The sequence below is a fragment of the Mus musculus genome, chromosome 7 (assembly GCF_000001635.26).
Source record: "Mus musculus strain C57BL/6J chromosome 7, GRCm38.p6 C57BL/6J".
NCBI lineage: Eukaryota > Metazoa > Chordata > Mammalia > Rodentia > Muridae > Mus > Mus musculus.
Window position 1 is genome coordinate 103517334 of NC_000073.6, and position 63898 is coordinate 103581231.

At 36.8% G+C, this 63898-nt stretch overlaps 5 protein-coding genes across 5 annotated transcripts; 2 read left to right on the forward strand and 3 right to left on the reverse strand.

Annotated features, from left to right (window-relative positions):
* Nucleotides 1-77: 77 nt before the first annotated feature.
* Olfr611 (olfactory receptor 611) lies at nucleotides 78-1049 on the reverse strand. Its single transcript, NM_146727.2, has one exon. The coding sequence runs from the start codon at nucleotides 1047-1049 to the stop codon at nucleotides 78-80; it is 972 nt and encodes a 323-aa protein (NP_666938.2).
* Nucleotides 1050-20927: 19878 nt separating this feature from the next.
* On the reverse strand, nucleotides 20928-21899 carry Olfr612 (olfactory receptor 612). The gene has a single exon (NM_001200027.1). The coding sequence runs from the start codon at nucleotides 21897-21899 to the stop codon at nucleotides 20928-20930; it is 972 nt and encodes a 323-aa protein (NP_001186956.1).
* Nucleotides 21900-33034: 11135 nt separating this feature from the next.
* On the forward strand, nucleotides 33035-38171 carry Olfr613 (olfactory receptor 613). The gene has a single exon (NM_147100.3). It carries the CDS (start codon nucleotides 34454-34456, stop codon nucleotides 35405-35407), a length of 954 nt encoding a protein of 317 aa, NP_667311.3. The 5' UTR covers nucleotides 33035-34453; the 3' UTR covers nucleotides 35408-38171.
* Nucleotides 38172-43145: 4974 nt separating this feature from the next.
* On the forward strand, nucleotides 43146-44087 carry Olfr615 (olfactory receptor 615). Its single transcript, NM_147080.2, has one exon. It carries the CDS (start codon nucleotides 43146-43148, stop codon nucleotides 44085-44087), a length of 942 nt encoding a protein of 313 aa, NP_667291.1.
* A 2903-nt stretch (nucleotides 44088-46990) lies between these two features.
* Nucleotides 46991-47944, reverse strand: Olfr616 (olfactory receptor 616). Its single transcript, NM_147099.2, has one exon. It carries the CDS (start codon nucleotides 47942-47944, stop codon nucleotides 46991-46993), a length of 954 nt encoding a protein of 317 aa, NP_667310.2.
* Nucleotides 47945-63898: the final 15954 nt, after the last annotated feature.

Sequence of the window (63898 nt, forward strand, 5' to 3'; positions counted from 1 at the left end):
AGCTCAATAAAAACTCTTAACATTTTAAAGGAGAGGTTGCTTTTGATCATGTTTAATGTTATATATATTTTCATAATTTATGTTATAGATGCAGCCTGAGCTTTCTTTGTTGCTTTTCTAATGAAGAGTTTCTGAATTTTGTCACGGATCTGCTTGGTTTTCACCACATAGACGATGGGGTTCATCACTGGAGGAATTAGAAAGTGCATGTTGGCCAGGGTCACATAGACATGTGAGGGAAGCCTTGGACCAAAACGATGCAGCATGGATAGGCAGATCATGGGTGTGAAGAAGAGGACCACAGCACACAGATGAGAGATGCAGGTGTTGAGAGCCTTGAGGCGGCCACTGTGGGAAGCCATACTCAGTACTGTTTTCAGAATCAATGCATATGAGAGTAGGATGAGGAGGAAGTCAAGTCCCAAGGTAGAGAGCACCACAAAGAGTCCAAAGATACTGTTGACAGTAGTACTGGAGCAGGAGAGTTTTATGATGTCAGGATGCAAACAGTAGGAATGAGATAGTACATTGGAACGACAAAAGTAGAGCCTCCTCAAGAGGATAGGGGCAGGCACCTGCAGAGTTAAGGTTCGTACAACAATAGCTAACCCTATCTTGGCAATCACAGTGTCTGTGAGAATGGAGTGATAGTGAAGTGGGTGAGAAATGGCCACATACCGATCGAAGGCCATTGCCAGAATAATAGCTGATTCAAGGTCTTGGAAAGTGTGAATGAAGAACATCTGTGTGAAACATGCAGTGGTGGTCAACTCTCTATCATTCAGCAGGAAGATTCTCAACAGAGTGGGGAAGGTAAACAGAGAGAGACCCAGATCAGAGGAGGCTAACATGGCCAGGAATAGATACATAGGAACATGAAGAGTCTGCTCATGCCAGATAACAATTATAATGGTCATGTTACCCACCATAGTGATGAGAAACATGGCACAGAATGGTATGGCTATCCAGATGTACACTGCCTCCAGACCTGGAATGCCTGTAACTAGGAAGGTGGAGAAGATGGAGTTGGTGATGTTGACATGAAGCATGTTGTCAGGGCTGTGTACCTCTCCTATAAAATGTGTTGTCCTAGAAATAGATGCAGAGCACTGTCTCTATAATCTTTGTACCTTGAATGTACATTCCTTTGCTCTCATCCTTACAGTCATGAATTTTCTGTTGTTTTGTGTTATAAAAGTCTTTATGACTTTTCCTATTGTATAAGTTAGACCCAATAAAGAGTGATTTCTCTATTGAACAACTTCTTCATGTGTGATGTATTACTGAAGGAAAAAAAATAAAAATATGTTTTTAGTCAATTTAAGTCATAGCATTGATATAACGACATATTAAAATGGAAACCTCGGAAATTATCATTAACTAAATTCCCAATTGCTAATCAAAATTTGAAATCTAATAACAGCAGCACACTCTTTTTTGGAATTCTTCAGTCTTACATTTATTGAGTAAATGTTATACCAGTGATTGCTTGTTCATAGTGTTATAGCATTTTGTGGTATTGGGATTGAAATAAGTATTTTCCATATAATAGACAAAATTTTACCTAGTAAGGTGTGGACATAGCCCTCATGGCAAGCTGGGAGTAGCTAATACTGTTTTTTTTCCCTTCTTCTTCTTAAACATTTATGTGGAAATGAGTATGAAAACTAAAAGGACCTAGATGAATTTACATTTTTTACTCATGTTTAATATAGTAATCCTACTTTGTTATCATGAGCCTGGGTCCTTTTTAGTATATACTCTTACTTTCAGATGCATTCATTTAACTTGTATTTTACGATGAATTTACAAAATATTTTGTGTTGGATTTGGATTATTATTGGCACTTCAATAATTTTAAGAAGTACTGTGAGAAGTGACTTATCATTCCTTAATATAAACATGGTTTCTAAAAGCATGTACCATAGAAAATAAGAGAAACATATTTCTATATAATTGAAAATGTATCTATAATTGAAAGTTTTAAATACTAATTCACATATCATATGGACTAATTTCAAAGTGTAAAATATTAATTGTGTAACTATTAACACACATAGATTTTTTCACAAGGATTATTAAAGTGATTGGATGCATTTTTAGTCAGTAAGTCTAAACACATTATACTATGCCTACTTTACATATGTGGTTAGGTGTTGATCATTTGTTCTTTATTCAGGCTAATATTTCATAGATGTTCTGGTAATGTGATTAATTCTGAAATATATTTTGCATTAAATAGCACAAAATAATCTGCCACAATTTGCTAGTTTTACTAAAAATATTAGGCAAATATCAATACAAAATAAATCAGACAATGTCTGTGAGATGATTTCATTTTCGTTCTATACATTAACATGCACATTTATTTTTAGAAAAAATTTCTATGAACATATTTAAATTCTTTGAAGTTATCTATTTCTATTTTATCTCACCTTCCATGTTTCTAAACTTAAAGATTAAGCATACATCTTAGTCTTCACATCATCAGAAATGACACCATGAACAATAGGCCCTAGACATCTGGTTCTTCACCTGTCTGCTTGCCATCATTGCCCCTGCTGTTAGTTTTAGTTGAGATTACACTGGGAAGTCTTCTTTCCTGCACGAAAGTATACATTTTCATTGAATCTCATTATTTTTCTGATGTCTCATTTAAAATTTCTTTTGAGTCCATATTCTGATGGAGACAAACATGAAGGAAAACCACAGTACCAACAGTAATCAGTCTCGATTCTGACTTACCTTTTTTCTGTTACTAGTTACAGGGTGCTTCAGGATCCTGCTGACTGATTTCTTCCTTCAGTCACACATTCCACAGCTCAAAAAATTTCCACCTACATCATTTTGGTGAGACTTAGAAGTTATTGCAGTGATTAATTTATATTTTATATGTTATCTGAAAAGTAAAACCTCAGAGATGAAATCAAATATTAGCCTCAGAGGACTGGTAGGCACTGCTCCTTTAATGGACAGCTGCCTTATCAGGGAATTCTGGCTAGAAAACTTAGCCTCAATTTGATAAGAATACACCTTGCCAAGTCTCCTTACTTACAAAGTATTGTTTGTTCAGTCCTATGGGTCACCTTTTTCTTAATGCTTCACTTTCTAATTGATGTTTCATTTTGCTTAGACTCCCCCCCCCCCAGAGGACTTTCTGAATGTATACTTGGGAATGTTAAAGCATGCTTACATGTATGATGAAGCAGAAGTCCCTGGTCAGCATCAGCATGCATGTGGACAGTCCTCCTTCTCTAGTTCATTTTTAACTGTTTTACTACCATTTTCCATAATCTCAGACATCTGATACAATTAACTTAGGATGGTTTCCCTACAAGACCCCTTCTTCCAGCCCTTATTCCTCCTACTTAATTAGATATTCCTGTATTCACTAATTTAGCCATCATTTCTTTGATCTAAATTTCATTTTCAAATTATACATGGTTTTTCTCTCACATGGCATCTTAAGACAGCATCCTCTCCAGAATTCTGTAATCACAGTTTCCCCTTTCTGTTAAAGACCATGAGTAGTCATGACCTACATTCAGCTACGTTGTTATATGTGAAGCTCTCCCCTGAGAATTAAAATCTCCCTAAACACTCTTTTTCTTAATGTGAGGATCAACACTGGCCTTCCCTAGATGCAATGCAAGAATGCCCAGGTTCTGAATATGTGATTGCATCAGAAGAAGTGTTAGTAGACATCAAGTTTGTATTAATTCAAGTCTGTTAGATGTCAGTTTACCAATGAATGACATAGTTTAGCACCATGAAAATTCTACATATATGTAAACTATAAATAAGAAAGCTAGCAAGTTCATATAATTGGAGGTTTTCCATTCAAGTCTTTATTGCTCTTTAATTAATTTGATCCATTCCAAACAAAACACTATTTGGCATTTCTAGAAATTTTAGCAGTGTTCAGAAGCAAATGACTCCTTTTGCACTGTCATCATCCTTCTTTAGTCCGTATACTCCATACAAACATCAATGAATAATATTTTAAGCACCACTAAGGATATTTTGTGTTATTTCTTACAACTGCATGTGAACCTAGACCTCTACCAATATAAGCTTTTAAACAACTTTTAACATTTTAAACATGTATTGGAAGGAAGAAAGGGAAATGGAAAAGCATGAAATTATATTGTAATTTTTTAAAATAAAAGCATTATAAAATATAATATCATTGTAGTTAGCCTATTATGCAACAGCACATTTGAACTTCTATCTAAACATAGTAGGTCTCCTTCTATCACATGTTATGGTAAAAAGGATTCCTGAAAGGTGAATAGACTCTCAGACTGTAAGACCTCCAAAGCTGGGCCTCTGCTCAAGTCCCAGGATGAGTTGGCCAGCACTCCAATGACTCGAGAGGAAACCATACCTGATGCAAACTGCAAGAGGTTTTATTATCAGCTAGCTGAGGACGATGTCCCTCTGCCATGCAGGACAGGGGATTTTGATCCTGAGTGGTGACAGTAGGGGGCTTTTAACAGCTAACTGAGGAATTGGGAGGAGTTGGGAGGAGTTCTTCTCTGCTGGGTGTCCTTGGTGAAATTTACAAGGCATAAGGAGTGGAGAATGAGTTCTTTCTGTATTTTTTTCTCTGTGACCTCGGCACAGGAAGCCAGGCAAGTCTTTTACAATTATCGAATCTCTGGTTGTAAAGTATAGAAACAGAAAGGCTTTTTACTGGCTAAAGAGAACAAAGAGCTTCTTTCTTTCTGGATGTATTTTTAGAGAACAGGGAAAACAAGATTGGGAAACATCCAGGGGCTTTACCTTCTAGGGAGAAACGCTCTAAATCGGGGCCTCATATTCCCCACTACTTCTAGTACATAGTTCTAATCTTAGAACTAGAAAAATTAAACCTCAGGCCCACAAGAGGTTTTAGAAGAACAAAGACCAAAGTGTGGACACTTTGCCACTTCTTAGAATTGGTCTTCCTTTTTCTTGTGTTTCATGTGTTTTAAAAATTATATCTTGGGTAGTCTAAGTTTCTGGGCTAATATCCACTTATCAGTGAGTGCATATCATTTGGGTTCTTTGGTGTTGAGTTACCTAACTCAGGATAATATCCTCCAGATACATCCATTTGCCTAAGAATTTCATAAATTCATTGTTTTTAATAGCTGAGTAGTACTCCATTGTGCAAATGTACATCATTTTCTGTATCCATTCCTCTGTTGAGGGACATCTGGGTTCTTTCCAGCTTCTGGCTATTATTTAAAAAAAAAAGGCAGCTATTTAAATAGTAGAGCATGTGTCCCTATTTCAAGTTGGAACATCTGGGTATATGCCCAGGACAGGTATTGCGAGATCTTCCTGTAATACTATGTTCAATTTTCTGAGGAACCACCAGACTGATTTACAGAGTGGTTGTACCAGCTTGCAATCCCTCCAGCAATGGAGGAGTGTTCCTCTTTCACCATATCCTTGCCAGCATCTGCTGTCACCTGAATTTTTGATCCTAGACATTCTGACTGGTGTGAGGTGAAATCTCAAGGATGTTACAATTTGCATTCCCCTGATGATTAAGGATGTTGAACATTTTTTCAGGTGCTTCTCAACCATTCGGTATTCGTCAGTTGAGAATTCTTTGTTTAGCTCTGTAACCCATTTTTAATGGGGTTATTTGAATTTCTGGAGTCCAGCTTCTTGAGCTCTATGTATATTTTGGCTATTAGTCCTCTATCAGATTTTGGATTGGTAAAAATCCTTTCCCAATCTGTTGGTGGCCTTTTTTCTTAGTGACAGTGTCTTTGGCCTTACAGAAGCTTTGCAATTCTATGAGGTCCCATTTGTTAATCATTGATCTTACAGCACAAGACATTGCTGTTCTGTTTAGGAATTTTCCCACTGTGCCCATGTCTTCTCGGCTTTTCCTCCCTATCTCCTCTATTACTCTCAGAGTCTCTAGTTTCATGTGGAGGTCTTTGATCCACTTAGACTTGAGATTTGTACAAGGAGATAAGAATGGATCAATTCATACCTGGGGATCCATCCCATAATCAGCCTCCAAACACTGACACCATTGCACACACAAGCAAGATTTTGCTGAAAGGACCCAGATATAGCTGTCTCTTGTGAGGCTATGCCAGGGCCTGGCAAACACAGAAGTGGATGCTCACAGTCAGATATTGGATAGAACACAGGGCCCCCAATGGAGGAGCTAGAGAAAGTACCCAAGGAACTAAAGGGGTCTGCAACCCTATAGGTGGAAAAACAATATGAACTAACCAGTACCCCAAGAGCTCGTGTCTCTAGCTGCATATATAGCAGAAGATGGCCTAGTCAGCCATCATTGGGAAGAGAGGCCCCTTGGTCTTGCAAACTTTATATGCCTCAGTACAAAGAAACACCAGGGCCAAGAAGTGGGAGTGGGAGGGAGGGGAGTGGGGGTGAGGGTCTGGCCGACTTTTGGGATAGTATTTGAAATGTAAATGAAGAAAATACCTAATTAAAACATAAATTAAAAAAAAACATATCAAAGCAGAAAAAAAAAGAATGGATCAATTTGCATGCTTCTACATGATAACTGCCAGTTGAGCCTGCACAATTTGTTGAAAATGCTGATGTCTCTCAACAGAGGAATGGATACGGAAAATGTGGTACATTTACACAATGGAGTAATACTCAGCTATTACGAACAGTGAATTTGCCCTTTAGGTCCACGCCAGCAAAGGGGCACATTGGATGCAGAGTCTGCTGACACCCCAAAGGTCCCCACAGGACCATACGCGGGATCTTAAGAACTTTGGTGAGTGGAACACTACTTCTGCTCCAATCAAATCATGCTGGACCTGAGACTGCATTAATTAGGGAAACAGAAAACCTGGCCTGACCAGGGTCACAAGTCCCTTCCGGTCCGAGCCAGCACCGGGGCACCTTGGGCACAGAGTCTGCGGACACCCCCAAGGTCCTCACAGGACTCTCCACAGGATCTTATGACCACTGGTGAGTGGATCACAACTTCTGCCAGGAGGCAGGTTCAAACAGCACATATCTGGGCACCTTCCATGCAAGAGGAGAGCTTGCCTAAAGAGAGTACTCTGAACACTGAAACTCAGGAGAGAACTAGTCTCCAAGGTCTGCTGATAGAGGCTAACATAATCACCTGAGGAACAAGCTCTAACCAGAGAAAACTATAACAACTAACTCCAGAGATTACCAGATGGCAAAAGGCAAAGGTAAGTATCTTACTAACAGAAACTAAGACCACTCACCATCATCAAAATGCAGCACTCCCACCCGACCCAGTCCTGGCCACCACAACACACCCGAAAAGATAGTCCCAGATGTGACAGCATATCTCATGATGATGGTAGAGGACATCAAGAAGGACTTTAATAACTCACTTAAAGAAATACAGGAGAACACTGCTAAACAGGTAGAAGACCTTAAAGAGGAAGCACAAAAATCCCTTAAAGTATTGCAAAAAAACACAACCAAACAGGCGATGGAATTGAATAAAACCATCCAAGACCTAAACAGGGAAGTAGACACAATTAAAAAAGCCAAAGTGAGGCAATGCTGGAGATAGAAACCCTAGGAAAGAAATCTGGAACCATAGATGCGAGCATCAGCAACAAAATAAAAGAGATGGAAGAGATAATCTCAGGTGCAGAAGATTCCATAGAGAATATCAGCACAATATCAAAGAAAATACAAAATGCAAAAAGATCCTAACTCAAAACATCCAGGAAAATCCAGGACACAATGAGAAGACCAAACCTATGGATAATAGGAGTAGATGAGAATGAAGATTTTCAACTAAAAGGGCCAGCAAATATTTTCAACAAAATTATAGAAGAAAACTTCCCAAACTTAAAGAATGACATGCCCATGAACATACAAGAAGCCTACAGAACTCCAAATAGCCTGGACCAGAAAAGAAATTCCTCCCAACACATAATAATCAGAACAACAAATTCACTAAATAAAGAGAGACTATTAAAAGCAGTAAGGGAGAAAGGTCAAGTAACATATAAAGGTAGGCCTATCAGAATTACATCAGACTTTTCACCAGAGATTATGAAAGCCAGAAGATCCTGGACAGATGTTATACAGACACCAAGAGAACACAAATGCCAGCCCAGGCTAATATACCCAGCCAAACTCTCAATTACCATAGATGGAGAAACCAAAGTATTCCACAACAAAACCAAATTCATACATTATATTTCCACAAGGGCAGCCACATTCATTAAAGAAACTTTAGTAAAACTCAAAGCACACATTGCACCTCACACAATAATAGTGGGAGACTTCAACACATTACTTTCAACAACAGACAGATCATGGAAACAGAAACTAAACAGGGACACAGTGAAACTAACAGAAGTTATGAAACAAATGGACTTAACAGATATCTACCGAACATTTTATCCTAAAACAAAAGGATATACCTTCTTCTCAGCACCCCATGGGACCTTCTCCAAAATTGACCATATAATTGGTCACAAAACAGACCTCAACAGATACAAAAACATTGAAATTGTCACATGCATTCCATCAGATCCCCCATGGACTAAGGCTGATCTTCAATAACAGCATAAATAATGGAAAGCCAACATTCACGTGGAAAATGAACAACACTCTTCTCAATGATACCTTGGTCAAGGAAGGAATAAAGAAAGAAATTAAAGACTTTTAGAGTTTAATGAAAATTAAGCTACAACATACCCAAACTTATGGGACACAATGAAAGCATTTCTAAGAGGGAAACTCATAGCTCTGAGTGCCTTCAAAAAGAAACTAGAGAGAGTACACACTAGCAGCTTGACAAAACATCTAAAAGCTCTAGAAAAAAAAAAGGAAGCAAATTCACCCAAGAGGAATAGACAGCAGGAAATAATCAAACTCAGTGGCAAAATCAACCAAGTGGAAACAAGAAGAACTATTCAAAGAATCAACCAAACAAGGAGCTGGTTCGTTGAGAAAATCAACAAGATAGAGAAACCCTTAGCCAGACTCACTAGAGGGCACAGGGACAAAATCCTAATTAACAATATCAGAAATGAAAAGGGATCCTGAAGAAATCTAAAACACCATCAGATCCTTCTACAAAAGGCTGTACTCAAGAAAACTGGAAAACCTGGATGAAATTGACAAATTTCTAGACAGATACCAGGTACCAAATTTAAATCAGGATCAAGTTAATGATCTAAACAGTCCCATATCCCCTAAAGAAATAGAAGCAGTCATTAATAGTCTCCCAACCAAAAATGCCCAGGACCAGCGAATTAGTGCAGAGTTCTATGAGACCTTCAAAGAAGATCTAATTCCAGTTCTGCACAAACAATTCCACAAAATAGAAGTAGAAGGTACTCTACCCAACTCATTCTATGAAGCCACAATTACTCTGATACCTAAACCACAGAAAGATCCAACAAAGATAGAGAACTTCAGACCAATTTCCCTTATGAATATAGATGCAAAAATACTCAATAAAATTCTAGCTAACCGAACCCAAGAACACATTAAAACAATCATCCATGCTGACCAAGTAGGTTTTATTCAAGGGTTGCAGGGATGGTTTAATATATGGAAATCCATCAACGTAATCCATTATATAAAACAACTCAAAGACAAAAACCACATTATCATCTCCTTAGATGCAGAGAGATAATTTAACAAAATCCAACACCCATTCATGATAAAAGTCTTGGAAAGATCAGGAATTCAAGGCCCATACTTAAATATAATAAACGCAATCTACAGCAAACCAGTAGCCAACATCAAAGTAAATGGTGAGAAGCTGGAAGCAATCCCACTAAAATCAGGGACTAGACAAGGCTGCTCACTTTCTCCCTACCTATTCAACATAGTACTTGAAGTATTAGCCAGAGCAATTCGACAACAAAAGGAGATCAAGGGGATACAAATTGGAAAAGAAGAAGTCAAAATATCACTTTTTGCAGATGATGTGATAGTATATATAATTGACCCTAAAAATTCCACCAGAGAACTCCTAAACCTGATAAACAGCTTCGGAGAAGTAGCTGGATATAAAATTAACTCGAACAAGTCAATGGCCTTTCACTACACAAAGAATAAACAGGCTGAGAAAGAAATTAGGGAAACAACACTCTTCTCAATAGTCACAAATATTATATAATACCTTGGCATGACTCTAACTAAGGAAGTGAAAGATCTGTATGATAAGAACTTCAAGTCTCTGAAGAAAGAAATTAAAGAAGGTCTCAGAAGATGGAAAGATCTCCCATGCTCATGGATTGGCAGGATCAACATTGTAAAAATGGCTATCTTGCCAATAACAATCTACAGATTCAATGCAATCCCCATCAAAATTCCAACTCAATTCTTCAAGGAATTAGAAAGTACAATCTGCAAATTCATCTGGAGTAAAAAAAAAAATAGGATAGCAAAAACTCTTCTCAAGGATTAAAGAAACTCTGGTGGAATAACCATGCCTGACCTAAAGTTGTACTACAGAGCATTTGTGATAAAAAAAAACAACAACTTCATGTTACTGGTATAGCAACACAGAAGTAGACCAATGGATTAGAATTGAAGACCCAGAAATGAATCCACACACCTATGGTCAACTGATCTTTGACAAGGGACCTAAAACCATCCATTGGAAAAAAGACAGCATTTTCAACAAATGGTGCTGGCACAACTGGTGGTTATCATGTAGAAGAATGAGAATTGATCCATTCCTATCTCCTTGTACTGAGGTCAAATCTAAGTGGAACAAGGAACTCCACATAAAACCAGAGACACTGAAACTTATAGAGGAGAAAGTGGGGAAAATCCTCGAAGATATGGGCACAGGGGAAAAATTCCTGAATAGAACAGCAATGGCTTGTGCTGTAAGATCAAGGTTTGACAAATGGGACCTCAGAAAACTGCAAAGATTCTGTAAGGCAAAAGACACTGTCAATAAGACAAAAAGGCCTCCAACAGATTAGGAAAGGATCTTTACCTATCCTAAATCAGATAGGGAACTAATATCCAATATATATAAAGAACTCAAGAAGGTGGACTCCAGAAAATCAAATAACCCCATTAAAAAATGGGGCTCAGAGCTAAGCAAAGAATTCTCACCAGAGGAATACTTAATGGCTGAGAAGCACCTGAAAAAATGTTCAGCATCCTTAATCATCAGGGAAATGCAAATCAAAACAACCCTGAGATTCCATCTCACACCAGTCAGAATGGCTAAGATCAAAAATTCATTTGACAGACAGCCGGCCACCTTCCTGGTGAGAGCACAGGAGTCTGCCCGGCCTGAGAGGTTTGTGCCTCAGGACCCGGCGGGAGCCTCCTTGGCTCCGGGACTCCTTGGAGGGCAGGCTGCACGGGTGAGGGTGTGGAATACAGAGGCCAGCCGTTTCTGTGACAGGCAAGAGCCACAGAGCTTCTGAGGCTCCAGATAACCAGCCACCTTCCTGGCCAAAGCAACACAGCTTCTGGGAGAGATCCTGTTTTGGGCCTTCATCTTCAGCCAGGAGGAGGTCCAAACACCAGATAACTGTACACCTTCCCTGAAAGGGGAGAGCTTGCCTGCAGAGACTGCTCTGACCACTGAAACTCAGAGGAGAGAACTAGTCTCCCACGCCTGCTGATAGAGGGTAACAAAATCAATAGAGGACAATCTCTTAACAAAGACAACTATAACAACTAACTCCAGAGATTGCCAGATGGCGAAAGGTAAACGTAAGAATCCTACTAACAGAAACCAGGACCACTCACCATCATCAGAACCCAGAACGCCCACTTCGCCCAGTCCAGAGCACCCTAACACACCTGAAAAGGTAGACCTGGATTTAAAAGCATATCTCATGATGATGGTAGAGGACATAAAGAAGGAATTCAATAACTCACTTAAAGAAATACAGGAGAACACTGCTAAAGAGTTACAAGTCCTTAAAGAAAAACAGGAAAACACAACCAAACAGGTAGAAGTCCTTATAGAAAAACAGGAAAACACATCCAAACAGGTGATGGAAATGAACAAAACCATACTAGACCTAAAAAGGGAAGTAGACACAATAAAGAAAACCCAAAGTGAGGCAACGCTGGAGATAGAAACCCTAGGAAAGAAATCTGGAACCATAGATGCCAGCATCAGCAACAGAATACAAGAGATGGAAGAGAGAATCTCAGGTGCAGAAGACTCCATAGAGAACATTGGCACAACAATCAAAGAAAATTGAAAATGCAAAAAGATCCTAACTCAAAACATCCAGGAAATCCAGGACACAATGAGAAGATCAAACCTACGGATAATAGGAGTGGATGAGAATGAAGATTTTCAACTCAAAGGACCAGCAAACATCTTCAACAAAATTATTGAAGAAAACTTCCCAAATCTAAAGAAAGAGATGCCCATGAATATACAAGAAGCCTACAGAACTCCAAATAGACTGGACCAGAAAAGAAATTCCTACCGACACATAATAATCAGAACATCAAATGCACTAAATAAAGATAGAATACTAAAAGCAGTAAGGGAAAAAGATCAAGTAACATATAAAGGCAAGCCTATCAGAATTACACCAGATTTTTCACCAGAGACGATGAAAGCCAGAAGAGCCTGGACAGATGTTATACAGACACTAAGAGAACACAAATGCCAGCCCAGGCTACTATATCCAGCCAAACTCTCAATTATCATAGATGGAGAAACCAAAGTATTCCACGACAAAACTAAATTCACCCATTATCTCTCCACGAATCCAGCCCTTCAAAGGATAATAACAGAAAAAAACCAATACAAGGACAGGAACCACGCCCTAGAAAAAAACAAGAAGATAATCCCTCAAAAAAACTAAAAGAAGACAGCCACAAGAACAGAATGCCAACTTTAACAACAAAAATAACAGGAAGCAACAATTACTTTTCCTTAATATCTCTTAATTTCAATGGACTCAATTCCCCAATAAAAAGACATAGACTAACAGACTGGCTACGCAAACAGGACCCAACATTCTGCTACTTACAGGAAACCCATCTCAGAGAAAAAGACAGACACTACCTCAGAGTGAAAGGCTGGAAAACAATTTTCCAAGCAAATGGTCTGAAGAAACAGGCTGGAGTAGCCATTCTAATATCGGATAAAATCGACTTCCAACCCAAAGTTATCAAAAAAGACAAGGAGGGACACTTCATACTCATCAAAGGTAAAATCCTACAAGAGGAACTCTCAATTCTGAATATCTACGCTCCAAATGCAAGGGCAGCCACATTCATTAAAGACATTTTAGTAAAGCTCAAAGCACATATTGCACCTCACACAATAATAGTGGGAGATTTCAACACACCACTTTCATCAATGGACAGATCGTGGAAACAGAAACTAAACAGGGACACAGTTAAACTAACAGAAGTTATGAAACAAATGGACCTGACAGATATCTACAGAACATTTTATCCTAAAAACAAAAGGATATACCTTCTTCTCAGCACCTCACGGGACCTTCTCCAAAATTGACCATATAATTGGTCACAAAACAGGCCTCAACAGATACAAAAATATTGAAATTGTCCCATGTATCCTATCAGACCACCATGGCCTAAGACTGATCTTCAATAACAACATAAATAATGGAAAGCAAACATTCACGTGGAAACTGAACAACACTCTTCTCAATGATACCTTGGTCAAGGAAGGAATAAAGAAAGAAATTAAAGACTTTTTAGAGTTTAATGACAATGAAGCCACAACGTACCCAAACCTTTGGGACACAATGAAAGCATTTCTAAGAGGGAAACTCATAGCTCTGAGTGTCTCCAAGAAGAAACGGGAGAGAGCACATACTAGCAGCCTGACAACACATCTAAAAGCTCTAGAAAAAAAGGAAGCAAATTCACCCAAGAGGAGTAGATGGCAGGAAATAATCAAACTCAGGAGTGAATTCAACCAAGTGGAAACAAGAAGAACTATTCAAAGAATTAACCAAACGAGGAGTTGGTTCTTTGAGAAAATCAACAAGATAGATAAACCCTTAGCTAGACTCACTAGAGGGCACAGGGACAAAATCCTAATTAACAAAATCAGAAATGAAAAGGGAGACATAACAACAGATCCTGTAGAAATCCAAAACACCATCAGATCCTTCTACAAAAGGCTATACTCAACAAAACTGAAAAACCTGGACAAAATGGACAAATTTCTGGACAGATACCAGGTACCAAAGTTGAATCAAGATCAGGTTGACCTTCTAAACAGTCCCATATCCCCTAAAGAAATAGAAGCAGTTATTAATAGTCTCCCAGCCAAAAAAAGCCCAGGACCAGACGGGTTTAGTGCAGAGTTCTATCAGACCTTCAAAGAAGATCTAATTCCAGTTCTGCACAAACTATTTCACAAGATAGAAGTAGAAGGTACTCTACCCAACTCATTTTATGAAGCCACTATTACTCTGATACCTAAACCACAGAAAGATCCAACAAAGATAGAGAACTTCAGACCAATTTCTCTTATGAATATCGATGCAAAAATCCTTAATAAAATTCTCGCTAACCGAATCCAAGAACACATTAAAGCAATCATCCATCCCGACCAAGTAGGATTTATTCCAGGGATGCAGGGATGGTTTAATATACGAAAATTCATAAATGTAATCCATTATATAAACAAACTCAAAGACAAAAACCACATGATCATCTCGTTAAATGCAGAAAAAGCATTTGACAAGATCCAACACCCATTCATGATAAAAGTTTTGGAAAGATCAGGAATTCAAGGCCCATACCTAAACATGATAAAAGCAATCTACAGCAAACCAGTAGCCAACATCAAAGTAAATGGAGAGAAGCTGGAAGCAATCCCACTAAAATCAGGGACTAGACAATGCTGCCCACTTTCTCCCTACCTTTTCAACATAGTACTTGAAATATTAGCCAGAGCAATTCGACAGCAAAAGGAGATTAAGGGGATACAAATTGCAAAAGAGGAAGACAAAATATCACTTTTTGCAGATGATATGATAGTATATATAAGTGACCCTAAAAATTCCACCAGAGAACTCCTAAACCTGATAAACAGCTTCGGTGAAGTAGCTGGATATAAAAATAACTCAAACAAGTCAAAGGCCTTTCTCTACACAAAGAATAAACAGGCTGAGAAATAAATTAGGGAAACAACACCCTTCTCAATAGTCACAAATAATATAAAATATCTCGGCGTGACTCTAACTAAGAAAGTGAAAGATCTGTATGATAAAAACTTAAAGTCTATGAAGAAAGAAATTAAAGAAGATCTCAGAAGATGGAAAGATCTCCCACGCTCATGGATTGGCAGGATCAACATTGTAAAAATGGCTATCTTGCCAAAAGCAATCTACAGATTCAATGCAATCCCCATCAAAATTCCAACTCATTTCTTCAATGAATTAGAAGGAGCAATTTGCAAATTCATCTGGAATAACAAAAAACCTAGGATAGCAAAAACTCTTCTCAAGGATAAAAGAATCTCTGGTGGAATCACCATGCCTGACCTAAAGCTTTACTACAGAGCAATTGTGATAAAAATTGCATGGTACTGGTATAGAGACAGACAAGTAGACCAATGGAATAGAATTGAAGACCCAGAAATGAACCCACACACCTATGGTCACTTGATCTTCGACAAAGGAGCTAAAACCATCCAGTTGAAGAAAGACAGCATTTTCAACAATTGGTGCTGGCACAACTGGTTGTTATCATGTAGAAGAATGCGAATCGATCCATACTTATCTCCTTGTACTAAGGTCAAATCTAAGTGGATCAAGGAACTTCACATAAAACCAGAGACACTGAAACTTATAGAGAAGAAAGTGGGGAAAAGCCTGGAAGATATGGGCACAGGGGAAAAATTCCTGAACAGAACAGCAATGGCTTGTGCTGTAAGATCTAGAATTGACAAATGGGACCTAATGAAACTCCAAAGTTTCTGCAAGGCAAAAGACACCGTCAATAAGACAAAAAGACCACCAACAGATTGGGAAAGGATCTTTACCTATCCTAAATCAGATAGGGGACTAATATCTAACATATATAAAGAACTCAAGAAGGTGGACTTCAGAAAATCAAATAACCCCATTGAAAAATGGGGCTCAGAACTGAACAAAGAATTCTCACCTGAGGAATACCGAATGGCAGAGAAGCACCTGAAAAAATGTTCAACATCCTTAATCATCAGGGAAATGCAAATCAAAACAATCCTGAGATTCCACCTCACACCAGTCAGAATGGCTAAGATCAAAAATTCAGGTGACAGCAGATGCTGGCGTGGATGTGGAGAAAGAAGAACACTCCTCCATTATTGGTGGGATTGCAGGCTTGTACAACCACTCTGGAAATCAGTCTGGCGGTTCCTCAGAAAATTGGACATAGTACTACTGGAGGATCCAGCAATACCTCTCCTGGGCATATATCCAGAAGATGCCCCAACTGGTAAGAAGGACACATGCTCCACTTTGTTCATAGCAGCCTTATTTATAATAGCCAGAAGCTGGAAAGAACCCAGATGCCCCTCAACATCATGAGGAATGGATACAGAAAATGTGGTACATCTACACAATGGAGTACTACTCAGCTATTAAAAAGAATGAATTTATGAAATTCCTAGCCAAATGGATGGACCTGGAGGGCATCATCCTGAGTGAGGTAACACGTTCACAAAGGAACTCACACAATATGCACTCACTGATAATTGGATATTAGCCCAAAACCTAGGATACCCAAGATATAAGATACAATTTCCTAAACACATGAAACTCAAGAAAAATGAAGACTGAAGTGTGGATACTATGCCCCTCCTTAGAAGTGGGAATAAAACACCCTTGGAAGGAGTTACAGAGACAAAGTTTGGAGCTGAGATAAAAGGATGGACCATGTAGAGACTGCCATATCCAGGGATCCACCCCATAATCAGCATCCAAAAGCTGACACCATTGCATACACTAGCAAGATTGTATCGAAAGGACCCAGATGTAGCTGTCTCTTGTGAGACTATGCTGGGGCCTAGCAAACACAGAAGTGGATGCTCACAGTCAGCTAATGGATGGATCACAGGGCTCCCAATGGAGGAGCTAGAGAATGTACCCAAGGAGTTAAAGGGATATGCAACCCTATAGGTGGAAAAACATTATGAACTAACCAGTACCCCAGAGCTCTTGACTCTAGCTGCATATGTATCAAAAGATGGCCTAGTCGGCTATCACTGGAAAGAGAGGCCCATTGGTCGTGCAAACTTTATATGCCCCAGTACAGGGGAATGCCAGGGCCAAAAAAGGGGAGTGGGTGGGTAGGGGAGTGGGGGTGGGTGGCTATGGGGGACTTTTGGTAAAGCATTGGAAATGTAAATGAGCTAAATACCTAATAAAAAATGGAAAAAAAATTCATTTGACAGCAGATGCTGGCGAGGATGTGGAGAAAGAGGAACACTCCTCCATTATTGGTGGGATTGCAACCACTCTGTAAATCAGTCTGGCGGTTCCTCAGAAAATTGGACATAGTACTATTGGAGGATCCTGCAATACCTCTCCTGGGCATATATCCAGAAGATGTTCCAACTGGTAAGAAAGAGACATGCTCCACTATGTTCATAGCAGCCTTATTTATAACAGCCAGAAGCTGGAAATAACCCAGATGCCCCTCAACAAAGGAATGGATACAAAAAATGTGGTACATTTACACAATGGAGTACTACACAGGTATTAAAAAGAATGAATTTATGAAATTCCTAGGCAAATGGTTGGACCTGGAGGGCATCATCCTGAGTGAGTTAACCCAATCACAAAAGAACTCAAATGCTATGTACTCAGTAGATATTAGCTCAGAAACTTAGAATACCCAAGATATAAGATACAATTTGCAAAACACATGAAACTCAACAAGAATGAAGACCAAAGTGTGGACACTTTGCCCCTTCATAGAATTGGGAACAGAACACCCTTGGAAGGAGTTACAGAGACAGAGTTTGGAGCTGAGACAAAAGGATGGACCATCTAGAGACTGCCATAGCCAGGGATCCATCCCATAATCAGCCTCCAAACGATGACACCATTGCATACACTAGCAAGATTATGCTGAAAGGACCCTGATATAGCTGTCTCTTGTGAGACTCTGCCGGGGCCTAAAAAACACATAAGTGGATGCTCACAGTCAGCTATTGGATGGATCACAGGGCCCCCACTGGAGGAGCTAGAGGAAGTATCCAAGGAGCTAAAGAGATCTGCAACCCTGTAGGTGCAACAACATTCTGAACTAACCAGTACCCTGGAGCTCTTGACTCTAGCTGCATATGTATCTTTCCGAGTCGGCCATCACTGGAAAGAGAGGCCCATTGGATATGCAAACTTTATATGCCCCAGTACAGGGGAACGCCAGGGCCAAAAAGTGGGAGTGGGTGGGTAGGGGAGTGGGGGGGAGTGTATAGGGGACTTTTGGGATAGCATTGGAAATGTAAATGAGGAAAATACCTAATAAAAATATTTTTACAAAAAGAACAGTGAATTTATGAAATTCTTGGGCAAATGGATATATATGGAGGATTTCAACCTTAGTGAGTTAACCCAATCACAAAAGAAGTCATTAGATATTCACTCACTGATAAATGGATATTATCCCACAAACTTAGAATACCCAAGTTACAATTTGTATAACTCAAGAAAATCAAGAAGAGGGAAGACCAACTTGTGGATACTACATTCCTCCTTAGAATAGGAAATAAAATACGCATGAAAATAGTTACAAAGCTTGAAGCTAAGATGAAAGGATGGACTATCCAGTGACTACCCTACCTGGGGATCCATCCCATTAACAGCCACCAAACCCAGACCCTATTGCATATGCCAGTGCTTGGAAAATATACCCTCCCACCTGCCTGGCTCCCCTACCCACCCACTCTTGCTTTTTGGTCCAGGCATTCCCCTGTACTGGGGCATATAAAGTTTGCAGGACCAAGGGGCCTCTCTTCCCAATGATGGCCGACTAGGACATCTTCTGCTACATATGAATGCTAGAGACATGAGCTCTTGGGGTACTGGTTAGTTCATATTGTTGTTCCTCCTATAGAGTTGCAGACCCCTTCAGATTCTTGGGTACTTTCTCTAGCTCCTCCATTGGGGGCCCTGTGTTCTATCCTATAGACGACTGTGAGCATCCATTTCTGTATTTGCCAGGCAGTGGCAAAGCCTCACACGAGACAGCTACATCAGGGTCCTTTCAGCAAAATCTTGCTGTCGTATGCAATAGTGTCTGGGTTTGGTGGCTGATTATGGGATGGATCCCTGTGTGTGGTAGTCTCTGGATGGATGGACCCAATCTTGTATAGTACATGTGCATCATAGCTTCTGCTGAGTTATGGAGTGACAGACATGCCATTTCAAGAAAACAGCTTTTAACAACATCCCTTCCTTTCTTCTGGCTTTTATATTCTTTGTAAGAGGGTGTTAGAAACATCTCATTTACAGTACTGTAGTCAATAGTCACATACTTTTAGCAGTTTTTGGCAATGTATATAATTGGTGTTATAATTGTATTCAGTGTCAGTTTATAGGTATCTGTTTAATTAATATTTTTTGTTGTTATCTCTACTTGAAAACAGAAAGAAAACCAAATTTAAATCCAACATGATGATATGTGCTTTATAACATCAGCACTAAGAAGTGAAAGGGTGAAGATGTAGAATGTAATTTTGAAATCAGTACAAGGTAAATAGTGAGACTTTGTCTCAACAACAACAACAAAACCAAAAAAGAGAAAGGAAGGAAAACTGAATAGAAAATAGCAACAATGGAAAGAAGGCAGGTGGAAGGGAAAAAGATGCTACTATGAAGTAAATAAGCTTGTTGAATTAGTAGTATATCCCTAATTATTAAAAATGTTAAGGATAAAATAGATAACAACAATCACCACTCTATTGAAGCACAGTTTTAAAATTTTATTTAAAATAGATTCAAGGACTTTATTGTTTTACACACACACAGACACACACATACACAGACACACACACACACAAAAACACCTATGAGTATATTCTTGGATTCCTTGGATAAGACATAGTCAAATATTTGACTTTATTAACATTTTAGCACATATTTTTCTGTCTTCTGTATCTACCACAGTATCACTCAGATTCTATACCATTTTCTGGAATGTGTTGGATATCAATGGAGCTACAGGAATTCCTTATTTGAACTTCATTTCATTTGATTCAATTGGGAAGATCCTTACCTCCTTCTTACATTACTACTTCAATCAAAGTTGCATGAGATTGTACAACTTACTTGGTTTAAAGAACAAAGACAACACAATGAAGACAAGGCTATTGTTATATTTAAATATTCTAAATATCTATTAGATAAATAGGTAGCTGTATTTAAATAATGAGAAACTGATATGAGAATTGATGAAGGATTTATTCTCTAGAAAACAAAAGAGAAATTGAATATCCTGTTCATGACACAAACTTACAAGAGTGCCTGTTGTAAAGATGGTTCAGCAGTTAAGATTATGTATTGCTTTTGTAGAAGACCCAAGTTCTGTTCCAGGTACCTACATGGCTTGGCTGACAACCATCCCTAATTCCAAATCCAAGGAATCCAGAATCTGGCAACACTTGTGGCCTTCATGAGCAGCAACACACTGTATGTACATACACACACATACACAGCATTTAATACAAGTTGAAAACTCTTTTAAAAGTTATACACATAATAATGCACATTATTTCTGCCTTTAAAGAACACCTGAACGTCAATATTTAAACAAGAGGATGAAAAATAGGGCATGGAAAGAAAATAATAAAATTTTATGGAATTTGAGACAAGTTTGTGATCTTGAAGAACTAATATGACTTTATAGTTCTTGGTTTTCATATCTGTATAAAGCTCAATAAAAACTCTTAACATTTTAAAGGAGAGGTTGCTTTTGATCATGTTTAATGTTATATATATTTTCATAATTTATGTTATAGATGCAGCCTGAGCTTTCTTTGTTGCTTTTCTAATGAAGAGTTTCTGAATTTTGTCACGGATCTGCTTGGTTTTCACCACATAGACGATGGGGTTCATCACTGGAGGAATTAGAAAGTGCATGTTGGCCAGGGTCACATAGACATGTGAGGGAAGCCTTGGACCAAAACGATGCAGCATGGATAGGCAGATCATGGGTGTGAAGAAGAGGACCACAGCACACAGATGAGAGATGCAGGTGTTGAGAGCCTTGAGGCGGCCACTGTGGGAAGCCATACTCAGTACTGTTTTCAGAATCAATGCATATGAGAGTAGGATGAGGAGGAAGTCAAGCCCCATGGTGGAGAGCACTACAAAAAGTCCAAAGATACTGTTGACAGTAGTACTGGAGCAGGATAGCTTTATGATGTCAGGATGCAAACAGTAGGAATGAGATAGTACATTGGAATGACAAAAGTACAATCTCTTCAAGAGGATAGGGAGAGGCACCTGCACAGTTAAGGTTCGTACAACAATAGCCAAGCCTATCTTGGCAATCACAGTGTCTGTGAGAATGGAGTGATAGTGAAGTGGGTGAGAAATGGCCACATACCGATCGAAGGCCATTGCCAGAATAATAGCTGATTCAAGGTCTTGGAAAGTGTGAATGAAGAACATCTGTGTGAAACAAGCAGTGGTGGTCAACTCTCTATCATTCAGCAGGAAGATTCTCAACAGAGTGGGGAAGGTAAACAGAGAGAGACCCAGATCAGAGGAAGCTAACATGGCCAGGAATAGATACATAGGAACATGAAGAGTCTGCTCACGCCAGATAACAATTATGATGGTCATGTTGCCCACCATAGTGATGAGAAACATGGCACAGAATGGTATGGCTATCCAGATGTACACTGCCTCCAGCCCTGGAATGCCTGTAACCAGGAAGGTGGAGAAGATGGAGTTGGTGATGTTGACATGAAGCATGTTGTCAGGGCTGTGTACCTCTCCTATAAAATGTGTTGTCCCAGAAATAGATGCAGAGCACTGTCTCTATAATCTTTGTACCTTGAATGCACATTCCTTTGCTCTCATCCTTACAGTCATGAATTTTCTGTTGTTTTGTGTTATAAAAGCCTTTATGACTTTTCCTTTTGTATAAGTTGGACCCAATAAAGAGTGATTCCTCTATTGAACAACTTCTACATGTGTGATGTATTACTGAAGACAAAAAATAAAAATGTGTTTTTAGTCAATTTAGCAGTGATCTGATGACATTTTAAAATGGAAACTTCAGAAATTATCATTAACTAAATTCCCACTCAGTAATCAAAATTTGAAATCTACAGCAGCACACTTTTTTGAAATTCTTCAGTCTTACATATATTGAATAAATGTTTTATCAGTTGATTGCTTGTTCATAGCATTATAGCATTTTGTTGTATTGGGATTGAAATCAGTACTTTGTGTATAACAGACACAACTTTATCTAGTAGGGTGTGGACCTAGCCCTCATAGCAAGCTGGGAGTTGCTAATACTGTTTTTTTTTTCTTCTTAAAAATTTCTGTGGATATGAGTGCAAAAACTAAAAAGACCTAGATGACTTTACATTTTTATTCATTTTTATTATAGTAATCCTATCTCATTTTTTAACAGTTTTTTAAATCTTTTTTTATTAGATATTTTCTTTTTTTACATTTCAAATGCTATCCCAAAAGTTCCCTATACCCTCCCCCTGCCCTGCTCTCCTACCCATCCACTCCTACTTATTGGCCTTGGCATTTCCCTGTACTGTGGCATATAAAGTTTGCATAAAATTGCAATGCTGTAAGGCAAAAGACACTGTCAATAATACAAAAAGGCCACCAACCGGTTGGGAAAAGATTTTTACCAATCCCAAATCTGATAAGGGACTAATATCCAATATATATAAAGAATTCAAGAAGTTGGACTCCAGAAATTCAAATAACCCCATTAAAAATGGGGTACAGAGCTAAACAAAGAATTCTCTAATGAGGAATAGTAATCCTATCTTATTATCATGAAATTGGTTCTTTTTTAGGACATACTCTTACTTTGGGATGCATTCATTTTACTTGTATTTTACAATGCATTTACAAAATACTTTGTGATAGATTTGGATTACTTTATTGTCACTTCTTCATCAATAATTTTAAGAAATACTGTGACAAGTTACATTAGCCCAGAAACCTAGAATACCCAATATACAACTTCCAAAACACAAGAAAATCAAGAAGGAAGACTGATGCATGGATACTTCATTCCTCCCTAGAATAGGGAATAAAATAATCCATGGAAGGAGTTGCAGAGACAAAGTTTGGAGCTAAGACAAAAGGATGGACCATCCAGAGACTGCTCAACCCAGGGGTCCATCCCATAATCAGCCATCAAACGCAGACACTATTGCATACGCCAGTAAGATTTTGCTGAAAGGACCATGATATAGCTGTCTTGTGTGAGACTTTGCCAGTGCCTGGCAAATACAGAAATGGATGCTCACAGTCATCTACAGGATGGAACACAGGGCACCCAATGGAGGAGCTAGAGAAAGTACCCAAGGAGCTAAAGGGGTCTGCAACCCTATAGGTGGAACAACAACATGAACTAGCCCGTATCCCCAGAGCTCGTGTCTCTAGCTGCACATGTAGCAGAAGATGTCCTAGTCGGCCATCATTAGGAAGAGAGGCCCCTTGGTCCTGCAAACTTTATATGCCCCAGTACAGGGGAACGCCATGGCCAAGAAGTGGGAGTGAGTGGGTTGGGGAGCAGGGCAGGGGGAGGGTAGAGGACACTTTTGGGATAGCATTTGAAATGTAAGTGAAGAAAATATCTAATAAAATATTTTTAAAAATCATGTACCATTGAAAATAAGAGAAAAATATTTCTATATAATTGAAAATGGATCTATAATTGAAAGTTTTACATACTAGCTTACATGTCATATGGGCTAATTTCAAAGTGTAAACTGTTAATTTTTTTAACTTTTAACACATAGATTTTTTCACAAGAATTATTGAAGTGATTGAGTGCATTTTTAGTCAGTAAGTCTAAACACATTATACTATGCCTACTTTACAGATGTGGTTAGGTGTTAATCATTTGTTCTTCATTCAGGCTAATACTTCATAGGTGTTTTGGCTATGTGATTAATACTGAAATATATCTTGCAGTAATAGCACAACTTTAATATGGCACAATTTACTAATTTCACTAAAATATTAGGCAATTATCAATACAAAATAAATCAATGTCTATGAGATGATTTCATTTTTATTCACTACATTAACATACACATTTATTTTTAGAAAAAATTCTATGAACTTATTTAAATTCTTTGAAGTTATCTATTTCTATTTTATCTCACCTTCCATGTTTCTAAACTTAAAGATTAAGCATACGTCTTAGTCTTCACATCATAAGAAATGACACCATGAACAATAGGCCCTAGACATCTGGTTCTTCACCTGTCTGCTTGCCATCATTGCCCCTGCTATTAGTTTTAGTTGAGATTACACTGGGAAGTATTCATTTCCTTCATGAAAGTATACATTTTCATTGAATCTCATTATTTTTCTGATGTCTCATTTAAAATTTCTTTTGAGTCCATATTCTGATGGAGACAAACATGAAGGAAAACCACAGTACCAACAGTAATCAGTCTCGATTCTGACTTACCTTTTTTCTGTTACTAGTTACAGGGTGCTTCAGGATCCTGCTGACTGATTTCTTCCTTCAGTCACACATTCCACAGCTCAAAAAATTTCCACCTACATCATTTTGGTGAGACTTAGAAGTTATTGCAGTGATTAATTTATATTTTATATGTTATCTGAAAAGTAAAACCTCAGAGATGAAATCAAATATTAGCCTCAGAGGACTGGTAGGCACTGCTCCTTTAATGGACAGCTGCCGTATCAGGGAATTCTGGCTAGAAAACTTAGCCTCAATTTGATAAGAATACATCTTGCCAAGTCTCCTTACTTACAAAGTATTGTTTGTTCAGTCCTATGGGTCACCTTTTTCTTAATGCTTCACTTTCTAATTGATGTTTCATTTTGCTTAGACTCCCCCCCCCCAGAGGACTTTCTGAATGTATACTTGGGAATGTTAAAGTATGCTTACATTTATGATGAAGCAGAAGTCCCTGGTCAGCATCAGCATGCATGTGGACAGTCCTGTTTCTCTAGTTCATTTTTAACTGTTTTACTACCATTTTCCATAATCGCAGACATCTGATACAATCAACTTAGGGATGGTTTCCCTACAAAACTCCTTCTTCCACCCCTTATTCCTCCTACTTAATTAGATATTCCTGTATTCACTAATTTAGCCATCATTTCTTTGATCTAAATTTCATTTTCAAATTATACATGGTTTTTCTCTCACATGGCATCTTAAGACAGCATCCTCTCCAGAATTCTGTAATCACAGTTTCCCCTTTCTGTTAAAGACCATGAGTAGTCATGACCTACATTCAGCTACGTTGTTATATGTGAAGCTCTCCCGTGAGAATTAAAATCTCTCTACACACTCTTTTTCTTAATGTGAGGATCAACACTGGCCTTCCCTAGAGGCAATGCAAGAATGCCCAGGTTCTGAGTATGTGATTGCATCAGAAGAAGTGTTAGCAGACATCAAGTTTGTATTAATTCAACTCTGTTAGAAGTCAGTTTACCAATGAATGACATAGTTTAGCACCATGAAAATTCTACATATATTTAAACTATGAATAAGAAAGCTAGCAAGTTTATATAATTGGAGGTTTTCCATTCAAGTTTTTATTGCTCTTTAATTAATTTGATCCATTCCAAACAAAACACTATTTGGCATTTCTAGAAATTTTAGCAGTGTTCAGAAGCAAATGACTCCTTTTGTGTTGTCATCCTTTTTTAGCCCATACACTCCATGCAAACATCAATGCATAATATTTTAAGCACCACTAAGGGTATTTTGTGTTATTTCTTACAACTGCATGTGAACATAAACCTCTAGCAATATAAGCTTTTAAACAACTTTTAACATTTTAAACATGTATTGGAGGGGAGAAAGGAAATGGAAAAGCATGAAATTATATTGTAAATTTTTAAAATAAAAGCATTATAAGAAAGTAAAGTATAATATCATTGTAATGAGCCTGTTATACCACAACACATTTGCACTTTTTCTATCTGAACATAGTAGGTCTCCTTCCATCACATGTTATGATAAAAAGGATTCCTGAAAGGTAAATCACTCAGATCACTTATTCAAATATATGTCTTGATCACTTCCAAAGTGTAGTATTGTCCTTCTTACATCACTGTGTGCAGGTTCAATAGCACAAAACTGATATTAATGTTTGTGTAACAGTTCTGTATATGGATGTTTGCATTTGCATTTTCCCTTGATACATTGTGAACAACCAACAATTAGCCTTTCAGAATTAATGAATAATCTTCCATTTTCATTATCTTTTCCCAATTTGACCAAACAACTTAAGACATCTAAATCGAGCTATATATGCACTCCCTCCTCCCTGTTCCCTTCCTGGCAGCTGAGGCTGTAAAAGCTGAATTATAGTCCCCTCTTCCCTATCTCTTCCTGAACTCCCATGCCATCCAAGGACATGAGTTATGCCTGAGCCCGGCCTGACACCCCAAGACTGTCAAGGAGGATCTATGTTCCGGAGATAAGATGCAGAGTGCCCACCGCCTGGAGCCTGACTTCAGCCCTCATGTCAGCAGATGCCCGCTTCTTTGTTCTTTGTAAAATTCTCCCTCAACCCCTCCCTATTCCCAGTGATGTATGCTTTAAAACAAGGCACCTCAGCATAATAAACAGAGACCTTGATAACTCTTTGCTTGGTCTTCTGCTTCTCCTTCCCTTCCTCCCATTTTCTTCCAGGTTTGAGGTCCCCCTCGCACACAGAACTAACTGAATCCCGCGGGATAGGATATGAATTGATTATATCTGAACTGTGGAAGCAAACTATTGTTATCATTTTCTTACTTACTCTGAGAAATTTCCTCAGGGATAAACACATAAATGAATAATAATGTCACCAAATGTTTCAGTCAAGTTTCTTCTTCTAAAGAAATGCAGTGTTTCTTTTTATTTTATTTTTTCAAAAAACTTGGCTATAAGATGTTAAACACCTTAACTTATCATGCAAACATTTTAAGTAGGAGGACTTGATTTTTTTCTTCTTTCTTTTCTTTTATAAAATTACTTTTTTTACAGTTCAGTAGTTGCCCTCCTCCGAGTCCACCCTCCCACAGTTCCTCATTCCATTCCTCTTCCCCCTTTTATCCAAGAGGATGTTCACCACCACCTCCGCCACCGCCACCACCACTGCCCGCCTGCCTGCCAGGCCTCCCCACTACCTGGGACCTCAAGTCTGGGGGTTAGGTGCCTCTTTTCCCGCTGAGGTCAGACCATGTAGTCTTCTGCTCTATATGTGTTGGAGCCTAAGACTAGATCATGTATGCGGCCTGGTTGGTGTATCAGTGTCTGAGAAATCTCTGGGGTCCAGGTTAGTTAAGAGTGCTGGTCTTCCTATGAGGTCGCCCTCCTCAGCTTCTTCCAGCCTTTCCCTAATTCAACTACAGGGGTTCAGTCTAATGGTTGGGCGTATCTGCAGCTCTCTCAATCAACTGCTTGTTGGGCCTCTCAGAGGACAGCCATGTTAGGCTTCGGTTTGAAAACATACCATAGCATCAGTAATAGTGTCAGGCCTTGAAGCTGCCCTTGAGATGGATCCCAAATTGGGCCATTCACTGGATCTCAGCCTCTTTTCCCTTTTTATCCCCGCCATTCTTTTAGACAGGAGCAATTCTTACATGGCATTGTCTTCTCCAAGGTTGAATTATGAGCTTTTGTTCTTTGCTGCTGAGACTTCATGTTCAGACAAGCATCCTAATTCCAAACTCTATAAGTATCTTAATTTAATTAACCAATAAAGTGCATTTAATGTTTGTTAAAGATACTGTTTTTCTTTAGAGCTGGTTGTCATTTTTCAGTCTAATTTTTACTCCCCATTCTGTCTTGCCATGAGACTCATCTCTACTAAGTCTCCTGTTTAGATTTCTTATTGACTCATTAATAGTGAGGTAAATCTAACATGGGTGCAAACTTTAATCTATTTTCACTAACCTTTGAAATGCCACATTGTTTATGAGATATTATTAATTAATAACACCTATATAAAGCAATTTTTTTATGTTCAGTTGAAATAAAAATTTTCCCTTAGTGATCTTTGGATTTGTAGAAATGTATATCTCTTTATATCATTGATTAAAATCAGTGAAAATGTAAACAGAATTTCATAAAGAAGAGGGCAGATGCAGAGTAAGATAGCTATTAAGACATCATGAAAAGCCTAGCATTGAAAAATCAATCAACCTTGTCCATTCAGCCTTTGATGTTGCAAGATGATATCACCTACAATGCTCAAACCAAGTCACAAAAATGATTGGAGAAAAAAACACTCACAAAATTTTAAGGAAATGTTGTTGGACCACATTCAGTTTCTTGTACCATGTGTGGTCAGTGGACCACAGGTTGGCAAGGCTTCTCAAAAGGGAGTTTTTTCTTTAAAATTATTAGTTAATGGTCTTATGTAGAATTTTTTTCAGCCTCATCTTTTCTCCCAGGATAGTCTAGTCTGCAAGTAAAATCATCTCTAGGTATTTGTTATTCTAGAAATTAAATATTTACTGACTCTGTCATTGAGATAGTCAATGATGTTGTTAAAGAACTAATATCTTAGATATACAAGCAATTACATTTTCCAAATATTATCAAACATCTTTTGTTTCGGTTCATGTGTATATTCATTTCGTGACAGATTATGAATTCTGCTGCTTAGCAACATCATAACTGCAGTTTATGAAGTTATTGTTTAAGTTAAATAGTTATATGAAACATAATTTAGAACTAAATGAACTTATTATAAAGCATTCACAACTAAATAAGTTCCATTTCTAAAAGTAGAAAGGATGTTAACATGACTTTCTGACTTGTGTATGGAATCTTCCAAAGTATTTTTAGTTCCACTGTTAAAATAGATCCCACTGTAGTTTAGATTAATCATTATAATTGTATAATTTAAAGAGTTTATGAAATTATTTAGTATTTTTGTGTCTTTATAAATAGCAACCAGTTCATAAGTAAATAGAAACCTCAGTTGTAAAAGCAATCGTAATTTTCATTTTATATGTAATTTGTTGACAACTTCATGTGTGCATATAGTTCATTCTGATACTCTGCTCCTCATCCTTATATCTCTTTCTTTTACCCTATTGTTCTCCATCACACTCTACACTTTCCTATCACACACACCTTCCTAGATTTGTGACTTTTAGGTTGCTTCGTTGCTGGTTTGGTTTTAATCAGAGCCATCTATTTGACCTTTTCATTGGAACCATTTATAGAACCTGCTGGGTTCTCCACTGGACACACAACTGAAGGCAATCTCTCTCCTCTCCTTGAATCTCTCTGCAGCAAAGATTACAGCTAAGTCCCCACTAATCTATACAATGAACAGTCAGGTATAGATAAAGGAAAGCTCAGGGTACAATCAGTTTTGTGGTATTGGTAACGTTATCATTATTATTATTAGTAGTAGTAGTAGTTGTTATTGTAGCAGCAGCAGTAGTTGTTGTTGCTGCTGTTTTATTATTAATTTTATTCTGAGACTATAATATAATTACATTGTTTTCTCTTTTCCTTCTCTTTATCCAGTCCCTCCATTCACCTGTTTTGACTCCATTTCAAATTCATGGCCCCTTTTTCAAGTATTGTTACACAGATTTATGGGTCTGTATATACACATATAGTATATAAAAATCATCTTGTGCCATTTATACTTTTGGATAACTAACTGGTGTGCCCTTGATATTAGTAGAACCTTTATTTGAAAATTTAAATGGAAAAATTAAGTGTAATGACACTTGGGTGACAAATTCTGAATTGCTTCATAACACAGCAAATAAATTAAAAAAGACTTAGTATTGGCACAATCATTGGGGAGTACACATCAGTCACTTTCTTGATGATGTTATGTGGGCTAGTGAAAGGAAAAGCCAAGAAGAGAACCAATTTAGGCATTTTTCACATTTAGACAAAACTCAAGCGTAAGATTTTAAGCTAATGTAATTTCTGGATTATTTTTAAGGTTTTGTCAAGCTTTACAAATCATAAAATAACAGATAAATTATTTAATTCTTCAGACTATGAAAAAATTCTAAAATCAAATAGAAAATGAAACTTGTAATTCTTCTAGGTGAATTAAAGCAGTATATTTACTATCAAATATGTTTAATTCAAGACATCATTCTCTATTATTCTCAGATAGGGGAAATAGGTATATATGTCTCAAGAATCACATGAAGTGGCCGTGAATTTTTGGCATAGATAGCACATATGAATAGATTTTTAATAATGATTTCTACAAATTGAGTTCTTTCTTATTTAAAATCTCAATCCTTCCTACATATTTGACCATGTCTATGCATTTATAATACCTATTATACATTTTCATTTCAAACTGCTTTTCATACAATAAAGGAAGAAAATGACAGATCTTCACTTTCTAATAAAAATGATACTTATTCATTTCTCCAGTACAACAGGAAATGAAGACATACTCTACACGAAAAGCAATCTCCTTCTCAGGTCCCTTGAGGAAAAAATAAATTTTGCCTAGGAAAGTTGGAAATTCCCTAAACTTTTAAAATCTCAGTAGAGATTGTCAGGCACCTGGGAGACCCTTTTGCTAGTTTATAAATCAGTATTAAGCCTTTGAGGTAAACACTTCCTCTCCATATTGAGTGAAGAGTTTCCTGTGTCAGAAAGGAGAGTCCTGGCAACAGACGCTCTTGAATGAGAAGGTGTTGTCTATTGCACAGTGAGTGAAGTATTCTGAAAAGAAAGGATAGCATGTACTGAACTCTGAGAAAGTCCATTTAGGCAATTCTGTATAAAATAATTTCATATTTGATTCAGTTTATAACATTTCAAAAAATACCATCATGCTTCCTATGATAAAAATGATTAAAACAAAAAGAGTTATATTGTTCAGTTAGAAAAATATTTGCTTGGGAAATTATATTGGGGAATTTTATGTTCAAATAAATAATAATTAGAAATTAAGTTATTGATTAATTGTATTTTCTATGTAGTATTTATTATATTTTTCAATATATAGTTTTAATAATATCATAGACTTAATATATACTAATATTTTACTGATTCGTAAATATAACAAATTGTTTTTATAATATATAAAATTAACCTTGATATGTTTGTCTTAAATTGAATTCTCTGACATAGCAGAAAGAAATTCTAATTGATTAACATTTAGGAAGTAACACATCTTCTCTAGTGTTTCATAGGGTTAATCCACATAGCAACATTAAAATGTGGTACCATTATTGCAAAAGTAATAGAAACAAACAGAATTTTTTGAAATCAAGTTACTAAATTGAATCATTTAAATAAAGTCAAATTTATATGTTTATAAAAATATCATTGATAGTAATCACTTAAGATATTTCAGGAAATGTTTCAAAGAAACCAAAATGTTATGAAAGAAAATATTAGAATATGAGTCAATGGGGAGATAATATAATCATAATTCAAAACCTGTGAGTGTAACTATTGAAGTATAAGTTGATAATTCTCTATCAGATGGTTAAATGATATTTGGAGGACATAAAATTGTGGTTATTTAAGAATTAAAAAAATAATCAGATTTTGTTCAATAAGTCTGAAAGGTACAGGAAAGAATAAATGGTGTAGTCACGTCAATTGACTTGAGGGAAGGTATAAATAAATTCAGAAACTAATAAAAGAATGTAAATTTAGATTTATGAACAATAAATAAATAAGAGTTACCCTCTACTGAAAAGATTTATTTTTGTCATTTTTGAATTCAAGACCACATGATTCAAATAACACCTTTCTAAAAACAGGAAAATAAGCACCAAGAGATAACCAAAGACAAATTCTTCATGCATTGCAGTTATAATTCAAACTTGTTATGATCTGACCTGACTTCTTGCTCTCATAACCACAAATCAAATAAACAAACATTTCATGGATGATTAGTTTACTCATTTTTCTGAAGAAAAACTAAGCTGTACAGATTTAGAAGGGTTGAGATAAGAAACCCTATATACTGTATGACATATGTCCAAAAAAAATCTTTAAGTATGGAATGGGTAGGGATATGTAAAGATGGCTTTAGAACGTTGAATAGATAAGGCACTAGAAATAATATTTAAACAGAAATGTTGGTGAGATCACAGATATAAACTCATAGGAGTTTACTGACTATGGCATGGGGCAGTCTTCAAGGGTCTAGTAGTTGGGAGTGTAAGACACAGAAGCCTGGGCTTTGTCCTTGACATAAATTAGTTTCCAGTAATGAGAGTCTAGTAATTTCACAAATATGACATTTTCTTTTTTTTTTCATATCTATTTTTTTTCCTTGTAAGCTCATGTTTTTTACATATGACATTCTTTTCTTGTTGTTCTGTGACCAGAAAAATAAAGTGTTTATCATTAAGGAGAGGTTGCTGTCATAATGGAAAATTTCACAAACTCATGTGCTTCAAACTTCTCCTTCAGAGGGTGATTACAGCTAATGATGTCCAGCAGTCCGAGGATGTCTTCCACATAATTGCATGGTGCAACTGAACATTACATTGTAGGACATTCATTAAAACCTTGAATTTATTTTTTTTTCTTTCCCCAGTGGGGAGAATTCTACCTTGTGCTTTATTCTCTACAACTGTCCCTCCATGAATCAGAGAAGCCTAGATGTTCCTAAATGGCACATTTTCCTTATTCTTTTTTTTTCATTTTTTATTAGGTATTTAGCTCATTTACATTTCCAATGCTATACCAAAAGTCCCCCATACCCACCCATCCCCTCTCCCCTACCCACCCACTCCCCCTTTTTGGCCCTGGCATTCCCCTGTACTGGGGCATATAAAGTTTGCATGTCCAATGGGCCTCTCTTGCCAGTGATGGCTGACTAGGCCATCTTTTGATACATATGCAGCTAGAGTCAAGAGCTCCGGGGTACTGGTTAGTTCATAATGTTGTTCCACCTATAGGGTTGCAGATCTCTTTAGCTCCTTGGGTACTTTCTCTAGCTCCTCCATTGGGAGCCCAGTGATCCATCCATTAGCTGACTGTGAGCATCCACTTCTGTGTTTGCTAGGCCCCAGCATAGTCTCACATGAGACAGCTATATCTGGGTCCTTTCAGCAAAATCTTGCTAGTGTATGCAATGGTGTCAGCGTTTGGAAGCTGATTATGGGGTGGATCCCTGGATATGGCAGTCTCTACATGATCCATCCTTTCATCTCAGCTCCAAACTTTGTCTCTGTAACTCCTTCCAAGGATGTTTTGTTCCCACTTCTAAGGAGGGGCATAGTGTCCTCACTTCAGTCTTCATTTTTCTTGAGTTTCATGTGTTTAGGAAATTGTATCTTATATCTTGGGTATCCTAGGTTTTGGGCTAATATCCACTTATCAGTGAGTACATATTGTGTGAGTTCCTTTGTGAATGTGTTACCTCACTCAGGATGATGCCCTCCAGGTCCATCCATTTGGCTAGGAATTTCATAAATTCATTCTTTTTCTTTAATAATCAACTAATGGATAGGATTATGAAAGAAAGCACACACACACACACACACACACCCTACATCTGTGATTATTTAGTGTCATTAAGAAACCATTCTCACAAAACTATATTTGAGCAAGTTTTATTAAGTTAATTAATAGCTGATAGAATATAGTAATTTAATACTAATTTTAATGTATACAGCCATGTAATCCTAACATCATTCATATATGAGGCACCTTAAGTTTACTGAAGGCTCATTGGTGTACATTTTTTGCTACAGTCCTTACAACCTGTCTCTCCCATTCTCTGATCAGCAGTCTGCCATTTGATGCTTTCTTTCCTCATGAACGTGTTTTCCATTTCTCTTTTTTGTCATATAACACAAATGATCATTTCTTGTTGTTGTGTCTGTCAGTTAATTTTTTCACTTTTAAATTTTAAGTTACATAAATCTGTTGTAATTTATATGTCCATACAACAATAAATGAATAATCATTTTCTTTTTTGGCTATCATAAATTGTACATATAAATAATTCTATATAAACCTTTATGATCATGTACTTTTGTTTCTATTAAGCGAATTTATAGCAATGAAATCACTCGGTGAATATTCAGTACATCATACGTCTGTAATTTACTTTACAAAGAAACTGTTGAAATGTTTTTCATTAGAGACTGTACAATTCCTTGTCCTGTCAACCCTTTCTGAGGATTCTAGTCATTCCAGTCTCTGCCCAAAATTTGATAACCAAATTTAAAGTCTCCATGCCTCAATTTTTCTACTTTATGCATGAAAATATACTTTTTTTTTAACTTAGGACTCAGTTTCAAGTTTCTTACTTTATTGTCTTTTATAGATCTATGAGTGTCCTGGACTGCAGTTCTACCTCCAACTCATCATGTCAGATGTGAATACTACTTCAAATTGGCCCACTTTTTCCTTCATTGGTATACCTGGTCTAGAGGCTGCACATATGTGGATCTCCATCCCCTTCTGTCTCCTGTACCTGGTAGCACTTGGGGGCAACTTTCTTCTCCTCCTTCTGGTTAGAGCGGAGCAGAATCTTCATGAACCCCAGTTCTATTTTTTGGCCATGCTAGCCCTCACTGATCTTGGCCTCTCATTGTCAACAATGCCTAGTGTCTTGGCCATCTTCTGGTTTGATGTCCATGATGTCGGTCTGGATGCCTGTCTGACACAAATGTTCTTTATTCACACACTGTCCTCTGTAGAGTCAGGTGTTCTGGTGGCCATGGCTTTTGACCGCTTGGTTGCTATCTGTGCTCCACTAACCTACACTAGAATCCTGAATCACCAGACTGTGCTCTGCCTCAGTGGAGCTGCCCTCATACGAGGAGCCACTCTATTGGCCCCTTTGCCATTTTTCCTCAGGACGTTTCCTTTTTGTGGGGCCAATATCCTCTCACACTCCTATTGTTATTACCCAGATATGCTTAACTTGGCCTGCGGAGATGTCACATTCAGCAGTGTATACGGATTGGTCTGTGTACTCTGCACATTTGCAGTGGACGTAATCTTCATCTTAGTATCGTACATGAAGATCTTGGGAACTGTGATGAAACTGGGGATCCAAGATCGAAACTGGAAATCCCTGCAAACCTGTGTCTGTCACCTCTGCACAGTGCTGGTGTTTTACTTGCCACTCATCAGCCTTGCAGTACTGCATCGTTACACCCAGGAAACATCTCCAATTCTCTACACCACCATGAGCAATGCTTACCTCCTCATGACCCCACTGCTAAACCCTCTGGTTTATAGCCTCAAATCCAGGCAGATCCAAGCTGCCTTGCACAAGCGATTTGGAGTGCAACGTGTTGTTGCTGGGGAATGAGGTTTTTTCTATGCATGAAAAATTGCAGTGATCTTCAAAATATTATTCAGGCTCTACTAAGTGCCAAATAGTGTTCTAGACACCATGAGTTCTAACATTAAACAGTACTCATTCCCTCAAATAAGGAAAATAAGGTACAAAAGATCAGCAGAAAGCTTTAAAAAGAGAACAAATATGTTTGTGTTTGCTGACTAATGAGCATTTTTTGGTATTAATGAGGAAAAATAGAAATCTGAATTCAAAAATACTGAATACTACCATGACTAAGAAGTTGAGGGATCTAACTCTGTGTCGTATATAATTCATGAAGATCTAGCTACAGAGTAAAACGAAGGTATCACACAATTCTTGATTTAATGTTACTTAAGACATTAAAAATAAATAAAAATGGATAATAAGTATATGATTGTATTTTACATAATACCTGATGACAACATAATAATGATCAATAACACTAGATAAATGTACTCTCTGAAAAGATGTTTATAAAAAGTCCAAGAAGTGGTTAATAATATTCATTGAGAATTGATACTTTAATCAGACCTTGTCAGTTTTCAAGTTAAATGTGGGCATCTACATCTTGTCTTTCAAACAGAGAAGGAAAAACTCAATTATCTCTGATGATCAATAAGCATGCAACAGAATAGCGAGGGCCTGACTCTGCTTTAAGAAACGTTTAAGACTGACCATGTGGTATTGGTCAGCCATGAAAATATACATACAAGTAAAATTATACAGACTGAGCAGGTTGTATTAAGGAAATATATATATGCATGTACCAATGTTGAATGAAAAGGGAGGCTATGACTTTGAAAAAGAGCAAGGATGTGTACATGGGAAAGCTTGTGAGAAGGAGAGGTAAGGAGGAAATTAGGTAATTATATTATAACCTGATAAAAGAAAAGAAGTAATAATCATAAAAAGAAAGTTAAGTGAGTTTCTAAACAATAGGTGATCATAAAATGTTTACTATTATGTTTGACACATTTAGTAGTTATCAGAAAAAGAAGGCACAATTGTCATACAGTTTTCACTCTAGTACAAAGGTCAGGGCAAAGCTTGCAATGGTGTAATTGGTGGGCCTGGACTTGTTTTGACTTGGTATGAGAGGGGGAGGGAAACAGTGAGAACAGGGGTCAAGAACTTCTGACAGATGGGAATCTCATGACCAAAATATTAAATGATTGAAAATGGTCCCAATCCCAAATGCATTCCACAGCCTCTGCTCTGTCCGACACTTACTGGCTAGAGGCAGGTGTTTTAACTAGCCCTGAGTGAGGCTTTTTCTCTGGGAAGGAGATTACTTGAAAAGCATCAAAAACACAAATGAAGGGAACGTCTGTCTGTTCCCATCCCCTCCAGCCCAAGTACACTTCCAGATTTCCAGAAAACTGACATCAATTTAAGTGATTCTTGTCAGAGACCATGGAAAAGGAAGTTTTAGATGCTATTTATGTTGGGGGCATACTAATAATTTTTATAATTTAGCCATCATATGCCATAAAAACATTTTAAGAAAAGTTTCTGAAATCTTTTTAAATGTTTATCATCCTTTTACATCTTTGATATTGAAAATTAATGAATATTTTATGCCATTATATATTTGTATTAGTAACTTCATTTTAAAAGAATTATTTTCATTTTATGATGAATGTTTTTCTTCCATATATGTCTATGCACTACATGAATTTCTAGCCAGAAAAGGGTATCCAGTCTCCAGAGATTGGAGTTACAAATGGTTGTGAGGTGCCACACAGGTGCTAGGAACTAAACCTGGATCCTCTGCCACTGCATCACATGCTTTAAACACTAATACCTTTCTTCAGTAACAATAACTTGTAATTAATGTGACACAAATTTATTTAAACATATTAAATCCATGTGACTGCTCTCAAATAATTTGGGATATAGTGTACTCTAAAATAACAAGCAATTTTGAAAAACTTCATAGTTGACACTATTACTATTAGCAATTTACTGGGTGACCCTCAAGGGTATAGAGTTTACCTAGGATGCTGGAGGTTCTGGGTTGATCACCAGCACCATTGCAACAGGACAAATGAACCGTTTTATAACTGATGTAGTTCAACACATAAAACATTGATATATTTAGACATTGTTCTTTGAAGAAAATTCTGAAAAAATATAGCGGAAAAAATAATTTAATTCTGATTTCCAATCAAGAAACTAATTTAATAAATTAAAGGAAGCAAATTCATTAAAAAGTAAAAGCTATAGCAATACTGTCATGTCTTGATTTTATTGAAAATATTTAACTCACATTTTCATTATTGAGCATATTTTGTGTAATTTCAAAGAATTATTTTATATTTATCTTAATTTTCTTTACTATCTTTACCAAGAACAAGACTTGTTGAAATACTTACAAAATTTATAATATCTGATATAAGAATATATCTAAAGAAGATGTTTTAATTTTCAGAATAAGTCTTGACTGTTAACTCTTGGTGTGAAATTAACAATTTAATTAAAAAGAGTCCTTTTTTTTCTACGTGGATATTATGTTTTATCAGCAAGATTTGTTGAAAAGATCAGAATTTACTCATTTTGTTGTATTTTTTAAATAAATCATTCCATTTGTTTGGCTATTTATTTATTCTGTTCATGTGGAGGTTAGAGGATAACAAGCAGTTTTTGGTTTTTCCTTCCAGCATTTGGATCTCAGAAATGGAACTCGTGCCCTCAGGAAGGAAGTGTCTTTGTCTGTTAAGCCAACTTGCCTATCTTGATAACCACATTTTTTAGAAAAAAAAAAAGCCAAATATCTTCCTTTTGTAGGTGTATATATTTTTCTAAGCTTATAGTTATATCCTTATATTCTTTGTTATTCTCTTGAATTACAAATACTTTATAAGATTTAGCAATTAATTAGACGATAGTATGTTTTTATCCCCGATTAATGACTCAAAAAATGACACTTATTTATCGTGACATTTCTAGGACAAGATGTCATTTAACCTTGGCTCTCTATTTTCCTATCATTACTAATAAAATTGAATATTCTTGTTTTTAAATGTTTGATTTCTTTTGACAGTAGTCTCAGAATATTACTAGTTTGTTTTAGTTGATAATCTTATTGTTAATCATCCTTAACCAACTCTTGTCTTACTTCACCATTCATTTTAAAACTATTGGAGAAATAGGTGTGTGTGTGTGTGTGTGTTCATATGTATATTTTATTAGCAAGTAAAGAGAGAAGTGGAGAAAGAAATAAAGAAAGAGAAGAAGGGAGGGGGAGAGATATTGCATGCAGTACCTTTGGGAACATCAGCTATTCAATAAATACTCCATTGAAAACTCAGAGAGGTGAAGTGCGAGCCTCACTCAACTTCTCCAACCACAGACACTGAGGTAAACGGAAGCACTGGAGTGCTTGGGACTCTATCTAGGATATGGATGGAAAATAGACAATAAGAAAACAGAATGTAAATGTAATGGTCAGACTTTTTCTTTTCCTTCACACTGAGGAGCTCTTTTAACATTAAGGCATAGCATTGTTGTGTTGGTCTTAGTATATTCTGATTAATATTTATATGCTTATACAAAGGAAGCCTTAAACATGACTGGACAAAAATAATTAAGTACAGAATGACAATTTGGTGATATAACAATGATGGAAAACTATACTGAAACTCTTCAAAATATAAGTTGAGATCATTCACTCTTAGTCATAGAAGCAATAAATCCTAATCCTGGTTCTTAGGAGGATAAAACAGGCTTAAAATAGATGTCTTTTCATGTAGTCTTTTCCTCTTATTTTCTAAAGACCACAAAAATGGATTTAGAAAAAGGAAAATGAAGTCACATCACTGACTTTGCTTTAAAACCTTTGGTAAGTGCAAAGTTCATTGCAAAGCTGTCTTTTTAATATATGCAGCATTGTCTTAACATCTCAGCCCTTCTCTGCTTCCTGTAAGCCACTCTCTTCTCACTCAGCTTTTCTCTTCCACATACCTTTGGCCCTTGGTTTCTCCCTCATTTATCTGGAACTCCTTTCTCTTGTATGTTCCTTATGACTTATATTATCAGTTTCATAAACACACTGGCATCAGTGTCCTCTATACTTAGTATACTTTGAGACAATAATCACTATGCCCAACAAAACTGCTCTCTTTTGTGTAAATGCTTATACAATGTTGAAATTTTTCTTAAATTTACTTTTTTTCTTTTAATCCAAGGATTTTAAAACCTTTTCTGATAAGGTTGAGAATTGACCATTTAGTTCACTTTCTAAAAATGTTAATATGATTATACAGCTGTATGTTTTGGCAAGTTCTAAAATAAATATGAATTATATTGTAAACAAAACATGCTTAATAGTATATCCTAAGAGCACAGAAAATGACTCTATATGGTCTGTTCAAGAAACATGTGGTTAGTTACTGAATTGATGAATAAATGGATTTCACAAGACAGCAGTCAATCCCAGGGCTTTCTTGAATGACATGGCTTTAGACTGCCATTTATTATGACCAAGTCCTTGTTGTTACAGGTTCTTTAATATCCTTAAAGAAAGAGACATCCGCTTCCCTCTTCCCATTCTACACATCTAGGAATATAGACAGAAGAGGAGACGCAAGAGGAAAGGAAAGTGAAACTGTCACATGGTAGCCATGCTTAGTGGACAGAATTTTAATTACTACAACTCTGACTCTCTTTTCTCGTTCTCTCCAGTTTTGTCTATTCCTGTCTGAAATTGGGAGCTCTCTATGGTTCTGTAGAACCAAAAGTTTATGTTTTAATGGAAATTATGTCATGTGTCCTGAACAGTTGCTTTTATCTCTTACATAGTTCTTTTCTCTCTTGTAGAAAAGTATAGAATTTAATCTTTAAATGTATAGACACTTAAAAAGAACAGTTTAGTGTGTGTCTAATTAATTTTTATTTTATTGAAAATGTGAAGGGAAATTTGACATTTACCCTACAGTTAAAGAAATTAAAAACTTACATATAGATAGTATTCTTGATTTGAGATTTTCTATAATATTATTTCAAAATGTGTTTCGTATTCATTTTTGGATAAAAGGAACACTTACTCATTTCTGGTGGGAGTTCAAACTTTTAGAGCCAGTGTAATGGCTCTATATAGAAATCAGTGTCATGGTTCCAAAAGAATTTGGTGTAAGATATGCCACACAATCCAGATATATCCATCTTGAGCATATACCTAAGGACCTCACATATTACTACAACTTGTATTAGAAGGTATACTTTTTATACCAGGTCAACAGTTTTGGATACTAAATATTACCTCGTAAAGCTGTGGGTTTTTTCAATAACATTGTACATTCTATTCCCAAATGTCTGTTTAATTATTTCTTTTTTTTTCCTAAATGCCTTCTTTTTCTGTTGAAAATAGGTTCTTCTCTCATACAAGACATCTCTACCACATTCTTCCTTCTCAGTACTCCTTCCAGCTCCCCATCCCCATCTCCTCTCTCCACTGGATCCACTCCTAATCAGTCTCCCTTCAGAAAGGAACAGACCTCCAAAACACAACATTCAAACGTGAAAAAAAAATACTGTAAGACAAGGCAAAAGCCCTCACCTCAAAGCTGGACAAGGCAACCCAACAAGAGGAAAGGATCCCAGAAAGAAGCAAGAGTCAGAGACACCCGCTCCCACTGTTAGATGTCCCACAAAAACACTGAGTTAACAGCCATGTGCAGAGAACCTACTTCAGACCATGTGGGTTCTGTGCTTGCTGGCTCAGACCCCAGCAGCCCATATGGACCCTGCCTAATTTATTCTGTTCTTGGTTTCTTAGTTTCTGTTTTTAATTTTGTTTATTATTTAATTCGAAGATCAAATGAAAATTCAAGATCAAATAAAATACTAATCTTCAGCAATATATTTAATTAATGCATGCTAGTTATTATGAATTCCAGCTATGAAAGTTAATAGAGATTATCAGATGGACATATCACAAAGACATTTAAGGTGTCTGTGTGTAGAGTGTAGTTTTAGTTTCAAAAATTCCAAATTTAAAGTTTTCTGAAGGCAATGTTAGAGATTAAGATGAAAATAAGTATTTAAAAGCATCCAGAATCAAAGAATAAAAATAATTAGTAATGGAAGAGGAATTGATTGAAACTGAAACTAGTCATTGCCCTCTAATGTCCATTGAACAAAAGACATTTATAAGTATAGAAGAATAATTCATTAAAATATTTAATCATAAATTAATTTCAACAGCATTTAATTTTGCTCTAGAAATCAATAAAGATAAAATTTCACAGAAAAAAATATTTTAGATGGTCAAATATTTTTAAAAGACAATGGAGGGGAAATATATCCCCAAGTGACATGAAACTAATTTGTAACCTTCTAATTCTTTATCAATAATTATTAGATATTATTATGGAATTAATGGAATTAACATAAAGAATGCTATGATTTTTTAAAGGTTTTATTTATTTATTGTATATAAATATACTGTAGCTGTCTTCAGACACTCCAGAAGAGGGCATCAGATCTTGTTATGGATGGTTGTGAGCCACCACGTGGTTTCTGGGATTTGAACTCAGGACCTTCAGAAGAGCAGTCAGTGCTCTTAACCGCTGAGCCATGCCTCCATCCCATAATTTATAATAATTTAAATTTACATTTCTACCATAGAAGAAAAACACAGAATAAAGACCATAAAATGGCACATGTTGAATAATTATATATGTACTTTATATATAAGACTTAAAATTAAACAAATACTATAAATAAATTTATTATAAATATATTAAATATTATAGATTATGTATTCTGATACATTTAAGTATATTTACATAATATTTTAAAATATTGAAAAAGACACAGAGTTATCATGTATTTGGAATGGGAATATATCTAAATACACAAATGTGTATATTTAAGAACCAGTGCTTGCTTCAACTCAGATTTCATCTCCTATAGTGAGAAGACAGAGGAACTGGGTACTCTGCCATCCAGGGTAATTTCTTCTGTTTTTATAATTGTGTGTGTCCATTAACATATATGTGAATCACTATGCATGAGTACACACACACACACACACACACACACAGAATTTCAAGAGTGACATTACATATCCTGTTGTAACACTCTCCACTATGTTCCCTTGAGGCAGGATCTCTCACAGAACCTTCAGATTTGCTTGTGGCCAGCAAGTCCCATTGATCTTCCTTCTCTCTCTGACCCCACAGTACAGGAGTTACAGACACCTGCCACCAGTTTCACTTTTTTCATAGTTCTGGAATTTGTAATCAGGTCCTATGCTAGCACAGCAAGTGCTCTTTCCCACTTAGCATCAGTCCAATCCCATGTTTGCTTGTTTGTTTGTTTGATTGTTTTAATCTATTAAGACTTTGAAACTGTCTGATGTTTTTTGTATGCACTGCTATTTACTTTTGCCAGCCCATTGTTCTTATTCTAAGGCTCTTGGATCCATCTGATTTGGGAATGGGCTGAACACAAAATGCACTATTTATTTTCACTGCCATCTTATCTGGATCTTCACCACATGGAGATTAGTAATGAAAAAGATTATCTATCCTCAAGGCAATATTCAATAAAGCAATCATTCCTTGCTATAATTGTTAAAGTCATTTTACTCCCAATAACACTATCCTTCACAGGTAATATCTAACATTTGTTAGAACATCCTGAATGTGACATTTAACGTTTGCTTCTTTCCAGGGTTCAGTGACAGAGAAACTGCTTTGCACAGTGATTCTCAGAGTTGTCCATGTCTGAATTTAATACCACATTTCAACCTTCTGTCTTCATCCTCACTGGCCTCAGAGGGCTGGTGGGTGCCCGCCTGTGGCTGGGACCACTCCTGAGCCTGATGTACATCACCACATTGGCAGGGAACTGTACTGTAATTTATTTAGTAAGGACTGAAAGGAGTCTGCAGGAGCCTCAGTACCAATTTTTGTCTATGCTGGCTGGGGCTGACATTGTCTTGTCTGTCTCTACACTGTTCTCTGTGCTAAAAGTCTTTATCTTTGACCTCTATGAAATTGCATTTGACAGTTGCCTTGCTCAGCTCTTCTTCATCCATACATCTTCTTCCATGGGTTCAGGAATCTTGTTAGCTATGGCTTTTGACCGCTTTGTGGCCATCAGTCACCCCCTGCAATATACAACAATACTGACGAACTCACGAGTCACCAGGATGGGACTGGCAGCTTTTCTGAGGGGTGTAGCGCTCATGATGCCCTTGCCTATACTGCTTAAGAGATTACCATTCTGCAAGGGGCAGCTGTTGTCCTACTCCTACTGTATCCACCCAAATGTCATGAAACTAGCCTGTGGCCAAGTCAAGATCAATATTTTCTATGGTCTTGTTTTGGTTATATTTTCGTTTGGGGTGGACTTTTTGCTCATAGCTATTTCTTATGCTCTGATATTTCAAGCAGTTATGGGGATCGCTTCTAGAGAAGGTCAGATGAAAGCGCTCAATACTTGTTTGTCTCATATCTTTATTGTCTTTATCTACTATGGCCCTTTGCTGGCAATAACTGTAATGCATCGGATCAGCCGCAGAAGTTCTCCAATAGCACATGCAGTCCTGGGAAATATCTATCTTTTTATGCCCCCAATGCTTAACCCAATTGTGTATAGCCTGAAGACCAAGCAGATTCGCTCTGCCTTGAGAAAATCTTTGAAGATCCAGAGGAGATGAACAGTTCAGAAAGTTAATGACAGTTTCAATGAAGAAAAGTACAATTTTCAATTTCACCGTACACATGATTGTTTATTTTACTGTATTTATATCTGGGATGTGTATATAGGTATGAAAATATGATAAAATGTTGAAATTACAGCTTTTATGAATAAACACATGACATTTATATAATCACAAGTATTATTTCTCCTATATTTCTTAGTTCATGTTTTGATGCACTTTGCTAACTAAACAGTGAAAAGCAACTCTTGGTTATATATTGTGTTACCTTCTATTCATGGGTATTACATTTTTATAGTTCCAAATGAGGGTTATAATTAGTTTCATAAAATATTCATAAACTTCATCAAATCCCCAATCCTATTTCTTCAATTTCTGCCTCAGGTTCTTACTCTATTTTATTTACTAAAATATTCTCCATCTTTCTTGTACTGTTTCTAAGAGAACAACATTCATAACCATTGTCGACCATTTGACCATCCTTGCTACAGAGTGTGTGGGTCATAGCATCCCATTAGTAAATTATTTTGTGTATTTTACCTGAAAATACTCCTGGATCTGCATGTACATCTTTTTAGAGGAACAAAGCATTTATTCTGATTTCCTATAGCTCAAACCATTGTTAGCTAGTTTTGTGTCTTTGATTTTCCCCAGTTACAGAACACCTGGATCGTCACTTTGAGAAGCTTGCTTGTGCTCTTCAGATGAACACATGCATATGTTCTTCTTAGCAATAGTCTTCAAAGACATGAAAACCAGGGTAAAATTCAACAACTTCTTTGAATGCAATTTTCTTCTCAGATTTTCCTCTATACCTATGTGACTTGAATTTTTTTGTTTCCAGGGTGAAGATTAACCCTCTTATTTCTACATACTTTTAAATGTCTTTTTCATTAGTTTCATTCAGTAGCATTTACTAAAATTACTTTAAATGCTTCCATTTTTCGGCATCTGAATGTTAAGTATTCTAAATGTCTTTCTTCATGTAATGTGGGACTGAATTCCATATTTCTAACTTCACCTGGACTTAAAATTGGTATATACTGTGTTATGTTAAGAGGTCTAGCCCCTGGAATTCATACAGGACATACCCAGGCACAAATTCATTACCCAAAGGAGTTTTATTACCACGGAAGGCAAGTGGGGGTGGGGGTGGAATTGCAAAGGCAGGCATAGCAGCAAGCAGAAGCAAAAGAACAAAGATGCAAATAGATGCAGAAGATGACATTTTCCACAGAAGTGAGTTTTAAAGGGAAAGGGGAGTCTGTGCTAAGATGGCTTGGCATGTCATGGTTGGACATATTAACCAAATAATGAAATTGATAAATTACCTTGGTGTTTTGTGTCAGTGAACTACTAAGCGAATAGATCTCAGGGGGTAGTCTTTAGGAAATTAGCAGTTTTAAGGAAGGCATGGGAAGAGGGAGGAGTAAAAGGGCAAAAACCCCATATGCAATGTTTGACATGCTCAGGCCTGTGTTTGCCTTGCTTGGAACTGTTGGAGCCTCTTCACTACATAAAAGTTTTTAAAATAATTATGATTGTGTTAAATCTTTATTCTCACTTTAGCAACACTATATATGTTTTTGGCTTTGACTTATGACTGACAGTACATTTTTTTTCTCTTTCCTTAATAAAGTACTTGAACATACTTTAAAATTTGAGGTCATGATAGTTAGACTTCTACAACTCCCAAGAGTTCTATCAAAATTCCATTGAGAAGAAACTCACTGTTGGTCCAGTGACTCCTAATTTGGAATAGTCATTCAAAATTTAGTCTGAATAATTTTGACCTAATGCTGTCTCTAGGTAGATACAATAAAAACTTAGTTGAATCAAAGGATACTCAGCTACGTCCACCAGAAAATGCCAACTTGATAGGTGGGAAAATAAATGTCAGATACCAGAATTTTCTTGCTGCATCAAATGATTATTTAAGTATTAGGGAAAGCATTTTAGGTGGGTTTTCCATATATTCTATGATCATGTGTATGAGAAATGAGAGAAAGAGAATGAGAAGGATATTATAAAATAAAACAGAAAATAATAACAAAATGAATACCCTTTATACTAGATTTCAATTATAAAACTCTAATAATAGTCAAAACACGACATAATTTCCAAATAAGCATAGGAATGATTTCCTAATAGATCCTCATGATAACTGTATTAAGGGCTGTTAGCAGAGTGAGAGCAGCTGTGTATCCCAAGGAAAGTATTTTAATGGCCTACTAAATTTATTAAAGTTAATAAAGTATATAAATCAATATTATTATTAATTAATTAAATAAATGCAAATGCTGATGGACATTCAGATGTCTCCTCTCTGATTGACATTTGCTGTGCTTCCACCAGAGGAAATTCTATAATAATTATATATTTATATTATAAATAAATAGTCTACTTCCTCCAAGTATAACATTCTATCCTGCTCCCATATCTCTGAGTATGCTGCTATCTTTAACATTTTGGACGGATAATTTTAAATTTAAAAGAACAATTTTATTTATAATTTTATATTGAAGATTAAAAATAATTTAAAAATAAAAAATGACATTTCCCCCCTTATGTTGACTAAGCTTGCTTTTGTTTTCTAAAAGATGGTAGCATCTGCTAGGTTTCCACATCCCTTCAAGTTTTGCATAGGTTATGTGACTCTTTCAAAGTAACTAAACAAAAATATGCATATCGCATACTGAATCTCATCATATAATCATATAATTACAGAGTAGTAGATCAATTATTTTAATGATAATCAAAATACTGTCTTTTTTGTGGAAGACAAAAATATCTCCTCATTTCTCCCCAATTTATTCCATGAAATAAAAGCATATTCCTGAGAAGCAAATAGATGAAAGAGCAGAGAAGTATGACACCTCTTTTGCTAAGACTGTGTGTGGTTATTTGAGCAAGTTTCCCCAAACTTTAAATATTTTGCACACTGCAGACCTTATCTGTTTGGTTTTTAAGCTGTAAACCAAGGGGTTTAAAACAGGAGTCAAGAAGAGAAAAAGATTGGCCATGGTGACATGGAGAAGAGGAGATGCAAATGTACCAAACCTGTGAATTAGAGCCAGAACAATGAGTGGGACATAAAATATAAAGACAGTAAATATGTGGGAGACACAGGTATTGAGTGCCTTGAGCTTACCATCTCCTGAGGCGATACCCAGCACTGTTTTCAAAATCAAGATGTAAGAGATGACAATAAATACAGAGTCAACTCCAAACGAACAGAGAACTAGAGACAATCCATAGATGATGTTGACCCTGACAGGACCACAGGCCAGCTTCATGATGTCTGGATGGTAGCAGTAACAATGGGACAGTATGACACCCTTACAGAAAGGCAACCGCTTGAGCAGGATTGGCAAGGGGATCATTAACATCACACCCCTAACAACAGCTGCAAGTCCTATCTTAATAATCCGAGTGGGGGTTAAAACTGCAGTATAGTGTAATGGATTACGAATAGCAACAAACCGATCAAAAGCCATGGCCAGTAGGATGGCTGACTCCATGGAAGAAAAGGTATGGATAAAGAACATCTGTGTCAAGCAAGAGTGAAACTCAATATCTCTGTGATTCAGGAGGAAGACATTCAGTACTGTCGGCAGAGTTGATACAGAGAGACCAACATCTGTAGCTGCCAACATAGATAGGAATATGTATTGAGGCTCATGAAGGCTGGAGGTGGTTTTGATAACAAAGAGGATGGTGCAGTTTCCTAGGAGGGCAATTAGGTACATGACACATAGTGGGATACAGAACCATATCTGCACATCTTCTAGTCCAGGGATGCCTGTTAGAAGAAGGGTAGGTGGCTGGAACCAGCTACTGTTTGTAATTTCCATAAATCCTTTTATCCAGCTGACAACAGATTTCAAAGGCTTCTATTGTAAGACAAAAATGATAGATTAGAAGACATAAGAGAAAAACTATAGTAGTCCCATAAGTCAACACTAATTCTGACATATTTATATGAAAGAGTCAGTTTTTTTTAACCTATCTGAATAACTATGTGCAGCTTGGACAATGAAGAAAATGCTGTTAAATGTAGGAAATAATAGAATTCCTTTGACTTCCATAGCACTCTCAGTCTAATAACACTGATTAAGTGTAAATGCAAAGTAAAGACATGATCTGTGTGCCTAAATGGTGAAAATAAAGTATTCTCAAAATCTAATTTTTTATGTTATTTAATTATGTAGTAGAGGATTACCTTTTCTGGCATCAATGGACGGAGAGGCCCTTGGACTTGTTGCCCCCATGTAGGGGGATACTAGAGGGGTGAGGCAGGAGTGAATAGGTTAGTTGGGGAGCACCCTCTTGGAGGCAAAGAGGAGGGAGGATGGGATGGGAGTTTGAGGAGGGGAGACCAGGAAGGGGGACAACATTTGAAATGTAAATAAATAAAATAACTAATTAATAAATAACATTTTTAAAAGTAGTGCTTCATTTGTACTAAACTTTTCAGAACTCTCAAAGCACTCCTTGTACTTTCCCACATATCAGCATCATATATGTCAGCACTTAAGACTCTAGTCACACGAACACTTTTCTGATCTTCCTTCTGCAGAAATAAATTGCATGATCATAATAACTGTTATAAGATTCATGTAATCTGGCAAACTTCATTTGGTAACTTGTTCTTCCAATGAACTTCTAACATTTGGTATTTTCTTTTAGAATGAGAGGCTTACTCTTTCAAAATCCATGTTGATCAAAATACAAGGAAGAGTTGAGATAAGTAAAACAGCAATGGTTTATTTTCTCAGTCTGTGATAGAAGAGGATTGGACACCAACAAATAGTTTCATGTAATAAACAGAAACATCTGCTTGAAAAATTAATGCATCAGTAAATAATAAATGCCAATACTTTAATAAAAGTTCCAGATCACCATCATTGAAAGGAGAAGTGTTATTATATATCTTTATCTTTAAAGAAGTAGAAACAAATATTATCTCTTATTAGGTGAATACATTTAAATTTAATGTGTTGAAAGTCTACACCTTCTACATAGAAGAAACAGAAAATATTGATATAACTACAATTGGATATGAAGACAGGAAAGAAAGGAAAGTGAAAAACTCAAGCAAACTATCTAGAAAATTCCTAGAACCCAAATATGATGTCTTATATATAGCAAATATAAATATAATGAAATATAAAGATCATCTGATGATCAATTAAATAGAATTATTTCCCTGAGGAAAAGGGGCATAGGAAAGAGACCTATGGTAACTGGGGAGATGACCTGGTCAGTAAAGTGCTTCCTGTATGAGAATGAGACTCTGAGGTAGAGTCCCCAGCATCCTTTCTAAAAGAGCTGGATATGCACAGTGTGTCTATAAACCAGATGCTGGGAGTGGAAACAGACAGGCTGATCCCTGGATCTCATTGACTAAACACTTTAGTGATTCATACTTCCAGGTTCAGTAGGAATAAGGAGAGAGACTGAGCAAAAACTCAGCATCAATAGGTCTCAAAAGCAGTCACACCTACACCAGCTGTATGCACATAGACATTCAATACACACACACACACACACACACACACACACACACACACACACACACACACACATGCAAAAAGAGAGACAGACAGCAACAGAGGGAGAAAAGAAACATATATACATAAAGACTGGGGCAAGAAACTTCGTTTTCTCTTAGGAAAATCAGAATTCGGTGCAATTTTAGAAATATGTAAATGAAAAATCACAGATGTTATTTTTAGGGGTAGGAATATGTTTTTGAAAAGAGGTTCATCAGTGAATCATGCTTTGCACCCACTGCCATGTAGATGTCTATTTATTTCCCTTTATCTGGTGGCTATAATACCTTTACACATTTATATGACATAAACGACAGGTAATGAGTCTTACAAAGCCTGTCTGTTTTTATGGCAGAATTACAAGGAACATCTATAGACCTGACAAGAAGGCTCTTTGAAGACCTAAGACACTAAGAACAAGGGTATCTTAATATAATCTCTTGTTAATTTATCTAGAATGTCAGGTTAAATTAAGTAATGTTTTTAAAGGCACAGTGCATACTGGACTGGAGAATACGGTCACATGACAAAGCACCGGTGCTCAGATATTCATCACATAGAGTCTCACCACATTAAAGCAAAGATCTTGCTTTCAAACCACATAAAACTCCTATTTTAAACCAACACAAATGTATGCAGCCACATAAGTACAAGTTTCTTAACATTTGCTAATAGTTCCTATCTCCCCTTTGTTTAACTCTATTCCTGAACATGATGGAATTCACTGCAGGTATTTCCCTTTCTTTTCTGTGCTTAGGGCTCAGAACATAACATAGATATTAAGATCACCATCCACACCTTTGCAAGTTTTACTGTAAAACTCACTTTATACTCACTCTGTTACATAGCCTAGTTCATTTTTGCTATTGTTTTCAGACATGTTACCAGCCCCTTTCCATGAAGATATGTTTTTTCCAACTGATTTCATTTAGTTTTAGTTATTTTGCTATCTATTCACACTGGATGGTTCAACACACTAGATATAGCTTAATCCCTCTTAAATTAGATTGCCATCTTTTGATCATATACTCACAAACTGTGGTTTAGGAATTCTGATAGTAATTAAATTAACTGGTTAATGTTTAGTTTCTATGAAGCCTTTTACTGGAATATCCCTGGCTATTTCAGATCTTGAGAATTATTCTAGCCATTAAATTTCTATCAAGTGTTCACTGTTGCTCCTATAATTAACATTCAGCACGTTTGATTTAATGTTCTCTTCTTCGTGTTACCCAGATAGATTTTTCTTACTTGATGTTCAGTGTCATTAATGTTGGGATCATAAGCTCTCCATAGTATTGACATCATTCATTTATTCCTATCATACAAGCTGCATAATGAAAGTTGCTTAAATAAATAAATTGAAAGTTTATACATTCTTATTGTACCATATGAATATTAACATCTGATAGAGACATAAAATTCACCAGTAACTCAAAATCCATTTTAAGTTCTAATGTATAAAATATTTTGAGGAATTATACATTGGGTGGGGAGAGGGGCATTTAAAACTAAAGATTAAGTTCTAGTAAACTAAAGAAAAAGGTTATTGTTATCTGAAAGGTAGCATTTTAGAACTTACAGCTTACTCAGTTTCCAGCTTCCAGTTATGTGTGTCCTGTTGTCCATGCTACTTTATGGTAGATTTTCCATACTAGCCAAAACATTGCTTTGTTTCTACTTGAAGATTTAGAAGTCACTTCATTCTTTCAACTTCCACCCACTATGACTGACTTCTAGCCCTCCTCAAATTCTTTTGTAACATCTACTCCTCCCAGTTCTCCTTTAAGAGAACTTACTTCGCCATTTTTCTTCCCTGTCTTTCCCATTGTTTGAACTTTTAATTCCTACAATGTTTTTCTCTTCTATTAGCTGGCTCTGTTTTTATCTCTGGCAAGCTCTCAAATGTCATTCACTAAGGACTCCGAATTTCATTCTAAAATGGGGGAGCAAAACTTTAGTTAAGAAACTCCTGAACAGAAGGCCTCACTTCAGCTGTACTGATGTACATGTGATGTACATGTGATCACTTCACCTTAAAACCAGACTTCTAAGATTGGCAAGCAAGTTCAGAAGTACATCTCTTGCTTCTTTTTCCTCTTACCTACCTGGGCACGGGTGGAAAATGTGTGGACTCTTAAGGAGATGCTCAAAACCGCTACTAGGGGAAGCTGCTTGACATGAGAGTTATTTACTACAATACATGGAGAAACAGATGGCAAGTACCAGAGGGAGGCTATCAAAATATCCCATGAGAGAGTGGTTTCATTATGCCCCACAGAGATGATGAAAAAAAAAATTACTTTGAACTGAAGCCTTTCTAACTCTTCTCAATATCTCAGACTCTTTATAACTTGTCACATAGTCATAGAACCCTGTGTCACTACTTTCTATTGCTAATGACCACAAGCTTTCCATTAGGAGTGATATAGATGATACAAGTGATACTTCAGTGTCGAAACTTACTTTAAATCATTTTTAAGTGAACGATCTTTAAACGTAATTTTTTCACTTCCTCTCTGAGAAACTGATATATTCAGTCATCAGTATCATTCTTCAACAATATTGAGGTGCTATATATTTTTGATAGGTATATGTCCGTTTAGAGTGAACTAATAGTCTCATTAATGTATCCTTTACACATTTTTTTCTTTAAAATTGTTGGTTATCAGTTTCTCCAATGTATATCTATCTATAAATGCAACTAAGTCTTAAGTATTGTTATATAAATATATAGTTCTTATAAGTTTTTATTCTTTTCTCAAACTTGTATTATTGATTTCATACCTAATAAATCATGAATATAGGAGGCTATAAAAATACAACTCAGCTGTTGTGGCAGCAAGTCATGCTGGGGCAATTGTGATGTTAAAGAACTTGAAGCTTAGGGTACCAGAAGGAGCACATTCCTGAAATGGCTTGGATGGCCAGGAATGTGAAACTGATTAGCTCAGAGACCAAGGGTGGAACCAGCACTGCAGGAAAAGAAAACACTATTCTGCTACACTCATACTTCAGAGCCTTGTCCAGTCATCATCAGAGAGGCTTCTTTTGGCAGTAGATGGGACCCAGTGTTGAGACCCAAGGCATCATGTGGAACAGGAGTCTAAATTGGAGGTCTCTATCAAATTCCTCCTCTAGGAGATTGGGGGACCCTGTGAAAGAAGGAGGAAGAAATATTGTAGAAGTTGGAGGAAATGGAGAACACCAGAACATGGCCCACTGCATCAACTAAGCATGGTTCATATGAGGTCAAAGAGACTGAAGCAGCAAGCATGGGGTCTACATGGGTCTTGAGCACCAGGACTCTTGCATGTATGTTATGGCTGCTAGTTTTGTGTTTTTGAGTCTCCTAGCAGTGAGTTCCAGGTGTGTCTCTGACTCTTTTGCCTGCTTCTGGGATTCTTTTTCCTCCTACTGGATTGCCTTGTCCTACCTTGATATGAAGGCTTTTGCTTTCTCTCATTGTATTTTGTTTTGTCCTATCTGGCTGTCATCTCTTGGGGGCTTCCTCTTTTCTGGAGGGAAATGGAGGGATTTGGGGAAAAGGGAAGAATGTGGGGAAGCTGGAAGAAATGGAGGGAGGGGAAACTGTGGCTGGGATATATTTTATGAGAGAAGAATCTATTAATAAACAATGAGTGTTGAGTGAATGGAAATTATTATATTTGCCTAAAGATATAGGAAAGGTGGTTTCATTTATCTTTTTAACTAACACAACCCTAATAGAATTATGAAACAATCATCCCTCAAACAACAAAGAAAACAGCAAAGTCTTTAAATTTCTGTTGATAATGGTGGTTATGAACCAGTATATGCATTCCCGAAGCACAACACATAGTTATCCCTGTCCAGAGCAAACTTTTCCTTGTGGGTTACAACAAGAGGCCTCAGAAGACTGAAGCAAAAGCATTGCTGTTGAAGTTTAGAGACAAAGCTATCTGTGTGGACTTTGTGTTGATTGAAAGCACAGGAACCAGCCACAGGAAGATGCTGTCTGTTTCTGTGCACTTGTTCCATTGTATCCAAGGTACAGGAATGTGAATATAAACTAAACATCAATTCATTAATTTTCAAGACATCTGTTAGCATAATTTTGTAGAAATCTAAAACTTGCACTTGAGAACACCTGTTAATGAGGAATTATTTCATTGAATATGTTTCTGAAAATGTGGATTTGATTTTAATACCAAATATTTTTGTGCCATCAGGCAAAATAGCCAGATTTACAATCTACAAATTTTATTTTAGGTGCCAAGTCCTGTAGCGGCTTGTGTTCCCATGCTAATTGTGTTACCCAAAAACTTGTTTGCAGTGTCTTGCACTTAGGCTAAAGAAAGCCTGCCCCCAGTTGGCTCTGATTGAGAAGTAAAGTTGCCAAAGACGAATGGTTGGGTAGACAGAAGCTGGACTTTTAGGATTTCCAGCCTTGGGAGAGGGAAGGAGAAAAGACAGAGGATCATCATGAAGGGTAAGCAGAAACATGAAACCTAAAGGTCTATAGACTGTAAGAATTTGGGAAAGTAGCCCTAGTGGCCACTTCCCTGATTGAGTCTGGGGTAGCAGATACGAAATATTGACTTTAAAGGATGTTAACTCTGTGATAACTAAGGGGTGTGTTTGTTTGAAGTACCCACACACCCACCATTCACTTGCCAAGACACACCATAATTAACTGGTGTGTGTGTGCGCGGGCGCACGCGTGTGTGTGTGTGTGTGTGTGTGTGTGTGTGTGTGTGTGCATTGTTGTTGTTGTTGTTATTGTTGTTCATTCACAAATCAAGAGTGCTCTATTGAAAGGTGCAGCAGGCTCACAACCTGCCAGGAGCATAGACCCACTTAAATAATTCACACTATAATAATTCAGAGTCCAGTGAGAAAGTCATGATTCATTTTTCTTTGAGTTTTGTATCAAGTCTACGATATTTGATTGACTCTTAAAATATTTTAATTTATCATTATCTCTTATGGCTTTCATATTGTTTAAAAACTGTCAATCTTAAATAAGGCAACAATCTGTTCCTGTTCCATACTATCAATAGCATCAGCTCGTATAAACAATGGTATTTGGAACAGAAGTCCACTCTTAATTTAAAGCTAGGGAACTTGCTATCTGTGCAGATAAATTTTTTGACTCAAAAATTTGAGCTTTAATGTTAGTAACTAACAAATGGAAAACTAGTAGTAATGATAATATTTATGGACCTAAATACTGATACATGAAAGAAAAAAATATATATATCCTTGCATGTGATATAAGAGTACTGCTCAGATTTAACTTAGAAAGTCTTAAGATTCCCTGAAGGTGAAATAGTGATTTGGAAAAAGGGTTGACCAATATACCCAAGAAACTGGGTTTGAAACTCAAAGAAAACCAACAAAAGTAAGTTGTTCTTTATTTCACCTTTGAAATTCTGAGCTAATATTCAAGACATTAAATTATAAGAAAGTAGCTGGTAAGACTGATTATTGTCAAAGAGCAATCTCTGTTCTCCTGGGGTTTCAAGTCTAGTTCCTAATTGCCTACATTATATTTTTTTCAGAATCACTCTGCACTCCAGTCCTAAGGCCTCCAACATCCTTTTTGAACTTCCTGGGTACTTACAAATATATTGCATATACTTGCACAGGTACACACACACATACATATGAAGTTTTAAATAAGTCAAAGAATAACATTTTAAATGAATTACATATAAATCTCTAAGGAGTACACTGATAAGATTAAAACCTTGACAATCACATTCTTACAGTATCCATTTTTTAAAAAAATTTCTGCCAAAAAAACCATAGTATATGTTGTTGGGTATAATAGGGTGTGATTAATGTGTTAGATTTGTCTCCAAAAGGTGATCTTTCTGGAAGTTAGATTACTAAATTGATCACTAGATTGTATGTTTTTGTTTTTGTTTTTGTTTTACCTAAGGACCTGGGCTTCAGAAGACCCCAGACATTTTCTGGGATTCCTCAGTCTTAGGTCTCTCAGGATTATGCCAGTCTTTGTGTGAGCAGTAGGACATAATTAATAAGAAACAACCCATCTTGCTGAGCACCAGGGAGTCTGCAAGTGCAGATAGAGGAGGTAACACTGGTCATTAGACATGAGAGAATTCATAGTGCTGTCTGCAGAGGGTGTCCCCGAAGAGTAAGATAGATAGTTCTGATTCCTAAGAAAAGGAGGGTGACAATTTTCCAGCCACTGCTGTCCCAGGTATGGTACTTGTCTAAACAGTGACTTTAGCTGTTTTATGGTTGATGGTGGAATCAGGTATTGCACGTATGAAATGTGTTAGAAATATTTTAACTGATCACCTGATATAATAGGGTATTCCTGTTTCAGTTCTAGAAGTGCTCACTGAGAAGTAGATTATATCTTCTAATAGGTAATTACCATGTTGGAGGTGTATTCAGAACAGGAATTGCTTGTTTTCAAAAGTAATAAGACAGAATGAAATAGGGCTTTGTCAGCCCAATGTAGTCAATCACAAGTTACGCTTCCTATATGTGGAGAGTAATCTATGATATGGTTTTAGATTCTATCTCAGAGGCCTCACTGTGTTAAGGGCAATGGGAGTGTGCCTCATCGTTCAAACCAGAAATGAAAGAACACATTAACTAATGAAGCCTTACTGGAGTGAGGACAGCTGATTCTCGGGGCAGAAGACACTGGTGCACTGGAGGACCTCATGGTAAGTTTTATTTACTGGTTTGTTTAGTTCTCTGGATGCTTGATTTGGTGCTACATGGATTTGCTTTAACTTTGGGTAAATTTTTGAACAAAGCAGGAAAAAGGAAATAGGAGATGTTCAGAAGTCAAGAGCACGGGAGTGATGTGGGTAGGAAAGAGGAGAAAAATGACTTTATTATGTACAAAAAAATAACATAATTCTAACAAACCTATGAGCCAAGCCCAGTGACTTTACACCATCACATATTCACCATCCTTACTTCCTTGCCGTGTTACTGGGCCAGACCTTCACTAACCCTTAATATTTCAATAATCTCCAGTGATGACCTATGGTTTCTATTTCAACTCTTCTTCTCAATCCAAAACTTGGCACATCACGGTGAATAATAATAATAATAATAATAATAATAATAATAATAATAATAACAATAAATAACAACAACAACAACAACGTAATGGTGAAAAACTCAGGATGGTTCTGTAAGACAGAGCTATTGAATTCTGTAAGAAAATAAGGACATAATTTCAACAAAGGCCAGATGCAAAGCTAGTCTGTAGAGTGTTGCTTTGTGAGTGGCAAATGAGGGGCTTAGTTAGAAAACGGTGAGCTGAGTTCCTGCCTTGTTAAATAATGGTTGTGTGACCTAATCAAGGTGCTTTGCCTGTTCATATCTCATTTTTATAATGTGTTGTATATAAATCATACCAGTAATAACATTTATGTTAGTATGATATATTTCATGAGCTTTAAACTACAAAATCATGGGGCAAAGCTGATTGGGAAAGCCTTAAAATATTTAATTTAACAATATAAACAAAAATTATTCTAAGGCATTCTGTGGTTTAAACAGTCTGGACAGTTGATAGTAGTCACTGCTCTTACCTAGATTACTCACTTGACACACATTAGAAGTACGCACAAAGTCTATTCTGTTATTTTTTTCAATTTTTTTAAACTAAAGGTTCAATTATAATAGGACCAAAAATCCAATTCTACTGCTTTTGGTCTTTGAACTCCGTATCTGTAACTGGATTTTATATTTTGTTTCAAACAGAATGATGACATGAGCCCTTTTTAATTATATTTATTTTATTTTTATTATTATTAGGTATTTATTTCATTTACATTTCCAATGCTATCCCAAAAGTCCCTGGCGTTCCCCAGTACTGAGGCATATAAAGTCTGCATGACTAATGGGCCTCTTTCCACTGATGGCCGACTAGGCCATCTTCTGATACATATGCAACTAGAGACACGAGCTCTGGGGAGGGGGGTACTGGTTATTGTTGGTTATTGTTGTTCCACCTATAGATTTGCAGATCCCCCCAGCACCCTGGGTACTTCAGATCTAACAGACATAAAGGTCAGAATATGGCAGTGTCTCAGCCACGATCGTGGTGACTGTGAAGACCTGAAGCAAGACCTCAGAGATGTTCAGTTGTCTTTCTAGTGTCCTATGCACATTTCACAAACTTTCAGATTGATTTACATGTTTTTCTAGACATGCAAAATACTTGTCTATTATTTAAAGACAGAAATGTAACTTAAGAGATAGGCACTATTATTATATTATGTTATATTTTGTTATGTTATGTTAAATTATATCATATTTTTGATATTATACTATATTATATTATTTCCTAAGAAGCCTGTATGTTTTCTAATGATACATAAAGGGGATCAATCCAGAAGGAAGAGGAAATGGAGAGAAACTGGAAGGAGTAGAGGAAATGGAAAACATAATCAAAATATATTATATAGAAATATATTTTAATAAGAAAAAGGGATAACTATATATGCATTCATAATACATGCATACACATTGCCTTGTCAGTTTTTAAAAGTCAGGTGACTGCCTGTTTCCTGCTTATATTTCCTCTAATCCTAGTGCTTCATAGCCTTTGTTTGTTTAAGATAGAGTCATTCTCCAAGAATAGTCCCAGGATGGTTTCTGAACACTCAAAATCGCAAATGATCTTGCTCCTGATAAAAACATGATAGGATGAAATCTGGCCCATGGGTTGGTTACTTTCCTTATCTCATTCACATCTCTTATGATGAGTGTATTAGTTACAGAACATATCTGGTATTGCGTATCCATCAGTTATAGAATATATCTGCTATGATGAATGCATCAGTTACAAAAATGGTTACTTGTTGAGTAATGGTTAGAGGCATTGTTCTGATTCCCTCATTTCACATACACAGCAGTCTAGTGAGATAACCATGGTCACGGACTCACTGTAATCCCCTCATACACACAGATGAGAAGTTAGACCCTGGAATTACTATGTAGACAAGGGTCTGAAGTCAGACTCTGGAACCCAAGCCCTTAACAAACTTTCTTTTAATATTTTTCAGAGTGTAATACTTGTTCTACAGATAATGTGAACTCCATAAATATGTATTAAAGAAAAATTCACAGGGCACCTAATTGCCATATATCACCCTAAAAGTGTAATTATCAATATTCTCATGAAGGTGACAGCTTATAGAATGCAGCGATGCTTTTGTTTATCAACCAAAGCACAAGAAACCAAATAATTCTTTAAAAAGTAGAACTTACATTACAACACACTTCTTTAATTCTTGATTTACTCTATGTTATTAATAGCATCACTACATTCTTATCAAATAATATAAAATAATTTATGAGATTTGTTCATCACAGATTAATTCCTGTAAAGAAATCTCTAGTTTATGCATTTATTTCTTTAAGCACATATCTAACCAAACACAGTTTAGATAGTGATCCATTGTTCTGTTTATGTTTACTCTCTTGCCTTCCTTATGGGAGGCAAGCACAGTAACTCTATCTTCCGTTTTACTAGAACAATGTTTTCTATCCCGTCCCGCGGGATTCAGTTATTCGTGGGTGCGAGGGGGACCGCAAACCTGGAAGGAAATGGGGATAAGAGAAAGAAAAGTAGGAAGACCAAGTAGATTGAACCTATCAAGGTCTCGTTTATTAGGCTGAGGTGTCTTCTTTTTAAAGCATACATCGCGGGGAATATGGGAGGGGTCGAGGGAGAATTATACAAAGAACAAAGAAGTGGGCATCTGCTGACATGGGGGCCGAAGTCAGGCGCCAGGCAGCAGGCACTCTGGATCTTATCTCTGGAACATCGATCCTCCTTGACAGCCTTGGGGGTCAGGCTGGGCTCAGGCGTGACTTATGTCCTTGGATGGCATGGGAACTCAGGAAGAGATAGGGAAGAGGGGACTATAATTCAGCTTTTACAGCCTCAGGTGCCAAGAAAGGAATAGGGAGGAAAAGGGGTGATAACCAGCTCTTAGTACAAGGCCATTTGGCCTGTTAGGGAGATTGTGAAGGGCTCACTTTCTCACGGGATGGTCTCTAACATCTCCCCCTTCTGAATTAAATTTAATAAGGCCACACTTAACTGAGGTGATCAAATAATCTTTTTATCTTTAGATGAGCGGGCATTACCATGGCTGGGGGGACATTGACCCGATTCCTCCCGTGGGTGCTGTCACAAACCCACACTTGTGGCTCTCGGTATCTTTTGGGGAGGTGAGGCAGAGCCTTTGAAAAAATTATTAATTGTAACTGAAATTAGATACCAACCTCTTCCTAACCGGGTTTGTCTCTCAGGGAACTCAGAAACGGTCTATTTGGACCTTCCCCTGCAATACTTAGTTTGCACCCATGCTGGGCCCATACTGGATTCGTATTTATCACGAACCAGCATGCACAATTCTGAGTTTTGTGCAGCTCCCATAGGAGAATTATCAACCTCAGACTCAGTAAGGCCTCTGTAAGCATGCCAATTGTAACACCACAATTTGTGGCTTTTAAGCTATAATAGGAGCTGGAGGTCACCCCTCTTTGTCCCTATTGTCTCCAAAGCCTGAGGAACCAAGGGGACTCTGCTTTAGCATCAAGGGTGGAAAACTGGAGACGAGTTGCTGTTTCTGTCTCGGTGGGAGGAGGATCTTCTTCGTCTGAGTCCCGGACATCCAGCTGATGGTAGTGGACTGCAACCGGCTTACTTAAAGCAGCTTCAATCTGTGACTTAACAAAACTGGTTAATTTTTTAAAGGCCCAGGGGCCAAAAGACAAAAGCAGTAGAATACCCAAGAAAGGTCCCAAAAGTGTGGGAAGCAAGGTAGTGACCCAAGGAGAAGTAGAAAACCAATTTTTATACCAAGATTCTTGTTTTTCTCTGTTGTGTTTTCTTTCTTCTAGACTAGCTCTAACTTTATCTATACTATCTTGAACTAAGCCAGTCTTGTCGGAGTAGAAACAACATTCTTCTAATACCTGAAATTTCTCTTTGTAGCCTTAATATGTTATATCCTGTCTTATTGTAGACCACTACTTCTAAGATATTAACCTTTGCCTCTAATTTTTATCTACAATAAGTTGCTAATATTTTTATGCATATCATTAACAAAATGATCAGTATGCAGCTGTTGATCTAAAGCTGTGGTAGATATTGAAGTTAAAATTGCAACTAAAGCAGTAAATCTAAAAATTGCTCACTTGACCTTTTCCAAGTTTGTATTTCTGAATTTTTTAAACTAAGGATCATTTCCTAATTTTAACAGGCAGCAAAACATAAGGAGGTCTCTTTAACAAAATCATAACAGCAAATTCCTTATCTAAATTAGGATCTGCAGGATTAGTTAATTGACAACAATTACAACGAATATGAAAAGACTTGTAAAGATTGGTGATCTTAACTCTTAAAATTATCTAACAATATAGCATATAGGTAAGGTACAAAAGCTTTCACAGCTATAGGGGAGTTGGCCTGAATGGCCAAAAACAGTGTCTCTGATGAAATCTTGTTAAATACACTGTAGCAGTCTCTCTGCCCCACGGGTCATCATTTATAGTTGTCCTCAAGTGGACACTAGGTCGGCTCTCATTGTTGTAGCCCATGGCGAAGATAGGAAGTTTCTTCATCTTGTTTGTAAGTGTCTGTTCTCTCTGATTCTTCTTTTTCTGTGCACTCAACACAGCTTTCTTGTCATCACTGCCAGGGCACTTATGAACTCCCAGGTCGGTCTGTCACACGAATCATACTGGAAGCTAGCATGCTTTTGCAGCATTCTGTGGATAAAACAGAAACACCGCCCCCTTTTCCCCATAATAACCTTCTGTTTAGGCTTATGCCATGTGTCAATGAGTGGATCCTTTTTATCTCACCTAGACATGATTATGTCTAGTTTTAAGATACTATGAGGCATTTATTAAGTTCTTAGACATCTAAATTTTAAAACTCTTAACAATAAAAGTATGATTTAAATAATGTACAGGGGGTATAATTTTTCCCCTTTTTTGTTTTTAAGAAGATAGAGTTTTAAAGTTTTATAATATTTTGTCTTTGAGAATTAAAAATTTTTTGACAAAACCACTTAAATACTGGACTGTTATAGTCGGTTTTAATATAACATGGACAGTGACTAAGTACACTTTCAATTGTTTCTCTTGAAGAGAGATTGTAACTAGAATGTTTGAAAAGTTATTATAGTCACATGCGTATAATTTATATATTTATTAATCAGAAATAAGAGAAAGTCTTTAAGTTGTCTCTGTAAATAACATCTTCTAGGGAAAAACAGTTTGATCAGTAAGTCTAAAACCCAAATATAAGGATCCTGGGTTTGTATCTTTTTAGGAGCTATCTGTAATCTTTATCAGTTAAAGCTTTATGTAAACCTCTATAACACAAAAGCAAATCCTGGGGGTCTTTTCCAGGCGACCTAGGAAAATTTCCTAACTGTCTAAAAACAGTCTTCTTAAAGAAACAGTATTTTTTTTATAAGTTGCATAAGCAATTGCAAGCTAGAGAATTAATATTAACTATTAATATACAACTTAAAGTTTGATTGTTTAACATTTTTAAACACCATCTTTAGCACACAATTTAATTATCTGTGCTGAAACAGGAGGAAACTCAAAAGAATAATCATGTGATTTAAATCACATATACTTTTTTCTCATATAAAGGCTATTTTTTAAACACAGTAAATGGGATGCATGCATGCATGAATTTTAGAAGACATACAAGCATGTATGAAATAATTTTTTTAACTATCATAGGATAATGATTATCAATTTTACTTTATATGATGGTATGTTTAGAACAACATCTGGCTAGGTCTGTAATAAGGCTCTAAGAAGTGCCATACGAGCCTCGCTGAGGCTGCTCCCCTCTGAGCCTTAACCCAAATGCAAACCTTTTTTAATCTAAACACTCTGCCAGAGTCTTGGCTCAAAGACTATCTCTATGTAGAAGTATCCTTAAAGACCTGTTTTCTTGTGTTTGTTCATGTTGTCTAGAAAGATTCTATCCTTGAGTTCCCAATTTTAAGCTAACTTTTTGTTATAAGCAAAAGGCTGCCTGCCCCATTAAGAGCTCCGTTTGCAATCGGGCCCTCAGCAAGGCTTTTTCAGCTATACTTGGCTCTCAGCCACAGTGTAGCTAACTTATCAACTTGTGCTGTGTAATTTTGAAACTGCTTTTTAAACAAGTTTTAACCATTTATTTTTTTCAACATGAAACACAGAACAATAATCATTTAAACAACATAACAAAAACAAACATGACAGACATATGGACAATTTGTTTTGATGCATCAAAAACAGACAATAGACAGACAGGGAATAGAACTTGGTGTCTCAAAGGGACACAGATATTTTAACCAGAGCTAAGAATATCTCTATAGGAGGCAGAGAGAAAACAGGACGTCTCCCACTTTCCCTCTGTCTCCAGGAGAGCTCTGAAATAGCTTATTTTCATTTTTTCTCCTTTTTGTTAAAAGATTTCAAACAGGGGATAACTGTTTTTTTTAAACTTATTTTCTTTCTCTCATGTTCAGAGTCTACTTCCTTATCTCCTTCTTCTGGGAATACTTCCAGAGAAGGGAGAGGAGATACAGTGACTGCTTCTGATAGTTACTTTTTAATAAGAAAAAACAGTTGTAGGGACTGCATCGGGACAGAAAAGACAGTTGTAGGGACCGCATCGGGACACTCATTAGCTAGTTTATCATTTAAATCTCTACCTACCTTTCACCATTTTTTTTTCAACGTATCTCTGCTTCATCTATAATAAACCATGGACATACCTGGTCTATGAAAATAAAAAAGTCTATCTAATCTTGTTTGTTAACTCGTACTCTTCTTTCTCTGAGAGCTATCTTTAAACCTTTGATGAAGGTTGCCTCTTTAGATAGCTTATGTCCCATAACCTGAAGTGGAGATGACTCAACTCACCAAGGACTTCTCGCTCTTCCGTGAGCAGCGGAAGGTGTCCTTCACTACTTCTGAATTCTTGGGGTCGCGACGAACTTCTCTGGAACCTCCACTGATTAGGAATTATGATCTGGACCTCGCCCTCACGTCGGGCGCCACTTATCCCGTCCCGCGGGATTCAGTTATTCGTGGGTGCGAGGGGGACCGCAAACCTGGAAGGAAATGGGGATAAGAGAAAGAAAAGTAGGAAGACCAAGTAGATTGAACCTATCAAGGTCTCGTTTATTAGGCTGAGGTGTCTTCTTTTTAAAGCATACATCACGGGGAATATGGGAG

Coding starts and splice junctions, on each gene's coding strand:
- Olfr615 (NM_147080.2), top strand. CDS start 43,146: ATGTCTGAATTTAATACCACATTTCAACCTTCTGTCTTCATCCTCACT.
- Olfr616 (NM_147099.2), bottom strand. CDS start 47,944: ATGGAAATTACAAACAGTAGCTGGTTCCAGCCACCTACCCTTCTTCTA.
- Olfr613 (NM_147100.3), top strand. CDS start 34,454: ATGTCAGATGTGAATACTACTTCAAATTGGCCCACTTTTTCCTTCATT.
- Olfr612 (NM_001200027.1), bottom strand. CDS start 21,899: ATGCTTCATGTCAACATCACCAACTCCATCTTCTCCACCTTCCTGGTT.
- Olfr611 (NM_146727.2), bottom strand. CDS start 1,049: ATGCTTCATGTCAACATCACCAACTCCATCTTCTCCACCTTCCTAGTT.